The 72089-nt window shown below is 43.7% G+C and overlaps 1 protein-coding gene across 1 annotated transcript; it reads right to left on the reverse strand.

Annotated features, from left to right (window-relative positions):
- Positions 1–1805: 1805 nt before the first annotated feature.
- COL1A1 (collagen type I alpha 1 chain) lies at positions 1806–52490 on the reverse strand. Its single transcript, XM_054992279.1, has 51 exons — positions 52291–52490; positions 49808–49999; positions 48501–48538; positions 48370–48405; positions 47597–47689; positions 47427–47498; positions 46390–46434; positions 44917–44970; positions 44607–44660; positions 43699–43752; positions 42873–42926; positions 42128–42181; positions 41978–42022; positions 40671–40724; positions 40515–40559; positions 40105–40158; positions 38460–38558; positions 38300–38344; positions 38114–38212; positions 36982–37035; positions 36767–36874; positions 34461–34514; positions 32416–32514; positions 29757–29810; positions 29563–29661; positions 28092–28145; positions 27706–27759; positions 27546–27599; positions 27080–27133; positions 25761–25805; positions 25549–25647; positions 23613–23720; positions 22604–22711; positions 20675–20728; positions 20512–20565; positions 19388–19495; positions 19246–19299; positions 18222–18275; positions 16667–16828; positions 15753–15860; positions 13757–13864; positions 13096–13149; positions 12840–12947; positions 11293–11346; positions 10925–11032; positions 8482–8535; positions 7297–7404; positions 6914–7196; positions 5932–6119; positions 4706–4948; positions 1806–3672 (listed from the first exon to the last, which is right to left on the reverse strand). Exons 1-51 carry the CDS (start codon positions 52370–52372, stop codon positions 3526–3528), a joined length of 4362 nt encoding a protein of 1453 aa, XP_054848254.1. The 5' UTR covers positions 52373–52490; the 3' UTR covers positions 1806–3525.
- Between the last annotated feature and the right edge of the window lie 19599 nt (positions 52491–72089).

The raw sequence follows: 72089 nt of genomic DNA on the forward strand, positions 1-72089 counted from the left end.
ACTTTTGGTCAGAGCTTTTATAGGCCATTGCCTAGGATTTGATTTGCACCTTGACTCATCCTTGTATTCAGTATCAGTTGAAGGAATAACATAGAAAAATGCTTCTGTACATGCATGGAGTGTTTTTTCTCTTGCTGGCAGAATGGGTCCGAGGATTTCTTCTTTTAAAAATTAAACGAGCTTTCTTCAGTCTAGCGAACAATGAAGTGGGGGATGGGGCAGTTCTGACATATGGAAATGGTGTTGTTACCGTATTTGGAGGGTGTTATTTCTGGAATAAGCACATCTTCCTTTCAAAGAAAAATAATGTTTTCTGGATCGCATGGGAGAAATGGAATGTGAGGGACTGAGACAGAACTAATACTTTTTTGAAAAAGAATTTTCCGTCACTTTTCATGGTGGGATATTCTCCCGAAGTTTCTGCTTTTGACAGAAGCCATGTGCTTGTGAAGGACCCCCTTCCTCCACATTTTGGTGAGTCCAAACCCTTTGGTGATGTATCATTCTTGAACTAGGACAACTCCCCTACCTCAGTACTCAAAATAATTGCCGTTTTACATAACTAAGTGATTGGGTGGACGTTTGGGTTTTCCCCCCATGCCTCCACATAAACTTCTGATTTAGGGGTGAGGGGAACTATAGGATTCCTGGCAGCTAAAATGTGGTAGAAGTGTGGAATCCATGTGGAGAAAATCTGAACACTGAAATATTTAGAAACAGCACACAAGATTAAATTTGTTGAACAGTGAAGCTGGCAGCTAGATTTACCAACCTTTCCACTATCCCTGCTCCTGGTCTCTGAAAGTAGCCAGGATCACATAGAAATTTAGAAGGTGAGGCTTTTCTTGGCAGGGAAAATAAAATGGTGAAATATGCAATGCATGCCCGATTAATTTCTGAGCAAAAGGCACTGGAGAAGGGTCAATTTAAAAAGGTGGCAAACCTAAATCATGGGGAGTGAGAGGATATGGGAGGGGAGTATTGACCATGACCAGTTGTAGAAGAGAAGGAAAAGAGGAAAGAGAGGGAATATCAGGCATAAAAGAATAGAATAAAAATGAGACAAAGAGAACCATGCAAAGTGAGAAATCTGTAAGCAAAGAAAGAATAATTGCAAGATGGACTCTCTTGGATTCCTTTCCTCTTCTAGGGCTTGTCTACACTGCATATTTAAAATCGGTTTTACTGTCATGGCTTCTCTCCAGAAATCCCCGTGAAGTGTTGCCCTAAGGGCCAAACTACTCATTTGTGATTTTAAAGAGTTGGGTCTGGGGAACCTGGACCTAACTCGGGTTCCCTGTAGCTGCACAGCAGAATAGTTCATGTGGAGCAGCAAAAATGGGGAAAGAACTTCCTCCCAGCACTGTTTTGGCATGGGAAAAGATTTGGGAGGAAGCACTCCTTCATCCTGCAGCAGCACTCCAAGCCCACTTGGATTCTCCATTATTTTTTTAAAAAACATTCCATGCAGCTACTGTGTGGCTTCGGGGAACCGAAGTGGGTCTGTGGAACCTGAACCCGACTCTTTAAAAAACATGCACACACAAATGTGTAGTTTGGTTCTTAGAGGAAGTTAGATTTCTTTTCTACAGAAAATCCTCAGCAGTCTCACAAGCCTACAGTTCCATAAATTACTTGGGAGAAGGCCAAAATTGTTAACAACACAGAATTTTTGGTTTACATTTGAAATGTAGACAAATCTGATAAAGTGTAGGAAACCCTTCCCTGTCCCCCCTCTTCCCGCCATCACCCCATCACCCCATCACGCCTGCCTGGCATGACAGAAAAGTCTGAAGAACAACTGGTGTATTTGGATCATTTCACATGCTTTATTTCAGCAGTCAAAATAATTAAAAACATCTCAAATTATTATACATATACAAAATAGGTACAGAATCTTCGGTCGCTCACACTCCCTAGAAAATCTGCTTCTTGTTAAAGAGTGGGATGGGTTTGCTTGAATGGTAAACCCACCGAAAGACAGGGGAAAAGTCAAGATGAGAGCAAGGTTGAGGAGTAGAGAAAAAAACAATGAATGGGAAGGAAAGAATGAGCATGTCAGCCGTGAGTAAGGACCACAGAAAAACAAGAGAGACTTGGCACAAAAGTTTATGGATGCAGAAGGGGAGAGATCGCAAAAGAAAAAGCCATGGTGGTGGAAAAGAATCGAATGAATGGGGAAAAGAGAAGACAAAAGAGAATCCACCTGCTTTACAACAGAAAGACAGAAATTGCTCAGACCTTGATCCCGACTTGTAGCAATGTTTGATTTTCTTTTCATCCTGGATTTTTTTCTTTGCTTCTTAAAAAAATAGCACCTTTTGAAAATTCACAAGTATATTTGGGCAGCAAGGCATCGGATTTGCTTTCCCCTTCCCAATAGTCTCAATACTATATAGCACCAAACAGCCCCTCTTAATAACCTCCGCTTGAGGAGAGGTTTCTTTAGGTTATCACCTCAAAAAAATAATCCCTTGGGACCTGCAAATTATTAACATAGCAGACTAAAAAGAAAAAATATAATAAAATACACAATTAGCACCTTTATCTAAACCTGGAACCCAGCCCAACTTCCCACCATGCAACCTGGCGCTAGCATTAAAAAAAACCCCAAACTACCCCAAAGTACTTGAATATGACAATGGTGAGGTAGCCGTCCATACAACAATAATATACATTTAACATTACATTTTCTCTGCTTTCTGGTATTACTGGTCATTTTTTTCCCTTTAGTTGTTCATCGACAAAACATTTGTAGCTCTTAAACACATTTTCCCCTATTTTCTTAGCTCTCTCAGAGAGTCAGGCACTTTTATTACCTATTCTTTGTCCAAACAGGATCCTATTTTGGAAACAACTAAATGCCACACGTGTATTTGGACTTGTTGCCGACTGAACAAAACAGAAAAAAATGCACATTTCAGATGGTTGAAAGACTCTTTTCAGTGGTATTCCTTCATGTAAAAAAAAAACACACACACAACTCTGTATAAAGTTACTGGCAGAGAAAGGTGGCTTGTGGGTAAATTTGGGGAATTTTTTTTCCAACTCCAGGTTTTGGAGCGGTGGGAGGATTTTTAATAGAGTTGTAAAGGTCAGGTTCAGCTACCTGTTTAGCATTGTTCTTGTTGCTGGAAACAACAGATATTTCAAAATGGGTTGTTGGATTTCAGGTGTTGCTTGGTTTGTTATATATGTATTTTTGGAATGTGCAAATAATGGTCCCAAGATATTACTTGATTTTTTGTTTGTTTTTTAAAAAAAGATAAAATCAAACCATTCTGTCTTCGGGGATTTTAATTTAAAAAAAAGTCAAGCAAGTGGATGCACTTCCTTAATTATTTTTGAAAAGTCATTTATTTTTATTTTTTTGGTTTAATGCTTTTTTTGTTTTTTTTAACGGAAACGAAAATAGTTTTAGAGATGATGGATAGAAAAAGACACAAATTCAAGTCCATGTGAAATTTCCTTCTTTTTTGGCTGTTTTTTATTTTATTTTTTAAACTGTCAGGTTTCCTTTGGGGTTTACAAGAAGCAGACTGGTCCAATCTCAAGGCCGAATTCCTGGTCTGGGGCACCAATGTCCATAGGAGCCACATCAATGATGGGCAACCGGGAAGTTTTTGATGTCTTGTATTCAATGATTGTCTTTCCCCAGCTGCCGGTATGACTCTGCAGAGGAAGGGAAAACAAGAAGAAATTAAAATTTGGTATAAGGCCTATCATACTTCTGTGTTAGAATAGCCCCTGTCTAAATTTTCCCACTTTGGCCAGTTATGTTCCTAACCAACGATTCCATCTTCTTGGCACTTCTCTATCTTGGTTGCCATTGATTCTACATTTGACAAGAGACTGAGGCATTCTACATATTTCTAGCAGGTTTTCAGAGGAGCAACATTACTCCAGTATTAAGAATTCTGAGAATTAATGCCAACAGAAAAGAAAACAGGCAGAATCAGTGCAAGAAGTTGGAGAAATTGCCGTGGTCCATATGAGAGAACAGAACCTAGGTCCATAGGGTTAGAGGAAGCCAGCATGCAAGGACAAGGAACAGTACAATTTGCCCATATGTCCCTGTTTCTTGAGAAATCTTGAGTCCCAATAGTCTCCTAGACTAGCCTTATGGTTGAATGGCATCATGCTAGCCTTCTAAAATATTCCTTAGGTTAGGGCCAAAGTTCAGAATGCACCTTGAAAATTAAATAATCAAAACAATGTCCCTGATCCAAACAATGAAAGCAAACAGAAGATTATAAAGATTCTATTATATCCATGGATAAGTAGGTTATGGCATATGGAAATCCCTTTTCAAGGGATCCCGCTTTCCATTTAAACAAACATCTGACACACCTGCTGTGAGACATGTTTCTTCATACAGATTACATTTGCTGGATTGGAGTCTGGAGTCTGCAGCCCTTACTCGTGCACTGACACCTGCCTAGTTCTGCTTTCCCAGTCCCTCATTCTACCTTTATAAGCTCTTTTATGTTGACTCCCTTCTCAGATATCAACTGTACTTCCAGAGTATCAATAAAAGTCTTAGCAGAAGATACAGAGAAAACAGGGTAAAGCTCTCTATCAGTAAAACAATGTAACCCATTTTAAGATTTCTGTCTGAGAATTAAAAAGCCATTAGACCCCTCTACTCCTGGACTTGGTACAGGCTGTACAGGCTGGCCTTTCCACTCAAGGCCCAAAGACTCACCGTGCAACCATCCACAGTGACTCCATAGGTGAAGCGGCTGTTGCCCTCTGCTCTGATTTCAATCTCATTGGAGCCTTGGAGGAGCAGAGCTTTCTTCAGGTTGCCAGTTTGTTGGTCCATGTAAGCCACACTATTCTTGCAGTGGTAGGTGATGTTCTGGGAGGCTTCAGTAGACATCAAGCGCAAGAATGTCAGTTGAATGGCAACATCAGCTGGGTTGGATCCCTCACCACCATATTCAAACTGCCAAAGAAAGCAGAAATTTGTCAGTGCGCTCAAGTCATCACCTTTCAAAAACTACCTCTTTTAGAAATCCCTGTGCTATAACCAGAAAGCGACTTAACCTCTATCTTTCTTTCCATGCAAAGAGTGCCCTTCTAGTTATGGAGGAAAAAAATCTTGAGCCTTGGGCAAAGCCCAAGTAATCACAAATTGTTTTATGAAGCCAGAATCCAACCAGTAGTAAACACAACCAGTAGAACACAAGAGATGCAAAGAGAGATGGAGAGATGTATACATCTTCATCTCTTGAACAGGGCTCAAGTACCAAGTATAGCTCCTTCAAGCTGGCCCTAACCCCTCTTAGCTGGTGACCTCAATATGGCATCTGGATATTGGCCTATTTTTGCTTTTGAAAAAAAATGTCCTTTCTAAAAGTCATGGAGTTGGAATTGATTTCACAGAGCATCAAGCCCAATATGCTTGTTCAACTGGAAATGAAACAAATTTGTTAACTGTAATCTATAATGATGGAGATCTTTGAGAATAATAAGGCAGGGTATAACCTTAACAGACCTTCCAGATACTCTTCCTGTCCTTTGGATCAAATCTACCTAACCAAAGCCAATCAAATCTTTGCTGAAATAACTTTTGAAGACTCCCCCACTGATGAAGATGCAGTAGGGAGCAGATCTGGATGCCTTACTTTCCTTGAGGGTTTTCCTAGATCTCATGAATGCTATTAAGATGTTCATTTTCAATCTTCTCTTTCCCAAGCTAAATAGATTCCAGCCATGCAAACAAATCCTCTTGCTTGCCTCTTCTGTCTGTGGCACCCACACATAATCCTGAATGAACTCATACAAGTCCCAGCTCAGGAGATGGACCTGAATAAACCTGACTATGAAGGAACTCTCATTATTCCTATCGCATGGCATAAACTTGGTAGTCCCAGCTCAAATTACTCATAGTTTAATCTTCTCTCTCTCATTGGGTCATGATCTCACCTGGAAGCCATCAGTCATTGCTTCACCAAACCAGATGTGTTTCTTCTCCTTGTTATTGCTGTTGTACCAATTCTTCTGGGAGATGGTGGTCTGTGTTGGGTAGACGCAAGTCTCTCCAGTCTCCATGTTACAGTAGACCTTGATGGCATCCAGGTTGCAGCCTTGGTTGGGGTCAATCCAGTACTCGCCTAACGAGGAAGGATGAATGAAGGTGATGACAGGGAAATACATAATGGAGTTGGAAAGCTCACACTGCAAAAGGAAGTTTGCCCTCTGTACACTCTCCTGTCCCACAGATGCCCCTATGCTTGTGGTTCCCAGGTGTTGACACAGTAGCCTCACCAGTTCAAGAAAATAAATCTTTGAAGCCTCACCAAATGCCAACCAAAGAGGGCAACAGATAAAACAAAAAAGGTACAGAACTATATGGACCCACAGTGTGCTGGGGAATGCCAGAGCAAAAGAAAAAAGTAACATATTGTAAAAAGTGGTGATTAAAACAAGAAGTGGCAATCTGAACAGGGTATTTTTGTTTGGCAGGGCCAGTGGGGAAGATTTGGGAAAGCTTGAATGACCTGGTCAGGCAGTTCTCTGTAGCTTTCCTGGAATCTGTAAAATGCAGACCCCATTGCTGAGAGTTGCCTCTAATACTTCCACATGACTCAAGCAATCCATTTTTGGAAGCAGACTCCAAGAGCAGATATGAATCACTGGCCAGTTGGGTCTCATAGGGAAATTCTTTGGGGTTTTTTGCCCTGACTCAAAAACTATAAATTCAAAAACTTTTTTTAAAAAAAGCTGGTTGCAGAGACAGGCCCAAGATGAGGAGAACTATCAATAATGGAAGAAGAGAGGTGAGAAGATTGATGCACGAGAAGAAAACAATCCATTTTGGCAACACAGGACAGAAATGGTCCAGAAGAGAGGATTATTAAAAGAAACACAAATCTGACACCTCAGAATTGGCTTTGTTGGCACTCACCACTCTTCCAGTCTCCATGGCACATCTTCAGGTCGCGGCAAGTACGGGCTGGGTTCTTCCGGGTTCCTTCGGGGCTACGGATGTTCTCAATCTGCTGGGTTAGACTCTTGAGAGTGGTGTCGACTTCCAGGTCACGGTCACGCATCACATTGGCATCATCAGCTCTGTAGTAACGGCCACCATCATGAGCTTTCTCCTGAGGAGGCTGGGGCAGGAAGCTGAAATCAAAGCCACCGCTAGGTGGGCCTGGAGGGCCAGGGGGACCAGGAGGACCAGCAGGACCCTGTATAAGAAGAAGAAGAAGAATGAGAATTGACCACAAAGTTCTCCTCTACCCAACTCATGGCAGTTGTGAGACTCCCACAATTGGAGGGAATGCTTACAGCAGGGCCAACATCACCAGTACGACCACGGGGACCAGGTGGGCCAATAGGACCAGGGAGGCCATTCAAACCATCTTTGCCAGCAGCACCAGCAGAGCCAGGTGGACCCTGTCAAGAAGAGAGCGCACAAATGCATTGTTATATATAATATGTCTACAAGAGACACATATTAAAGAGCAAAACTTTAAATTTCTTAAAAATGGACAATTAGGAAAAGAATTTTTGGCTTCTGCAAAACAGAAGAAAAGAGGGATTGTGATATATGTAAAGGAAGAACTGGATCCAAAATTAATTTTTAAAGACAAAGATGGAAGATATTTGGCGGTAGAAATAATGTTGAATTTTAAAAAGACTTTGGTTTTAGGAATTTATGCGCCTAACGGAGCTAAAGATGATTTTTACAAGGAGTTAATTCAAAAATTAGACCAATACTCCTATGACCAAATTTTAATGACTGGAGACTTTAATGGAGTTGTTAATCTGCAGTTAGACAGACAGTCAAAGTCAGCTCAAATGAAAACAGGGAAGTTACCAAAATCTTTTTTTGAGCTGACAGGGCAAGAAAATTTGGAAGATATATGGAGAAAATGGAATCCTAAAATAAAAGATTTTACGTTTTATTCTGCAAGACATCAGTCCTTTTCAAGAATTGATATGATTTACAGTTAAATTCTATTAATTTGTTCCCTATTGAAGTGGCTGATATGAACAAACAAAGCTGCCTTATACTGAGTCAGACTCTTGGTCTATCAAGGTCAGTATCGTTTACTTTGACTGGCAGCAGTTCTGGAGGACCTCAGGTAGAAGTCTTTCACATTACCTGTTACATGATCTTATTAACTGGATGTGCCATGGATTGAACCTGGAATTTTCTACATGCAAAGCAATTGATCTGTAACTGAACCATGGCCTCTCCATGTGACAGGCTATGTTTGAACTACAGGTTCACCTTTGAGTTATTATTAGAGTTGGGAAATTTCTGGAAATTTGGAGGTGGAGCCTGGGAGGGGAGGGACTTCAGCAGGGTATAATATCATAGAGTCCAGCCTCCAAAGCAGTTATTTTATCCAGGAAAACTGCAGACGAGATCAGCTGTAATTTTAGAAGATCTCCAGGCCTGTCCTGGGGGTTGACAACATAGTTATTATATTGTCTCCAATGAAGTGGCCAAACAATCATACTTACTCTAGGGCCAGCGGGTCCAGAAGCACCAGAAGGACCTTGTTCACCGGGAGAACCCTAAATAAGAGAAGATATAAATGTTAATTCAATTCGATATTTATTTACCTTGGTACATCAAATTTTTGAAGAACATATGAGAAAACTATTGTTGCATTTAAATTAGTGAAGTGGTTCACTGAAACTCAGTGAAGGCAGTTGATAATCAGGCCCATATGGTTTGTAAAGTTTCTTGATGGCCCACTGTACTATGAACCTAGCACATACTGAGGCTTCATAATAACCCCAAAATGGGAGAGTGTTTGGAGAGGTATTGGTCATTGTTTGCTGAATGAAAACTTTTAGGTTTCTGGACCTTGGAGAGCAAGGGCAGGTAGACAATGGAAGTAAATGCGTGCAACTTATTCATACATAAAACATACCATACATTTTACAACTTCTAGGTAAAACATTTGCATTTCGGAGCAAAGAGAAATTAAAAAGGAGATCTAGGCAGTTCTAATGTCTGGGCGCAAATGTTATTAATCTGTTCATACTGTGTGGTTGCCAGCTCTAAGTTGGGAATTCCTGGAGATTTTGGAGTGGAGCCTGGAGAACGCAGGGTTTGGGGAAAGGGAAGAACTTCAGCAAGATATAACTCAATAGAGTCTACCTTCCATTTTCTCCAGGTGAACTTATCTCTGTGGCCTGGAGATCAGTTGTAATTCCAGGAGATCTCCAGACCAGCCACTACTTGGAGGCTGGCAACCCTACGCCCATCTGAAAAAGTAATTGAGTGTGTTGTACTGTCAAGAGTCACTGAAGAAATGATGGCAACCGAACAGCTGTAGTTTTTAGTTTTTACTTTTCTGTTAAAGTGGTGGACTGAAGCCTGCCTCATTATTGTCTGGTCAGGAAATCCACTGAACAATATATGCTGATGGAGGCTTGAGGCCTACTCCATCTGCTCAGCTGCAGCAGGACAAACTCTAGAATCCTACATGAGATTATTTTTTGTTTGCCTTAGCATTATGAAAAACTGAGAGAAACTGGAGAAATTTGGGAAATAATATGCTATAATATTTAAGAACTTCAAAAGATGGACTGGTGTGATGATTAGCTAATTAACTGTAGTTGCACATTAAAGGCTGTAGGCCAAGAAGTTCCCAGCCCTTAGGACTCTTCTTGAAGCTGCTGCCATGCAGGTTACATACATGTGCAGGCTTCTTGATTAGATTTCATCAAAAAAGATGGCATTTCTTTGTAGAAATTAACGGTTGTTTTTGTTTATTAAACATATATTTAATAAATAATAATATAGTAATAATAGTAATAATAATATGACAAACGTCAATTTAGTCTAGCATTCTGTTTCCCACAGTGAATGGTCAACTGCCTCTGAGGGGATTACAGGCATGGGGATGGCCACATTCTATTGTATATTCCCAGTGGCTGATATTCAGAGGTGAACTACACACATGGGGGCTCCATTTATATATCATGCCTTTTGATAAGCTTCTCCTTCATAAACTAGTCTAATCTTTATTTTTATAAATTAGTAAGTCATCACTGTATTGTGGCATATTTTTAATTTGGCACAGGGAAATTGTCAGGTGAAGAATTACTTTTCCTTTTTTCATCCTCACTGAAATTTTGCAATATGTATTTTGTGGGTAGGGGATCAATTAATTAGTCGTTCACAATTCTCTTCAACTTCAAAGTATAAAAAATGAAGGAGTAGAAATAAAACCAATGGTCTGATTTAGAAAAAGGCTGTCAGTTGCTGGTTTGGGCTTACTAGATCATGAGAGCGCAGCTCATGCCTCCCTGAGGGCATTTAATGTTTTTCTTTCCCTTACAGAGGCCAGAAGTGATGTCACAATGCCATTGAAGAGGGGCCCCTCACACCAATAAGTCTCCCAATACAGAAGCAGATGCTTCCAAGAGGGTACTCCCGAGGTACGTTCCTTGGTCTTCCAGACTGAGAGGAATGAGAAACTCTGTGGCCAAGTGGAGGATGCACTGCCGTTGCGTGCTTGGCCAGGATAAGCACAGCACATTTCTAGATAGTTAGCTGGTAGGGAGGGGCATGAAACCCCCCTCCTCCTTTTTTTCTCCTGCTCCATTCAATACCCTTTGGATTTTATCTCCATTACTCAAGCAGGTGCCAGGAAACACACTGCTGGATGCCATGTTGGGTATCAAAGAGTTAGGCTATTACAAAACCTTTTGTAATCATTAAGGCTTTTATTTTTAGTTATTTATTTTGTATTCCCTTGCACAGGAAAACCATTTTGAGCTTTCTTCCTTCTCCCACCAATTCTTGAAACAGCCTAGGAGAATCACGATCAGAGGAGGTTGAATGAATCAACCATCTGCTGGCCATTTTATGGGAATGGAAAGGACTGTGAAAAGCTTTGGGCTGTGTGACACAAAGGCCTACTCTAGGCTCCAAAGGCAAGATACTTACAGGGGGACCAGGAGGACCCTGGAGACCAGAGAAACCTCTGTGACCCTTCATGCCTCTTTCACCATGTTCACCAGTTTCACCTTTGTCACCACGAGGGCCTGCAGGTCCCTGGAAACAGAAAGAAAGAAAGATTTCACTTTGTGGGATTCGTTTTAAAAATTACTGATGGGCCAGTCTACATAGCTGTAGACATAAGCTCAAAATGTTTAAATATTTGGTTAATGAATACTCAAGAAATTTCAGTCAATTATCACAAAATGGCAGCCATCTTGAAATGGCTGAATATCAATGATAACACTAATTTAATTATATTTTTGTAAAAAAAAAAAGAAAAGAAAGAAAGACCAGTTTTTTAACCCCGAACTTACCGAAGGGCCACGAGCACCAGCAGGACCGGCAGGACCAGCAGGACCAGCAGGGCCCTAGAGGGGTGGGAAGAGGGAGAAGAGAAGGATATAAATATGCATGGTTAAAATCTTCATAGGGTGCTTGGTATGCAGTACATTTCTTTAGGATCTCAGTGTTTATAAAGAAGCCTGATCACAGCAAACAGGAAACCTGAGTCTTACACATGCCTCACTTTGTACGGTTGGGAAATTTCTTGAGATTTGAGGTTGGAATCCGGGTAGGGGAGAGTTTGGAGAGGGGAGAGACCACCTTCCAAAGCAGCCATTTTCTCCACAGGAATTTGTCTCTGTCATCTGGAGATCAGTTATAATTCCGTGAGATCTCCAAACCCTACCTAGATGTTGGCAATCCTACTTCTTCAAACAGTGGGCTGCTTCGAGGGCAGCATTGACTTGGGTTTGGTTTTCTTTGGAAGACAGTCTAGAGCATTGGAGACTTATAGTATTTTTGTAAAGTTTGCTTTATTTACAAATATCCCTGCAGAGCAGCAGATCTGACACTTCATGAGATTCTAAAGAGAGCGAGCCTGCAAATCTCCAGATACTTTAGCCAGCTCCAGTAGTGTTCATCAGCTTCTCTCTGTGTACATTTGAGCTTCTAAAGTGGCACTTCTTTTTCACACTGACACTCCCCTCCTCCCTCCCTCCAGCCAGGCAGAAAGTTTACCACTTCCAAACCTTAATGGACACTTGAACAAAACTGCTTCCTTACATTCAAGGCCCTTTGAGGAGATATCTACAGTCATGGAGACACATGTATCCAACTACACAGTTCTGCAGACTTACAGTGAAACCTTGAGCATATCTGTTCAGAAGTAAGACCAATTATATTCAATGGGACTTATTCCCAAGAAAATGTTCTTAAGATCATGCCTTAATGGCAGAAGTCTTTGGAACGGCAGGTGGCAATTTCCACTGATTTCTCTCTCTCACTGCACACCTCTACTTTTCCTGTTATGTTGTTCTTGAACGTCCAGTGACCAGCAGAAATAAAATTGGGGGAGTGGAATGTAAACATATTTAAAATTGCAAATGAGTGACTTCTTAATTCTGATTCAAGCGTATTAAGGCTGGCAAAACAATAAAACAAGTTCTCTCTGCCCCATGTTCCTTCAATATACTCTTATAGTTCAAGTGAACTATACTCTTATGGTTCAAGTGATGGTTTTATGAAACCATGATGGATGTCATTCTAAATTAATTAGAGTGAAGCAGATGGGCATGATCTTGCCTGCACACCTTCAGTGAACATGCACTCAGAAGAAGGAGTGGCATATCTGCCCTTTTAATCCCATGTGATTTGGCCTTGATCACTGTGAAATGCAGAAGCTGTGTGATCAGAAATATGCACATATGTTTGCTTTTTCAGAGAATGGAAACTCCCAGATTCAGTGATGTGGAACAAGAGACTATGATGTTCAGTTTGTGGCAAAGCAGAGGTCAAAGTGGAGGAGGATTCTGAAAATTTAATTTAATATTTTAGCGGAATTAAAGAAATGATCACTTACACTCTCACCACGGTCTCCATTCTTGCCAGCAGGGCCAACAGGGCCAGGAGCACCAGGGGCACCAGGAGCACCAGGGGGACCAGATGGGCCAGTTTCACCACGATCACCCTGTTCGAGAAAGGAAAATGAGGAAGAGAAGCAAAGATCAGATCCACTGAGAGGTTAGCTTTTAGGACAAAAGTGTATCATAATGCTATCTTCATGGGGTACCAATCAGTTCTTGATACAAGCTGCAGCCCTGTATGTTATAACTTACCTTAGGACCAGCAGAACCATCACGTCCAGGAGCACCTTCTGCACCAGGAGCACCCTATGGGGCAAGCAGAGAGGGAGATATCATGAAAGAGCAGAATATATATTTTAATTATCAATGAATGATTTAGAATGTTGCACTGAGCATTTAAAAAAATCAAGATTCTGCAACTGAAATATATAGCCTTTATGAAATCATAAAGCTGCCTTGGTCTTTCTAGCTCAATATGATCAACACTGACTCGCAGCAGCTCTCTAGGTTTTGTTTTTTTAAATCTGGAGATTGATCCTGGGATCTCCTGCACATTAAGGAGATGCTTTGCCATTGAGCTATGATCCCTTATGAAGCTGCCACATTCTGAATGATCAATAGTCTGCCTTTTCTGATAACATCTACTCTGATTGGCAGCAGATCTCCAACATCTCAGGAACATTCTTTCCCAGTCCCGCTGTCTGTATTTTAACTGGAGATACTAAGGACTGAACCTAGGACCTTCTGCATGCTTAGCTTGCACTCTTCCACTGAGCCATGGCTCTTCCTAAAATTGCATCATTTTGTATGGATAATATTTGTGATTAATGGCAATAGATTCTGATGCTACGGAGGCTCCCAAAAGAAGAATGAGCACAACAGGAGACGTAGAAAGATAAATATGAAGACATACCTCACGACCAGCTTCACCAGGGGGTCCAGCCAATCCAGGTGGCCCTGCTGGGCCAGGAGGACCACGTTCTCCAGAAACTCCAGATGGGCCTTGTTTACCAGGTTCACCCTGAGAAGATCAGACCAGAAAGAACTCAGTTTGAGATGAGGAATGACAAAGAAATGCGGTTGGATCTGGTCAGCTTTTTTGCCCAACTTCATCCAGTTCTCCTCCTTACTACAGCCTCCATCCACATTGTCCGTGCAGGTCCTTTCCAATGATCCTCAGCATAACCTTTTTGGTGGCCAAAAGGGACCCCCTTCCTCCCTTTTTGGCCAGCAGAAAAGTTGGGTAGATCCAACCCAGAGAGAAAATGGAAATCGTACATACACCAGTTAACTAAAGTTCAACAAAGAGAAAGAAGGAGCCTTATTCAGACAGAATTTAAATGATGTTCTAGTCCTCTGGCAAGTAACCAGTTCAAAGTTTAGGGTATGGGATCAAGTTGAGAGCAGAGGGACAATCATTTCTATGTAACTATATTGCTATGGAGAGTGGTACAGCATTGTGGAAGAATCTCTTATATTAGGTGTTGATAACACAAGGGCACGTCTCGGATATAATTTCTGTAGAGATCTTGGGTGCTTTGTAAATCTTACAGAACAGTTCTGTATAGAGTTTGTAAAAGTCTGGTTGCTTCAAGATAGTAATAATTGAGAAAATTTGCTCTATATCTCAAAATTTTGGTGAAATTTCAAAAAGTTGATTTGTTTTGGAATTTAATTTTTAAAGAACTTTTAAAAAATTCAATCTTGTCTTACTGATAAATCCTTAAAGCAATAATGTTATGTTTTTCATCTGCCAATTCATCACTTTAAATTCTACTTTTTCCCTTCCCACACTCTGAAGCCAGCTATATCCACAATCGGGAAAATTTTAAAGTATATCCCGATTAGGAGAACATACATTCTAGATTTTGAAGTTAAATTTGATCCGGAAGACTTTGCTTGATTTTTTTCCTCAACACAAATTTCTTTCATCTCTAGTTTGCATAGCTTTAGGACTAACTGTATTATGAGGCATTGGATGGTTCTGTAAATTAGAATTCCACAAATTGGTGGGCTTCTAGGGTACTGTTAGGATTGCAAACCAAGATAACCCTTAAAATACATTTTTTTTTTGTCAATTTTGCTTTGAATGCCAAGCAAAAGGCACAGATGAAATGCAAGCAGATGAATGCTACCACATCTTGTGGGAGGTTCTGTCTCTAGGACTCCATTTCATATGAAATATTGTTCCTTAGAGATGATAAGAAATATTTTTAATTGTGGTTGGAAACAGCAGCCTTAATGGATCTCTGTTTAGATTTCTCAAATATTAATGGGAAAAGGAGGACTGTGCATTGAATTCCAGAATTCTGTTTTTAGTCCCTTGGTATTTTGTCGAGGAAATAATCCCTGGTCTAGGCAGATATATATTAGCAGGTGAAATATTGATAGCATGTTGCTTCTTAATTTCTGTATTTCCTATCCTTCTTTTCAACCACAAAGCCTGTCACCAAAAAGGACCAAAACTGGTGTCTGAGTAACACTGTCATTGAGGAGCAAAAGGTCTCTCATTGAGTCTTGAAGTGTAATTCTAATTACACAGAAATGTTCCATTTATTTCAACCGAGTTATTTCTGTGTAAAAATATTTAAGGCCAGTGTGGTAGACATACAACCCCTATGCAAGAATCCCAGAGAAACTCTCCTTTGCTGCATCTTCCCCTGTTCCTTTGGCAAACTCCAAAGTTCATATGAGACTGAAGAGCTCTCCTAATGGACTCTGAAAACCTCTTTTGCCCCTTGGGCTTACAGCCCTCAAGTATAAATTAATCCAGATCTCAACATATACCTTCGCCCCCCCCCCCCCCAGTGCAAGAAAATCTCCCTCTTTCCTTTGAGGATCAAAAATCCAATCCATAAAGCTCAGGATGAAACTGGATGCAGAGGAGTTATAAGAGCTGAAATACTCACAGAGGGTCCAGGAAGACCAGGGAAACCTCTCTCGCCTCTTTGTCCAGGGAGACCAACCATACCACGGTTGCCAGCAATACCTTGTGGGCCAGGAGTACCAGGTGCACCCTGAAAAGGGGAAAGGAAAGAGACTTGAATGAGAGGTCAACAGGAAACTGTTCTGATAGGAGGGACAGCCTCCATTCTCCAAGAGACATGTTAAATCTGGAAAAAGAAGCATACCATTGGTGTGTATTTTTATGATCCACAAACAGGATAGGAAACAATTTTTTTTGAAAGGTTTGTAGGAAAGAGAAAGACAGTTGGTTGTCCTGAATCCTCCTTCATTGATACTCAATCAGCATCTTTTCTGAATCTTTCTACCCATGTCCTTCCTAAAGGAATCCAGATCCTGTTGTTTTTGGGTAGGGGTAAAATGTGATTCCTCCCATTCTGTGTTAAGGATCATTTTAAAACATATTTATATTTTCCACATTTCAAAAACCAAAAACAACTAATGAACATAATTAATGTGAGCATATGTAAGATGGGCAACAATTTTTAACTAGTCATTCCAAATGTGTTCATTTAATTTGAAACATGCATAATTCCTGTGGATATACATGACCGTAAAGATCTGCATCTTTATGGTTGCTAATTGCCAGATTCCCCACAGACAGACAGAGCCTTTGGCCCCTTTCCCGTTGGAGGATGTTATAACTGACACCTATAAAACAGTGTGTCATCATCCCAAAGAGGCGGGGCATTTTAAAAAGCAATGTAAGACGGAAGGGTTATTTAAACTAATTCGTATTGTATCAGGTGCTAATAGGGAGCTGTTACGGGATGTCAAAGGAAGACTCCACAATGGGGGTATCCCTAGAGTGGGTCAAGCTGCCCTTCTAAGAGAGAAGTAGATTGCAGAATGTACTTACAGCTGGTCCATCAGAACCAGGAGATCCCTTCTCACCAGCAGGCCCAGGTGCGCCAGCAGGCCCAGGTTCACCAGAGCGGCCAGCAGGTCCAGTCTCACCACGGGGTCCTTTGCTTCCTTCCTTTCCAACAGGGCCTGGTGGACCGGGAAGGCCAGTGTTACCCTTTTGGAAAAGGAACAGGAAAAAAACCAAGTCAGTGACTCTTACAATTACTGAGAAGATGCACAGAATCCTCTTCCTCTGGAGGGTCTTTTGGAAAGGTCCCCCGGATGGGTTGAAATTCTGCTCAGGGTGCAACTGGAAATGGGAAGGGTTCTTCTTCCAGGTGATGCTGGATGGTAGTTTTTAGTCAGGAGGGATGACATGGATGATGGTGGTCAGCTCATTGTAACATTGGCCATTTTCTAAGCAGTGTGAAAGTGGCCTGTCACAGTTTTCCTCAACACATTCTGGGAATTTGGTGAATTTGTTGAGAATTTTCTCTCATAACAAGTCCCTAGCTCTCTCCAAACTACAATATCGAGAGTTCCTTGGGAAGAAGACATAACCATTATTCAGTTAAAGTCTATAGAATGGTTATGCCCAGAGGCCCTTCCTTTTCATTCCCTTGAATCCTACTGAAGTTGAATTCCTATTAAATAGCATTGTTAAAAGGAATTTTATTTATCCATTTTCCCTTGAAATCTAACAATCCGTATCTCTTCTTTTTAGTAATTTGGAGTCTATTTCTGATCAGCTGCATTTTGATCAAAGAAAAATATAAAGAGAAATGGAACAGGAAGGGAGGGTCTGCAGAATTTCAGAATTTCACTCTGCAGATAGTTAGCGGCAGGCAAACTCTGTAGCAGATCTTCTCAAACCTTCCTGTCTTCCTGCTAGAACACCACTCTATGTCGTGCAGCATAAAACAGCTTTAAGAACTGAAGTTACAAAAGGTGCATTGATTTCTCTTTGAAGGTAAATGAAAGAGAAATCCCGCCTTTAAAGGAGAAAAAAGAATAAGAGGAAGCAATGGCTATATAGTGAATTTCAGAAAAAGAAATTTCCCTCCCATACTGTAACGCTACTACTAAATTGATGACTCATCTACTGTCCTATACTGGAAATTTGGAAGTAGCTACATTTTAAATTCTGGAACATTTTAATTTCTGTTTTTATATATGTGAGTTGCAGTGATGAACTCAAACTTTGAGGCAACAATCAAATCACCACTCTGAGATTTTAAACGGTGTGCTATTACCCATGAAGGCCAGCCTTTGCTACCAGATCTCAAGATTCTTGCTAAAACTTGGAAATCTGGATATCAAGTTTGTAAATTTTGAATTAAAAACTTGAAAATTCATATCTGAACTGCTTCACCATTATTATCGCATCTGCATCTCTTCCTCCTTACAGTTACCATTTCTGCTCTGCTGAGAGGGGCATACAGATTTTCTTGCGGGATCTTAGAAACCTTGCAGAGCATCAACACACCAGCCATCAAAGAGCTATGCAGTAACCTTCCAAATTATTGCCAAGAATAAAATTAACGTGTTGTGTGTGGGGGAGTACTTACAGATGGACCAGGGGGTCCAACTCTTCCAGCAGCTCCGGGGAATCCTGTTGCGCCCTGTAAAAGGAATTGGGGGAGATGGTTCAATTTCAACAACTTTTTTTTCTGTAAAGTGGATCTGTGTTTCTATCTAACAGTGATGACCTACCAAGGGGAATGTTGCAACGATTCTGAATTGAGTTCATATTCTTCTGAGCTGAGGCTTGGCAAATCTAAACCTAGGCATCTCCTTGCAATGCCATGACTTTTCCTGCAAAAGATGCTCTCCCAGCACTTCTAGTGCCTTAGTGCTGCTAAAGTTCTACAGGGATATGCAGATATACAGAAGTAAAATCTCAGTCTTCTGGGGAGCATCATATATATTGCATTGCCCAGCTTGAATTATGTGGTCCAAATGATCTGCAATCAATTAGACAGGATTTCCTGGTAGGAAATTTTGCTCATATCTGATGAGATTAATGCCAGTGAGCATTCAAAAGCAGTACCAGGCTTTTCCCTGCCTGGCTTTCAGGCTATTAAAGACTTCTTGTCCTGGAGGAGAGGCTAATACATTCACTCAGCAGCAGAGACTAATATTAGGAAAGTATGTGGAGAGAGAGGGGCAATATAATTTGATTATTTTATTATAAACTGCTCTCAGCAACAAGGAAAAATGATACAGAAATACAGTAACTAACTACAACAACTAACATGAGATCTTTTCCTAACCATGAAGTAGCAAGTCCCCTGAGGACACGGATTAAACATTTTGGAACAGTTGGAAAGAGCTTTGTGCTATTCCTCTAACACAGACTGTAACTTCTTTGGCAGGGATTGCATCTCTCCTGCGATGTGTACAGCACCCAGCACACTTAGCTGCTGCTGAGAGTTATAACAATCTCCATCCTGACCAAAGTTCATTTTAACTAGGATAAATACGTAAGATATTCTTGGGACCTACATGCCCTGAGTTCTTGGCTAACGTGTGATATTTTGAATGTGTGGCTTGATTTGCAGCTAGCTTAATAAAGCAGAAAAAAGCACTTACAGGGGGTCCAGCATTTCCACGAGCACCTTTGGGTCCAGGAGCACCGACAGCACCCTGCAACAGGTACAAAGAAGACAGCATTAGCTAAAGGCTGCGATGAGGGTTCAAATAATTGGTTAGGAAACTCTGATGGGCCACTTACAGCGGGTCCGGGAGGTCCGGTAGCTCCAGCAGGGCCAGGGGAACCAGCATCACCTTTAGCACCAGCATCACCAGTTTCACCTTTAGCACCAGGTTGTCCATCAACACCCTGCAGAGGTGAGCAGGAACAAATAATGAGGAACAGATGGCTGAAAAGAGCAAGCTAGATAGACCTTAATATGGTGTCTTTCTCTATGTCCACCACGTATATCTGCCTAAGCTAAATTACTGAACCACAAGAGGCCAGATCATGTGATTTCTGATGATTCCTCCTCCATAGTTCTGTTGACCAGTCAGATGTGAAGGGATGAATCATAAGTTTGTCTGTTCAAGCTAGGGGGGAAGCAGTGCACATGGGGCAAAGGAGGTTTGATGATGACATAACTTCCAAATATTAGAGAGGCTGCACTGATTCACCTCACCATTGATTACATAATGGGATCGCTCCTTTGTGCTTTTATGGATGTTTTGGACATGGGAGACCCAATTTCAAACCCCAGCCCCCAGCTATGAATTCATTGGGTAGCTTTGCAGCAAATTATTATCTCTCGTCTTGACTAACCACACAAAGCTACTGGGAGGTCAGTCAAGATGAGATGTGCAAAACTATCACCAAAGAAACTAGCCCAAGTTAATTTTTCTATTACACTTTGGGATCTTGTAACTCTCTTCTGAGGTGCTCAAGTCCAGGCTGCAATTGGCCCAGTCTTGAAAATATTCCAAAATTTGAGGATGATGACTTGCTGTCTGTTGGTTCAAGCATCCATGAAACTGGACCAAAATGGCAAAAGCCATTGAAAAAAACACTTAGTTTGGCTTTGGCCCATTAAGTGTGTCCTGATTCTATGCTCACACAATTGTTGTAGCTGGAATGGAGAAAGAGGAAATAGATACATCCAAACAGGGGCATTTTGTTTGTGCTATTACTGGTGTTAACTGAACAATCACAGTACCAATTTCATTTTAATTTTTCCTGATGTCAATAATGTAATCCATTTTGTGTGTTTGGGAGCCAATCCCGTTCAATTTCATATCCACAAAATGGAAGGTTCACCTACTATCCATCTTTTCCCATACATGCGGACAGACAATTCACTGAGAACTTAAATCTGCCATTGTACTTACAGGGGGGCCAGCGAATCCAGCAGGTCCAGCAGGGCCTGGTTCACCACGATCTCCCTGGAAAAGAGAAGAGGGAGACTCATGTGATCAACATGGCCAACAATGAGAGGGAGGGCCAAGGAAGGAAGAGAGGAAGAAAGGTGTCTCAAAGGGGAAAAGTACTTACGGGAGCACCACGAGCGCCAGTGGGGCCAGCAGGACCAGCAGGGCCACCTTCACCCTGGGGAAGAATGAAAACAAAAGACAACGTCAAACTCCAGAGAGCCAGGAGAGATCACCAAATATAATGCCAATCTTAAAAAGGCACAAAATCCCAGGATTCATCCAGACAGCAGCTTCCCATAAGTTAATCACATTCTATATAAAGTAGATAATTTTTAAAGACCTACTCTGGTAAAGTACATATGATGAAGTACAGACTTTGGAAAATTTGTTGTTGATTGTGAATGCTTCTTTTCCAATTGACATACATTGTAGCATTCCAAATATTTAAATTCAAAGTGTAGATTTTTTAAAATTGCCTTCATATCATGCTTGAGATCCATTGAGTGAAAGCCAAAGTTTTGCTCCCATTTACAGTAGTTGAAGTTGGAAGGGCAAAACTGACTTGAGAGAGCGAATCTGAGGATTGTGCATAAAGCAGACTGAGTGAGAAGTTCTGTTTGGAAAGGAGAGGTGGAATCCTGGCTATGCCCGATGCAGTGTAATTCATATGCACCAGTGACCTCTAGAACTCTGCCTTTCAGATCAGCTTGTTTGTAACCTTTGGCAAAGGATCTGAGCATACCCTCTCAAATACTACATATAAGGTTGGGCTGGGGATTCCTTTGTCTCGATAGTTGGAGACTGGTGATCTACGAGACAATCTGTAGACAAATCTGCCCAGATCACCTGCTGGTTCACCACGTTCACCTATGCCCTTCTGGATATCAAAAGGAGTCTTTTAGCACCAGTTCTCCTTCTCGTGTCTTGAATATGTCCACCAGTATACATCCACCATGTAAAGGTAAAAAGGCAAAGGTAGTCCCCCTGTGCAAGCACTGAGTCATTACTGACCCATGGGGGGACGTCACATCACGACGTTTTCTTGGTAGACTTTTGTTACGGGGTGGTTTGCCATTGCCTTCCCCAGTCGACTACACTTTACACCCAGGAAACTGGGTACTCATTTTACCGACCTCGAAAGGATGGAAGGCTGAGTCAACCTTGAGCCGGCTACCTGAACCCAGCTTCCACCAGGATTGAACTCAGGCTGTGAGCAGAGCTTGGGTGGCAGTACTGCAGCTTACCACACTGCGCCACAGGGCAAATACATCTACCATGTATGGAAGGCAAACTGGTCTGGGTCTTTCAACCTCAGCCAGTAACAGGGCAAGCAAGTAAGATGGAAAAGGAAGAAGGTTGGCATCTCACACTAGTGTCTAACCCCAGATTGTCCCACTGGTTAATTTAGTTGTCAGCCACTACTTTAATTTGAAAACTGAGCAGTGCCAAAGGTCTTTCTGGACATATTAGGGAAGGGCCTGATACAGACTCACATTCCATTGGACTTTTTTGTTTGCTTCCCATATCTAGGCTGCTTCACAAAGCCACTGGGGTTCAGGTGAAACCAAAGACTGGTCCAACCAATCACGGCTTGAATTCTTACAATGCTAGACTGGACAATTTTATCTCATCTTAAAGAGCCAGGGTCCAATGAAGGCATGTGATGCTTCCCAATCTTTCCCCCAGTCTTGTGGGAAAAAGGGATTTCCCCAATTGCTAATCGATTCTGTCAATCCTGGTGAGGACTGTGGATTTGTATTGGTTGGAAAGGAATATACCAGCACTCCAACCAATCAGGATACACAACAGGGGGGGGGCGGGATTCAAGAACAGGCTTACATTGCCCTGTGGCAACTGTCTTTGCTTCTCTACAGAAGTCTGCATCACACTTTAAGGTCTATATACACACAGACAATGCTAAGCAGGAAATGCTATTTTCTATAAATGCCAGGAAAGACATGTAACTCATTGAAACACCTCCCAGGATACCTAACAACTGGAGATCACTAGAGGTTTTCAAGAAAGAAGGTTCATAAAGTAAAGCACTTGCCTTATCACCAGGAGAACCAGCAGGTCCAGGTGGGCCAATAGGTCCAGTCAGTCCTCTAGCTCCATCTTTGCCGGGATGACCATCAGCCCCTTTGGGACCTGCATCACCCTAGGAAGGAAGACACAGAAGACTATGAAGCACTAAATAGAACAGAACAGGGGAAGCACTGTGAAGGAAGAGCTCTGTCAAGAGGGCGCAACACATCTGAAATACAAAACCCTGAGAGAAATTTGGTTGGCCTTTCAGAATTCATATTAGGATTCCAAATGAAGATTGGTGGGAAGGAACTGCTGGAGAGAAAAGACAGGATCCTGGATTGTGTCCTCTTTAAACCCTTGAGGCAAACAGTTTACTGTTCTGCCTTTACAAAAGAATCACCTGCCTACTAGGAATTGTGAGGAAGAACAATACCTACATGCACAGAATATCTACAGATCCTTTCTTGCTCTTATGTGATGATGCTAATAGAGGGCCCATAGCTTGGTGGAAAGGCCTGGAAAGATGTTTGGCCTGCAGTTCCAGAGGACTGCTGTCAGTACAGTAGTTTGAGCTTCCTGTGGTTGCTCACCATATCCAAGCTGTATGTTTCAAAGTAGGGGAAAAAATGGAGGATATGTTGCTAGAGAGCGATGGATGGATGGAGAAGTATCTAGAGAGCCAGTGTCATTTTGTGATTTGAGTTTCTCTGTCAGCCTAACCTACATCATAGTTTTGTTGTGAGGATAAAATAGAGCAGGAGAGAACCCTGTTTCCTTCTAATTTCCATGGGAAGTTAAGTTGAAAAAATGTAATAGCATGAAAAAGGAGACAAAAAAGAGGAAGAATACAGACATGCCTGAAGAAATTGAGAGGAACTTTGGGTGAGAAAGGAGGAGCTGCTGGGAGCTTTTGCCCAGTCCCTCCTTTGCTTCATCACAGCTGTTAGTGGCTACAAAAGGGGTCATTACCAGGTCTGCTCCCTGGATCCCTGTTGTTTTGATGCTATGGTTTTAATGGTCCAGATACTCACTCTGTCTCCCTTGGCACCAGGAAGTCCAGCAGCACCACGTTCACCGGGCATACCCTGGAGACCAGGGGCACCTTGACTTCCGGGAGCACCAGGAGCACCGGCATCACCCTAGAGCCAACAAAATAGAAGTGGACAAAAATCAGAAACAGAGATAAAGTACCAGATCGAAAAGCTAAACCACCGAACCCCATCTGGACTGATGCACATATGCAGGTACACATGCACATGCATGCACACGCACACATGCACACATACATCTGTTGTCTAAAAGTATTTAGTTTTTTCAGATGTCCAAACAGTTTCGTTATGCTAGGAGAAAGCAATTTGTTTATTAAAATGTTTAATCGCTGCCTTTTCCTTGTTGTTCCAAGCAGCTTACAATTCTGAAGTAAAACCAACCATAATAAAATAAAACCCCATTAACTCCCTCCATACCCAGGAAAAAAACGTTTAGCTCAGAGGCTATTAAAAACTCTAGCTTCCTAAACACTTGTACGGGGTGATCTTGGGCCAGTCACACACCCTCAGCCTAACAACTTCACGGGGTTGTTATGGGGATAAAATGGAGAAGGGGAGAATTTTGTAAGCCACTTTGGGTCCCCATTGGGGAGAAAAGCAGGGTATAAATGAAGTAAATAAAGAAAGCAGTTATATAGGTACTTTGGGGCAAATGACACCTGGCCACAATATTTCTGAGTGTTTTGGTGCCAAAATAAATCCATTCCTTTCTTTTGTTTCATAATGTAAAACCAGCTGTGTTTCGAGTGGTTGTTGCTCTAGATGCTGATGGAAGGAGCCCGGGGCACAAGGCGGTCTTAGTGATTATGGGGGCCTGGCCAAAAGTCCTGAATATGGCTCCAGAATTACTGGCACTTCACTGCTGCCCTCCCGCTAAGGCCAAGCCCTCTCCCTGTGTAAGGTGGGTGGGTGGCCATGAGTGGCAGCAGGAGCCTGTTCTTCTTTTTCCCCCTCTGGGGTGTGGTGACTGAGTGTTTGGGGCCTCTCCCAGTATGGGACCCCAAGCAGCTGCTTCTTTTGGCCTCTGGCTAAGATCACTCCTGCTTGGGCTTTACCCTTTACCCCCAAGTGGTTTGGTTAACCCAGTCCCTCAGACAGAAACAGACTCTAGTGAGAATTATTGCAAGGAAGGACAGGGCAATATCTTGTAGCTTTTCATTTCTGTGCAGTGTAGAATTTTTTTTCTCTTTAATTCACACAATGAGGCCTTCCCATCCTTTTTTGTTAAAGGCAGATTTGCTAGAGATGGGGTGGGGGGACCAGCACTTTCAGGACAGAGACAGACTATGGGCAAAGGTCATCATCACCTTACTATGCATTTAGACCATGGCTAGAAACATAGACCAGGAGCCTGACACAGTCTTTTCTTTGGAATGCTGGTGAAACAAGACCTGGCATCTCAGCCAACGTGAATTTCTTCTGGAAAATCGGAGAAAGAACAGGCAGCGTTTTCCCCCCGCTGCTCAGATTCAGGGGTTTGTGAATTTAAATGACTGTGATTACAATCATCCACTTGATTGTCCAAGTGGCTAAAAAAATTGATCCTGGGGGTATGGAAAATTTAAAATATTCCTCCAGCCCTTGTCAATAGGGTCATAGCTGAACCTTGCATGAGCTGCTTTGTTCATTCCCTGGTCATCTCCAGGAAAAGGGTCTCAGGTAATAGGGGTAGCAGGTCTGCTGCTGGAAAGCTGCTGCTAGTCACAGGTGGTATAAGGAAACTTATATTGTGTGTATATATAAAATAACTATCCAGCTCTCGTTACAACATATTCTTAACAAAGAAAATTCTCCAAGCGCAATTAAGGATAAGAGGTAGGTGGAGGGTTGAGCTTGCATTAGAGTTATATTTGGCCTCCAGATTTCTTGAAACAGCCTGGTTTTCACTCCTACTGAAACGATTTCTGGGAGCCCTTACCTTAGCACCATCATTACCAGGAGCACCATTAGCACCACGAGGGCCTGTAGGACCTGCAGGGCCTTGGACACCACGTTCACCGGGGAAACCTCTCTCGCCCTACAGGTAGAAGAAGGAGTAAACAGAGCCGGTTACATTTCTGCTGTAGGACGCAACAGCAAATAAATGGGAAGATGTACAGAAGACCAGCGTGTATGCAGAAGATCACTTACTCTTGCGCCAGATGGACCAGGAGCACCAACATCACCAGGGGGACCCTGTGAAGAAGGACAAAACGAGGTTATGTTTACATCTGACAAAGTATCTTTATAAAGCATGTGGGTATCCTCGTTGATCTGCTTGAGGCTGCTATATGGTCCAGCTGTGTGGCAATATGTGGATTCTTCATCTGCCTTATTCCTCAAGGTTAGGTTCTATGGCTTTTGTTTCCTTCTAACGCTGGAATTTTTGAATCCTTGAGAAGGACAGAGGAGTAAGTCTGGAAGCGAAACTTGTCCAGGAGAGGAGGTACACAGACAGAGTCCAGATTTGGAAATATGTGACTATTCTCTTCCTTTGGGTAGCAGAGAATTTGCCATCCATATCACACAGCTAACCTTAATGGTGTCTAGCTAAAAATGCGGGAGACATGAATGGGCATAACCCCCCAAATGCCTTCCTTAAAATAACAACTTCAGATGGATGAATGATCATAAACTTGTGAGGATAGAAAGGCTTCGTGGGCCATCCCATCATATCCAATCCATTGTCTTGTTACTAAGCCTCACAAGACCTCCAAAATGAGTTGTCTGAGCCTCTTACGTAGAAATAAGTCCTATGGAACTCCCAAGAAAATGGTCCTAGGATCACACCCTCTGTTTAAAAGTCTTGCCTTCATTTCATGATATCTGAAACTGAAGGCCCACCTAGGCGGGGGAGGAGGAAACACTAAATATCCACTGTGATTTGAGGATCGGAAATTCTGATCTGGCATCCTTAGTTCGAATGATCTTCCTTCTGCAGAGCTATGAAAAGAGGAGGAAGAACCTTGCTCTCACACTCTGTGGAGGGTATGAGGCAAGGGAGTCTTCTTGACCTCCACACCTTCCCCCAAGTGTTCATAGTGAATCCTTTGGAAAGTGCCTTATCTGTATATTCTGCTTGAGAAGGAAATCCACATATAACTAAACCGCTTAGGCAGACATATGCAATAACTATATATGTAGGGAGGAAGGCTTTTCAAATGAGTCAGGATGCTCACGCCACAACCAAAGATGTGTGAAGGCCCTATTATTTCACTTTGAAACACCCTTCAAAGGAACCCACCGCTATGGTAACCAAACTCTGGGCAGGGCCTGCAATTCTCCCAGAATTACAACTGATCTCCAGACTACAAATACCAGCTTTTCCTGGAGCTAATGGCAGCTTCAGAGGGTGGATTCTGTGGCATCATATTCCTGCTGAGCTCCTCCACCCTGCCCCAGACTTCACTGTCCACCCCCAAATCTCCAGGAATTTCAAGCCAGATTTGGCAATCCTGCCCTTTACTGACCTGTTCACCAGGCTTTCCAGATTCACCAGTGGCACCAGCAGGACCAGGAAGACCCTGCAAGAGGACATTAGAGATGGAGAAAGGGTTAGATTTCTTAGCAATATAAAATAATAGCACTGAAATATTGTTTTGAAGAGGTTTGCAGTTATCATAATTGTCTACACTGACACCAAAATTTACAGTCTGTTGTCCTGGATTTCACATATGGAATTTTTCATTTTTTCCAACTGTAAGCTCCTAGTCCTCATTGTGGGAAAATGTTTTGCCCTTCTATTTACTCTTTTGTTCTCTGACCCCCCCCCCCCGCTCTTTCCCCCTTCTAGCTCATTTTTACAAAAATGGCAAAGTTATTGGAAGACTGGAAGCAAGGAAACAGAACAAACCAAGTTAAAACAACACATTAAACAACCAGATGCAATTTTACTGAGGACAAAACATACATAGTCTTGACTGTAAGATCTCTCACCTGGAATCCAGGAGCTCCACCTGGACCTTGTTCACCTCTTTCTCCAGCAGGACCCTGTGATGGAAATCAAAGAAATGTTCAAGAGGCAATAGGAGTTAAAGGGAGTAGCTGCCAAAAGTGCAGAAAGTGCAAACAATAATAACGAAAAAATCATACTTACACTTGGGCCGGGAGGTCCCTGAGCACCAACTTCACCATCTTTACCAGGAAGACCCTAGAGGAAAAGAGGAGGATACCAAGTTAGAAAAGGCAGATATGAGAGAATTTGGGCGAGGTACTTAATGAGAGGTGTGGGGATTCAACGCTCTCTGGCTACATTCAGCTCTCTTTCTCTTTTGTCAGACTTTTATCCCTTGCCTTAAAACACCCTGCCTCTATATGCTATCCAATCTCTGGTACATACTTGGTGTTAAATAAGCCTGTTCTGATGACAGGTGCCAAGTCAGACATCCCTCCAAACTTCTAGCTTTCATCTAAAAACCCCTCTAGTTTTTGCAGATGTCCAATCTGGACAGGAAAGAAGAAGGTACTGAGCTGAATACTTACAACAGCACCAACGGGTCCAGGAGCGCCTCTCTCACCAGGTTTTCCAGGCTCACCCTATAAGAGGAGAAAGGAAAAGGGGGTCACTTCAGAGGCAGATGTACATGGTTCCTGAGCAATTCACCGTCCACGCTTTGCGTACGGTAGGACAAATCCAGGAGGATCAAGCACACCTGCAATGTGCCTCAATGTGCTGGCAGTGTGCAAATTTTGGACCATAAGCTGATGTGAAAATCCAGAAGGGAAATGGCTGTGCTTGCATCCCTGCATTCTGAACAGTGGAGTTAGGCCAAGGCTGCCTTGTCAGGCCATTCCCCAACACAGGCTGAATGTCAGACTTACTGGGCCTCCACATCTGAAGATTACCCACTTTCCCCCTCAGGATTTTATCTGCAAACCCCTTACTTTTCTAGACATCATCTTTTGGGAAAGCCGATTGCATTTTAAACTCCCTGTGTTCTCTAGTTCGCAATCTAGAGGTGATGGATTGCCAAAGAAGGGGCACGAGTGAGAGAAAACTCCGTGATGCAAGTCTTTATCTTTTGGCTCATCTGAATCACTAAGGCATTACACCAAAGCTACAGAAAGAATTTAAAAAAGCAAGTCTGGAAAACTGCTGCAGGAAATCTCCAAATAGGAAGTCCTATGCACAGTAGAGGTAACATTTGCAATTTAGTATAAATCATATTATTTGTTCATTTAGAAAATGTATATACTTCTCCAGACACCTATTAATGGACACATATGTAGGTTAAGAAATAGCAGAGGGGAAAACCAGAATGAGATGATTCTGGAGATTATGAAATTATTCTAATTATTGGGGTGACATCTTAGAATAACTTTCCAAAGATATAATGAAGACACAGGGAACCTTTGGACACGTGTTCTAGAGACCAGTTCAGCACACTAAAATTATGGCAATGGTCAGCTCAAGTGAACTGTCTGAGATGAGAACTGAATAGTCAGTTCAGGAGAAGATGCTTGTGAGAATTGGATCTGCCCAGGTATATGAATGCCATTCTACAGTTGTTAACTGCAGATGGAGAACCATAACTTAGTATGGAAACGGAGTTCCGGAACCTCTTGAAAATGGTCACATGGCCGGTGGCCCCGCCCCCTGATCTCCAGACAGAGGGGAGTTTAGATTGCCCTCCGCGCCACTCTCTGAGGTCAACCCACTGGGTTCTACTACCTCTTTTCCCAGAAAAAAAGCCCTGGAAACCACATTGAATTTTGACCTTTCTTGAGCCACTCATTGGTGAGGCAACTATAAGGAGCCAAAGAGAGTCATTCTTTTGGGAAGTCCTGGAAACAATCCTTACTAGAAGCCATACAAAGCTGCCCTTTTGACACTAACCCTATGATGGGGCAATCAAAACACAGGACTATAGGTGAAGATTTTGCTATCCTTCCCATCGCAGGGAACATGAGATTTTGTTTGGGAAGAGGAGCCAATGAGAGAGTTGTTACTTACAGCAGCACCTTTAGGTCCAGGGAATCCCATCACACCAGCCTGACCTCTTGCACCAGGAGGACCAGCAGGTCCAGGGCGTCCATCTTGACCAGCAGGGCCCTGTTGAGCGAAGAAGTGACAAGTGCAATTAGTTTGTTTCCCCCCTTTCAAAATCCTTTCAGGGAAGCACGGAAGAGAGCCATCCAGTTACTTACAGTGGGTCCAGTCTTGCCATCGGGACCAGGGCTACCAGGGCTACCAGTCAGACCCTTAAAAAAAGATGGAGAGAATTAAGAAGCAGCCTTCGGCGGATTAACAAAGAATATGTGCAAACTAGAAAAGACAAGGGATATGATTGGCTTGTCTGATGCCCTAAGTGATAACACTTAGTGATCTGAGAGGTGTGCCACAGAATCTTTTGCCATGTCTCAGAGGATAGTGGGACGCACCTCTGGAACCATGCACAACAGGTTGATCTTATTAGTGTGTACATCTGAATGAGCTCAATAGCTTATTTTCCAATAGATTTTTTGTTAGGCTGCTTTCTGGGCCTTAGCTTTCCCTAGGCATAAAAGAATTATAAAATAATCCCATCTAGCTCTGTTGGAGGAAGCAGCATGTGTTGTGTATGACTGCTAAAACATTCCACCACCTGTTCCACAGATGTATTTCTTTTTGACCTGCCATGGACATCTCCCTGAGGCAAATAGTTATATATTAATGCAGCCTCTACACCCCTTCAATTCATCCTGCCCCCAAGCTTTAAAATACCACTTGCGTACAACAACTTTAAACCTTTGGCCAATGGAAGCAAAACATAGTGACTCAGTCTAGGGTTTGGATCCAATCAACTTTTCTGCAGGTTAAAAAAGGAGGACATGGTCCCCTCTGACTACCAAGCTATACTTGGGATCATGGGACATACATGGGGAAAAGCCATGCGGGATTTACATGTCAATTGTGCAACCATAAGATTTGCATGTGGGTGAAGTCCTTGCCTTCCTCTGAATAATCTTCATTTGTGCAAGAATATTTGGATATTAATGCATCCAATGAACCCCTTCATAGGAGGAATTTCTTTTGCCAATAAATGAAGACCTTCCTGTTTTTGAAAGCCTTCCCACCTGCGTTCTCTTAGATTAGTCCCAGTGTAAATAACAGCAACTTTCTTCAAAAGAGAGAATCTGGGCAAAGCTGTCCGTATTTCAGATTTTTGGTTGGCTCTAGATTTCTACAATCCTAACCCTATCCTAACCCTGTTGATTGTATCAACGTACTCTGTGTAATCTGCCTTGAGTCCCAGTGAGAAAGGCAGAATATAAATAACGCAAATAACGTAACATGATTAGCTTTCTGGTTGTATGCTAACTGAAAGTGATTTTGGATGGGTTTTGTATTGAGATTTGACTTAAGTTGCCTTGAGCAGCTGATGGAAAGATGGTTAGGTTAATAAACAGGATCAAGTAAATTAGTGAGTTGAGTCAGTCTGTGGCTTTAAGTGGTTGCTGGGAAGCTGGGTTCGAATCACAGAGCAAGGAAAAGCTTTTGAGGGCTCATGTGCCTCGGTACTGAAAGCATCTGAGTGGCTCAGCCCTTGGTTTACTGGAAAATTAGGCAAGTCACATTTCTAGGGCTGCCATGCATGTTCATCTGAGACCAAGTTTCAGGTAAAATGGGATCATTCAGTAAATTGAAATTCTCCTATGAACTTTGCTTTTCCTATTTTCCTAGTATTTTTCACAGCTGCTTCCAGTAATTACTTCCCCTCGCTGCTGCTTTTCATGCACTAAAGCCTTCTTTTCCTTTGTGGAGTGATCCCATCCAGCCACAGATCACATAGGTGGGTGATGTCCCAGTGCCACAGGAGTAATTGTATCTGGAAATACGGCATTCTGGCTCAGCATTGCTCCTACTCTGAATGGGAAAATACTGTTGCCCTATTTCTCAGTATCCTCTGCCCAAATCACCAAAAACTTTGTGTGGGGGGCACTTTCCCCTTGTTGAAAGCTTTCACAAAGAAAAGGCCCCCTCCTTTTAGCCCAGTTATATTCCATTTAGCATCTGTAAGGATAGTTAAAGATCTTCGGAGCAGGTTGTTATAACGAATGGGCAAAGTTTATATTACTTTTATGGGACTGTAGTTCCTGTTCGAGAGGTGATGTAGAATCTATACACTATTCTAGTGTATAGACATTTTTATTGGGCACTCTGAATCAGCAAATGATCAGTTCTAGACACTGAAAGGCTCCTTCTATCATTGTAAAAATTGCACCCAAAGTGCTAAGAGTTCATTGAAGTGAATGCTATGAATTGTAAAGACATCCATGAGAACGAACTCCCATTTCTCCCCCTTCACAGGAAAGGGTGATATCAGTTGTTGTCTTGAATTGGTTTGACAATGTAACTGAATTCTCTTTTGCTCGATGGGGAATGCTTGTTGTCTACCCTGAGCCCTCATTAAGAAAGTGTGCTGATAATACAGATAATGGAAATTACTCCGTGTCAAATCAAGAGAAGCTTATATGACTCCCTGATATGGGGTGCTATTTATTTCCCCTCTGGGCTCCAAATTCAGTACCAAAGAGGAGGCTTGTGATAGAGTACACCTTGTTTTCTGTTATACATAGGGTTGCCAGCCTCCAGGTGGGGCCTGGAGATCTCCTGGAATTACAACTGCCCTACAGATTACAGAGGTCAGTTCCTTTGGAGGAAATGGCTGCTTTGGAAGGTGGATTATTTGGCATTATACTCTGCTGAGGCCTCCCCAGGCTCCACCTCCAAATCTCCAGTAATTTCCCAACCTGGTGCTGGCAGCCCTAATCCAGGAGCTAACGATGGGCTGTGGTTCTGTCCAGGCTCTTGTCATTCACTTACCTTGGCTCCAGGGAGACCAGGTTCACCAGGGCGTCCAGATTCACCAGGAGATCCTTTGGGGCCAGCAGAGCCAGGAGATCCACGTTCACCAGGGGGACCCTGGGAAAGAAAAAGAAGTCAAGAAAAGATTCCATGAGTTAAAGGGGAGTACTGGCATTGTTGAGTTACCCAAAGTTCCTAAGTTCTCTTATTAGCACTAGAATCAAAGATTAATAAAGTACACAGAGGTGAATGAAGAATGGAGATCAATACTAGACTGCCTGATATTAGAGCAGGAAGGAGGAAACTACAAATGCTTACACTGATCTGTAGAAAAAGAAGATGTGAGCAGAAGAATGCCCCAGTGGTCCTCAAAAAGGCCAAAAGGGCCCTGGTATGAGCAACATATCCTGCAGCTGTGGTTCCATATCAATCAAATGAACATCAGCAAGCCCACTTGAAGTAAACCTGGAAAGTTCTAATGGGTTGGATTCCACCCATTTTTCTGCTGGTGAAAAAGGTTATCGTAGGACCTCCATGGGAAAAAGCCATGTGGGAGGGCAGCTATAGTAAAGAGGAGAATTGGATGGTGAAAAAGCTGGCTGGATCCAACCCATACTGAGGCAGTGGCAACAGATGAACTCAAATGAAAGAACTGAGTGGGTAAAGGCACTGAAGGGTCTTCCAGGGGATGGAAAAGGAACAGGGTGGGAGGAAAATGGGAAGCTGTCTCCTAGTCAAGATTTGGTACCCAGAAAAAAGGCTCAAGAAAGCCCTTGGGGTATGTAATAAATGGGGTGGGGAAAGTTGAAAGCAACTGTTGTGGGATGTGGGGTGGGGGGAGGAACACTTAATATACTTCAGTCCTTGGCACCCAGCTTGATTGCACAAATGATCTGAAACAAGAGGAAGGAAAGAAAGAGGAGCTGGCATCACATCTATAGCAATTTCATCAATTCACTTGGGAATAAGGATGGTAGAGTTTTGTGGATAAGGGAGCAGCGAAGGCCTCCAGTCTCTCCAGCTCCTTTAAGCTACTGCAAAATCACTCAGATGCTTTGGGGAGATTCACTTGGTGTCTGGAAACTCCCCAGATTTCTGTTTGCTGAGCCACTAAATCTCAACCCTAAAGATCTGGATATAAGTCACACTTTTGCTGTCAACTTAGTGCAGACTTGGGCCAGTTGTTACCTTGTTCTCCATCTTAATTCCCTGTCTGTAAAATGGTAATAATATAGATCCAGAGGATAATTCAAAGTGGAGCCTTTCCGTTTCTTTTAATCTTATATTTTAATGCTGGTTTGTAATGTCTCTTTTAGATGTTTGTTGCTTACTTTTAGATGTGTATTGTCTACACTGAGATAAAATAAAAGAAACAAACAAATGATCCTGTTTCAGTTGCCAAAGGAATACATACAGTATGCCAGTACCCCTGGAGTCCATTTATAGAATGCTATTTGTACAACTCTGAGTAAACTTGGACATCCCACACATCTGAGATAAAAAGGAGGGCATTCCAGGCCATCATTTATGGTGCTCTGTAATTCCCTCTTCTTTGTTTCCCACTCTTTGTAACGATTGGGTTTGTGGAAATTCAAGATGTGATTATCACCAAATAGAGTGGTCAATTTTACTAGGGTGCTCCGAACCTACCCTTTATGAGGATACACCACGATAAAGTTTATTGTGCATGTAAAAATATAATACTGCTAGACCACCAAGGCTAACCTTAATTTAATTTTTTTTAAATACTGTAGGCTGGTGGGTGGGGTTTCATTTCAAAGCTAATATGAGATTTTTAAAAATTGGACAAGTCGCACTGGACTTCCAGATGCTGTGAGGATAACCCACACATCTTCCCTGCCTCACATTCCTCCCTACATTCTGGAAGTCTTCTTTCACTTAAAAATTATCTTGTCCAGCTTTCAACCTAATCCCTACTCCCTCACCATAGGAAAATAATGGCTTATTGGCTTCCATTAGATCACAAGATGATGTCCTTTTGAATGTGTATGCCTTTTTCTTTTGTAGAAAAAAAATATCAACAGCATGGGACTGGCGCTTACCTTGGGACCAGCAATGCCGTCTGAGCCAGGGAAACCACGGCCTCCGGGAGCACCCTGTGAAGGGGATAAAGGAGATCAGGTGAATGTCACATATTCATCTCTGCCAACATGTGAGCCCCACAGAGAGCCTTCCTGCCAGAATGTTAAAATAAGACCACTTCTGTTGCAGACAGAAAAACCAGATTTTTACTAAAGTCACTGTCCTGTATGCTACAGTTCCTTTCTGCATGTGAAAGTGCAGTTGTCCAAGCGGAAGTGCATTTTTGAGATTTGTACAACAGACTTCCACTATGTTATCTTCATTATATCCAAATCTTGTCTTCCATTTGTTTGGAAGACAAGATTTGTCTTCCGCTACAGTGGCGCCTAGTGCAAGCGCCACTGTAGCGGCTTATAACTTATTTTGCGTATTGCTGCATATTTGTACACACAGAGTGGGGTTCCCCCCCAGAAGAGAAAATTGACTTTTAAAATAAAACACAGCTTTATTAATTTGGAAATATAATACAACACCATGCAGAATTGCACTGTCCACTTTTGCAAGCTAGTTATGCACTTCCTTTTGTGCAATACTAATTGCATGAGTAAAACAATGCTAGGTAAAGTTTTGCTGTCATTTCATTGGATATCATGTTGTAGTGGATGCAATCCTGTCCATGCTTCTGTGATAGTAAATCCATCAAACTCAGTAGGACTAACTTCTAAGTAAACATACTCAGGATTGCACTGTCAAAGGCTACTGGGTCTAAGTGCCCCATCCTTCCCCAGGACAAACTCCTACACAGGTGTAAGTTTTTGAGGGTCATGCTCCCTTTGTGAGAATTATTAAAAAGGGATTAGAGTAGACAGACACAAGGTGGAGAGGTCCATCAGTTTAGTCACTAGCCACGATGACTACAGGGAACTTTCTGAATCCTAGTGCTGGGAGGCAAGGGTAGGGGAGGCCTGGGCCTCTGGGCCTCTCTTGTCGGTCCTCCAGGGAAACTGATGGGCCACTGTAGGAAACAGGATGCTGGATTAGATGGGACTTCTGTCTAGTCCAGCAGGGTTCCTTTTATAGTGTCTTTTTACTAATCCAAAAAGAAATCTGCAAAGAACAGTGCTCCAGATGTCTCATGTAAAATTTTTATGCAACACATTACAGGAAAATGTAAAAGCAATGTGTGTGAGAGAGAGAGTGAGGGGGTGAATGAGTGTGTGCCTGTGTGTGTGTGTGAGAGAGAGAGACCTGATGTAGGGGAGTTTTGATCTCATTGGTTTGAAGGATTTCAAGACTTTTGATTGTCACCAAACAGAATGGATGACTTGACTAGAGTGCTCCTTTGACCTTAAAAATCATCTTTATAAATTCTTTGTATGCACTCTCTGTATTCTCTGTATCAGGTCTCATGACATTTTCCTGTGGTTTCAGCTGAGGAATGGAAGGGAAATACAGTGCTGATTTCTAGATCCAGATTTGATTAAAGCCCTCTTCACAAGTTACAATGGACATATGTACTAAGAGTGTATAGTGTACACGTTTTTTCTTTATACACGCATTGAGTAATTCTCATGTTACATTCAATGCATGTACAGCTGAACATGTGATTCAGACTCCATATTTATCTTGGTACTGGTCCCCAGTTACATTTGTTAAGTGAATGCACAGGGGCTCTTTCTTATAAGCTGATGTACACACACACTCACATATCCAGGATGTATGTGCATTCAACAGTGATGTGTGAGCAGAGCTTAAATCCTTAGGGACTGGGGAGTGATTACAATGCAGTTCAGTTGGAGAGAACAGCAAAGTCCAGCCCACTTATGATGCCCACATAGGGACCCCCACCATGGGTTTAAACCACTGCAAAAGCAAAGGATACACTGTGCTTGTTAACTGGCAGTGAAATCCTATGTAGAGTTACTCCAATCTTCCATCAAAGTCATTGGACTAACTCTGCATAGAATTGCATTGTAAGTCTTGCATATCTTAATAGGCACTTGCTGATAACTGGCAAAGATAACTTCACACCTGCAGATTCAGTTTCCTTTGAAGTTTTGCAGTATGTTCTGTTTTCAGAATAGTTTTGCCTTTGGGAATGACCCATCTCTGATTGACTGAGATATGTCTCATTTATGGCCAGTATTAGTTTCTCCTGAAAATTATCTTTATGATTCCTAACTAATCTGCTTAACAAGGCACTGTGGGCATGTTCGAAGGACATACGCCCCATGCACAAATGAACCATTCTAAACAGGTGCTACGAGTGTGTGAGAGCTTAATGTCCATAGGTAAGGGAGACTGAATGGTGAAAGATGTTACATACACGTTCGCCAGCAGGGCCAGGCAAACCAGCAGGGCCAGGCTCACCACGGGATCCTCTCTTGCCTTCTTCACCAGGGGGGCCAGGAGGACCTTGGACACCAGAAGGACCCTTAAAAATTAAATGAAGACAATGATGGCAGTTGCTACTGGAAGTAAAACTGGAAAATATGAAAGATTACTGATGCAAGACAAATGGATTGTGAGAGAGAGACTTACAGGTTCGCCTTTGGCACCAGAATCACCTTTGTTTCCAGGAGCACCGGGTTCACCCTGAAGATATGAAGAGAAATAAAATAATCACTTCTCCTGTTTAGTGATAGCAACACAGCAATGAATTTCTTTTCCTACTGATTTCCTTCAAGAAAGCAAGACTACATGATTTCCCTGAGGTGACTCTCGGCAAGATCTTTTGAGAACACACCATCTAAAGAGGAACAGAGCTGGATAAAGTGCCAACGCAGCTGCTAATTGGCTCTGACACCTGTCAAAAAGGGATTGGCAATGGGATGTATAGCAAAGAAAGTTGATAAAATTCCCTCCATCGTGTCATATCAGAACAGGTGTACTAACTGACAAATTCTCTGTGGAGTTAGGTGTCTGCAACACTATTTTAAGTAATTCTGCAATGGTTACCTTCAAGATGCAGCTTTCTTTATCTTTACCATTACTTAACATTTTGATATAGATCTAAAAATCTCACTATATATATTAAAATTTGTCATCTGTCACACAGATAAAGCTTTGATATACTGCAGTTTTTAGAATTTCGGAACCCAGTGCAGGCTGGGAGGTAGATATGGGACCAGATCAGGAAAGCTGGTGTCATGTCAGCCAAATACTTGGAAGCTATGAGCTCCATTGGGTACAAATTTGGAACAGTCTAGCAACTGCAGGAATGTACTGAGGACCTAGCTACTGTAACTATAAAGGAAAGGCAGAGAGCAAACACTGAGGAAGATTCTCTTTGCCCTGGTAAGGTTGCAAACTTTTGGTTGGGCCTGGAGATCTCCTAGAATTACAACGGATCTCCAGAATACAGTTCCCATGGAGAAAATGGCTGCTTTGAAGGGTGGATTCTATGGTCTTATACCCCACTGAGGGTCCTCCCCTCCCCCAACCCAGCTCTACCCAAGCCCCACCCCCAAATCTTCAGGAATTTTCCAACCTAGGAACTATGCTTCGGTAACTGTATGTATTGATGACATAATGATGAGAGGTTAACCCCTTGGGTTTAAGGAAATCATGGTTGAGCCCAGATGCCGAGCTCTTCATTTGTTCAATGGCCTTTGAAGGTAGATACGACTTAAATGAAAAACCAGAAGATGAGTAGCCATGAGGCGACACTTACACTGTTACCCTTGGGACCAGGAGAGCCAGAGGGACCCTGAGGTCCAGCTGGGCCACGAGCACCAGGGAAACCAGGAGCACCAGCAATACCAGGAGCACCCTAAAAGAGAAAGCAAATCTGGTGACCAAAGAGAGGGCATTGGTGATGTCAGAGAAAGTGGGAATGATGCTACAGAATGAGACTTACAGTGGCACCTTTGGAACCAGGTTGACCATCAGAACCGGGGTTGCCCTAAAACAGAGGAGGAAGAAGAGGGTCATTATCAGATATCATGATCTCCAGGAAACTGATGTATACCAGAATGGATAAACACATACTCAAAACAACAAAATATGGTAAAACTTACAGAAGGACCGGCAGCACCAGCAGGACCAGCTGGGCCAGGTTCACCGCGAGCACCTTGTGGGCCTTCACCGCCGCGAGCACCTTGGGGACCAGTTTCACCCTGAGCAATAAGAGTAAGAAGAAGGAGAAACGTCAGGACTCCTCCTCAGGCCTGGTGGCAACATCTTCCTTTCCAGACAGTCTACATTAGTCTCTACCTGCTCTTATCGGGGACCTAAGATGCTGTCTTCCTCTAAGGTTACTTTATTGCCATGGGACCTGTAATCTAAATGAGGCTTAACAGGGCCTCACCTCCTTCTGAGTCCAGATATCTGAGGCCTGCTGCTGGAGACAGATCACTCCATTTCATCCAAGCTTCTATCCCACCTATGGGAAACCTGTTCCTAAGGTTTGTGGCCTACTTCTTATGTTTCTGGAACCGTCTCATAACTGTTCCTTTCCTGTATGCTTCTGTCTCTGCTGTGCTTATCCTAACCATGAAGATCATGTGGAAGAGGTTCTACACTGTGGTCTGCTGTGCAGCATCACCAGCCCTGGGTGACATCTCCGGGCATCTCCAGACATCTTGGGGGTGGAGCCTGGGGAGGGCGGGGTTTGGGGAGGGGAGGGACCTCAGCAGGTTATAATGCCATCGAGTCCACCTTCCAAACCAGCCATTTCCTCCAGGTGAACTGATCTCTGTTTTCTAGAGATCAGTTGTACTTCTGGGGGATCTCCAGACCCCACCTGGGGGATCACACACTGTAGGGTTGCCAGCTGGCGACCTCAAGGTGGATACTGAAGTTCTCGTGGGATTACAACTGATCTCCAAATCATCGATATCCATCTCCTAGGAGAAATGGCTAATTTGGAGGATAGCCTGAGCCCCTTCCCCTCCCCAAGCTCTACCCTCCCTAGGCACTGCCCTCAAATCTCAAGGAATTTCCAGAACCAGAGTTGGCAACACTAGGTCTATGTGATGCTACACTAGAAAGCAATAGGGTTGGTCCTTAGGGTTCAGACATTATCATGGTGACATGGAGCATTTCCAATAGACAACCACCCCACTCCTATAATTTGAGAACTGCAGCCAAGTTAGCACTAGATGTGTCACCCTCGATCCACAAATGAGGAACAATGAGGGTTTCTCAGTCTTGTCACCAAGCCAGAAAAATTCACAGGTTTTTAGGAAGAAGCTCTTTCAAAAACTGGCTTCTTACTGGGGCTTATTAGTAGTAGTTCAGATGAAAGAAAATGCTTGTGATTGGTTTATTAAGAGGTGTATTGTAAACGGCAGACATGCCAGTATCTTAATCTGAAAAAGAGATGGCAAAAACAAAGCCCCTCCTTACAACCCCCCCGCCCTAAACAGAATATTGAGATCAGAGAGGAAGAGGCTGAAGGAGAGTAAGTGTAGTATAGTGGTTAGGATGTTGGACTAGGACCTGGGAGACCCAAGTTCGAATCCTTACTCTGCCATGGAAGCTTGGGCCAGTCACACAGGATAAAATTGAAAGAAGAGAACAACTGGGTTCCATTAGGGAGAAAGGTGGAGGAAATTATGTAAATAAAAGTAAATAATAAAATAATTCAGCTGCCGAGACAATACTGTGACGAATGTCCTAGGAACAGTCATTTCTATATGTCGAGAGAGTCGGTGGCCTTACCTTAGGACCAACAGCACCAGGGAATCCAGGAGGACCAGCTGGACCAGTGGGGCCCTGCAAGAAGAAGGGACAAGGCGTTAAGCAGTGATTATACAGTTCTCCTTACAGCCTCGGCCTCAGCACCACCTAACATTAGCCAACTCAGCACCAACTGTGGGCAACGACGTCTGCTCTGTGCTTTGAAAATAGATAGGAGAAAGGAAACTGAAGTTAAGACAAAACTATTCCATCCCATAATTAGCGAATTATAGAAAGTCTGGCTTCTGGATACATCATTCACGACAAACCCAGAGGCTGACTATAGCCAACATTTGCACAGCTGGCTTGTTCTCAGCCAAGAAAATGATAGCCCTCCTCCTCAGCACTGTCAAGGCCTAGTAGGAGAAGCAGAGCACAACAGAGATACTTACTGAAGGGCCAGCAGCACCAGCAGCACCATCGTTACCACGAGCACCCTGGAAGGCGGGGAAACAACTTGAGTTACCACCAGTTTCACACCAAATCAAGGCTAGTCCATAAAGTATCACAATGTGCCAGAGTTCAGCAATGTAAAGGAAAATACTTACAGCAGGGCCAGCGGGACCAGGGCGGCCTCTCTCACCAGGAAGACCACGTGGGCCCTAATCAGAAAAAGAGGAAATGTCAGAAAAAGAGAAAGCATCTTTTCGATCTGGGCTCCATAAATACACCCCCATCCTTTCATTAGCTTTTCTTTTCTTTAGCATGTACTACTTCACTCCATGCCTACAGATCTTACTCTATTCTCTCATCAACCAGAAGGCCTGATTTGCCAGGAACCTTGTCCATAAAACCTCAATGGCTTCTTCTTTTACGATGCTTAACAGAAGCCCCTGACCTAAAATTAATTGTTTAAAATGCCCTTTAAAATTTAATTTTTAATCTGGAGAACTGGGTTTAATTCCCCACTCCTCCACTTGTAGCCAGCAGGGTGACCTTGGGTCAGTCACAGCTTCTAGGAGCTCTCTCAGCCCCACCCACCTCACAGGGTGTTTGTTGTGGGGATAATAATGGCATACTTCATAAACTGTGATTGTCATGAGGATAATAACAACACAGTTTGTAAACGGTTCTGAGTGGGCATTAAGTTGTCCTGAAGGGCGGTATATAAATTGAATGTTGTTGTTGTTATTATTGATATCATTATTGTTGATATTGTTGTTGTTGTTGTTGTTATTCCCTTTTCCATGTGAAGTCTCTTTCTGTTCTTCTAAATAAGTCTGTGAACTGCACCTGAAAGTTGCATCAAACTAAGTTCCATCAAACTAAGTGAAAGAGTTTTCATTCTGTTATTTTCCCTACTCAGATGCTACTAATGCCCAATTCTTATAAGACTCCTATCCTTGTCTCTGGAGGAGAAAAGCTTTCACAAAGGCTGCAACTCTCCTTGGTGTTCCTCTGTCGTCTCAAGGTGTCCTGTTCCTCACACAAAAGACTGTTGTCTCTTATGCCAAGATGGATTCAGAACATCCCCCCCCCCTCATTTGCACTGATTTCGGGGGTTGACATGTTAGTCAAATGGAACTAGCTCCTTGCCAATGCTCATAGGGAAAGTCATGAAGAAAGTATAGTGCACTGGACGTCTTCAGATAAATTAGTTTCACTTGATTCCTACCAGAGCTGAAGCAGATTGGGATACATTTTAATGGAATCCAACCTTAGGATCAAAGAGCTGAAAAACATCACCCTGTTCTACCCCTCTGGGAAAAGGAAATTTTCCCTTGGTTTCTGGGATATAAGGGAGACCACCTTCACTACCTTTTTTTTTTGCTGATACCCAATCTGTCCCTGTAAAAAGATGAAAACTGATACAATCAGGACAACGAACAGAAGAATGAGAGTAATATATACTCACTACTTGTCCTGGGGCACCATTCTCACCAGGGCTGCCAGGCTCACCCTAAAGGAAAAGATAAAACAGATGTCAACATCCAGTTGCTGAAAGAAGAGGAAAAGGAATTATTTACAAAGTTTTAGGAAGTCAACAGGTAATATGGAGACTTACCTTAGGGCCAGCTGGGCCACTATCACCCTTAGCACCATCAAGACCACTGAAACCCTAAATAAGTAGATGGATGGTTGGATGGATGGAGAAAGACAAGGAGAAGAAAAAATGTTAGACTCCAAGAGGTAAAGTCCCCCCCCCCCCAATCTGGGTTGGGGTCTGTACTTTAATGCTCAAGGGAAAAGTCTGTGGGCTCTATATTGCAATGCTCAACTAACAATGCAGTACTAAGCAGAGTTACACACTTGTAAATCAATTGAAGTAAATGGGATTAGAAGGGTGTATCTCTGTTTCAGACCCCATTATAAAGCTTAGGATTAGCCTTTAAATGTCGGCTTCATGGCCTTGACTCATTCCTATGGTCATCAGCAAGAGAAAGGGACTTCGTTCCAAGGTTATGTTGTACATAAGAAGAACCCTGCTAGATCAGACTGGTGGCCAAGCTATTCCAACATCCTGTTTCACACAGTGGTCAACCAGTTGCCCCAGAGGGACAACAAACAGGGTATAGGACATACAGGTCAAAGCCATAGCCTTTGGCAGCCAAGAATGTCAGGAATTATGTAATGAAGGTGTCCCAATAACAATCACAAGTGCTTTTAGTATTCTGATGACTGCAGATGGAATCTTAAAGGATTTGAAAGAAGCGTTTATACCTCCTCCTAATAATAATATAGTCTTGGGACATTGTGAACAGCAAGGTTCCTGAATGTAATTGGATATCAGTCAAGAGGAATTAACTTACTCTGTGTCCCTTCATGCCTGGCAAGCCAGCAGTTCCGGGAAGACCACGGGCGCCCTGTAACAAAAGGTGGGAACACTTAGCAACAGCAAAGGCACTTTCATCTTTCTGTAGGCGTGAGTCATCTTTACACCAAGGTGTGGGATATGGTTGGAGCATCTTTAATCTACCTTTGATCAATAGCTCCAGCATGGTACAATAATGATAAAAAAGGCCTAAGAAGTTGTAATGGACCCTCAATAGCTCATTCTGTTCTTTCAATCATGTCTTGCCTTGAACATCACGCTTGAAGTCTATTCAAGATCAATATTCTCTGTTTGGCTGAGATCAAGGCAAAGTGCTCTGAATTCACAGTTTGGGAAGGAACTTCTGAGGAATCATATATTTTGGTAACTTTCAAAGCCTGTGTGATGCAGTGGACAGAACTCTGGTTTCTGATGTGGGTTCAAACTCCTACCTGTCAGACAGTGTGACCTTCAGAAAGTCAGCATATCTTAGCTTATCCTACCAATTTGCAAGTTTATTTGGAAGAATGAAGTGAGTGAGATGAACATTTATTGTCAAACATCCTTGAGCACTTGGAGGGGGGTCATATTGGTCCCTAAATAAGTAAATAACCTTGACCAGGGCATCAATATATTTCAGCTGCTCCTTGCCAATATGGATCTCCAGCTTCTTCTTTTTAAGTGTGGGAGGTTACGTAAGTTTATCTAGACAACTTGGTCCCACCATCAAGATTATCTACTTCTCAAAGAATTTCTCAACCCTTTGACTCTGTTTATAAAAGGTAGTTGCCTGAAGAGATAGGAATTGAGAAAAGACATCTTACCTGTGGGCCAGGAGGACCGCGTTCACCGGGACGGCCAGGTTTTCCAGCTTCACCCTTGAAGAACGAAGAGAAGAAAAGTTATAAGCCAGTACTGGACCAGTGATACTCTACATCTAAAGTACAAGGATAAACCTATCATCTGATAAACCATGTTTGTTAGCATGTTTAATACCTGTTTGAAGGTATTAAAAACCTGGATGTGGCCAGGGCTCTTAAGCCTTGACTCTTAGCTTGTTGCTTACATCCTGAAGCCACTTTGTGAGCTGACCCCTTGATTCAGAACCTGTCCCGGATGTGATTTTGTGTTTTTTGTTTGTTTCTGTTTTACTTGATTCCTTATTGTTTATTTAAATCAAGAATTTTTATGAAGCCACTTTGTCCCTCTGTTGAGGAAAAAGGGTGGGGCAAGAAGTGTCTTAAATAAATATATAATGAAACCGTGTGAAATTTCCAGGCAAGACCAGTTGGAAAGCATCGCAAAATAAACAGGGGACGTCTGAGGGGCACACATTTCAGGTGGAAGAGGAAAGGCAGAGGAAAGAGCACTGCGCTGGGATGAATTAGGGATTGCTAGGGTTGTGTCTGCTGCTAGTTGAACAGTTGGATTTCTGACTGAAGAGGGAGCAGTCTGATGTAGCAAAGTCCTCTGGGGCAGATAGACTGCAAAGCATCAAAGGCAATGGGAGAATGAGCAGCTACTCTTTGATCACCTGGAATAGGTGACCAGTCCTGTACAAAATCACATATGGCACTCTTACCTCCATGCATGTGAGTTAACTCATTCATGCCAGATTTCTGGGAAAACTCAGACAGATGGTAGTTATCTGCCTAGTGATCTGAGACTGCCACCCCATCTTTGGATTTTTTTCAAGAACAAGGTCCCCCACTCAAAGGGCATGATTACTCACATCATCTCCATTCTTGCCGGGAGGGCCAGGTGGACCACGGGGACCCAATGGACCCTAAAGTGTGCCAAGAAAAAAAACACCTGTTAGAATCAGTAGCAAGAAGACATCTCCACTTCCCTCTATAGCCCAGCAAGTATCCCCCTTTAATCTTTAAAAGGCAGGCCAGAGAATCCAAGAAAATCTGGCGTTTTCCATCGGAAAGCTCCCTCAAGTGGTGGAAAAGGAGAACTCCAAGAAACAGATCTGAAAATTGTTCCATTTGGCCTCAATGTGAAAACAGAATACAAAACAGAGATCAGATAGTACTCACAGAAGCGCCAGGCTCTCCAGGTTCACCAGGGGGACCTTGGAAACCTTGGGGGCCCTGGAAGAGTCAAAGAAACATCTGCATTAGAAGACAAGTTACTCACTGCACCCGTTTGTTTTGAACGGCTTTTGGAGGGACCCATAAACTCTCTCAGGTCTGAGGCTCTCTTTTGCCTTCTTTTCCCACTCTTGCCTCTGTGCCTTTTGCTGTGCTGCAGTTTTGGCCCATAACAGCCTCCCCTTCTTTTGACCCTAAACTTTCCTCTTGCAGTTCTTAAAACATCCTGGGCAACCTTTGCCTGGCCCTCCATTGTAATTTGCCTTTCTCTGTACCCCCAATGTATTGTTCCTCCTCTTATACCTTGGTTTTGTTAGTCTAATGCAGAGCAATGCAATGAAATATGAAATATAGACTAATTATAAGCAAGTGGAAAGGCTTCATTTAAGGCAAGGCTCACCACAGTTCAGCCCTCAAAGTTGGACAGCAATAATAAAAGTCATGAGTAGCTCTCAAGCATGTGCAGAGGGCACCCAGCAGAAATGAGGCACTTCTCCCCTTCTTGAGTTAGGAAGTGGAACTGCCACTGAAGAGCATGAATTACAGCAACTCTTGGGGCCCAGCACCAAAATTAACCCCGAGGTAGCAGGTTGGAGTTTCTGTCACTGTGGTTTCTATGCCTGAGTTTAGCACACAGTGTGGCTCTGAGCCCTGACCTGGATAGCCCAGCATAGTCTGAACTCATCAGATCTCAGAAGCTAGACAGGGTTGGCCTGGGTTAGCAATTGGATGGGAGACCACCAAGGAAGACCAGGGTCTGTTTGCCTGTAGAGGCAAGCAATGGCAAATCAAGTCTCCTGCCTTGAAAACTCAAAAAATGGTCACAATTAGTTGGCACTTTCCACCACATTGGTCCATAGGTATTAGGAAAAGGTAGCAAAGTGATCTAACTACATGATCCTCACCCACATCAAAGAGGAATGTGGAAATAGTTGAACACTTCCTCTTTCCTCCGCTCCCTACAGCCTCTTCTGAAAAATTACTGCGAAGGCAAATAATCCTGAATGGTATAGTCCTCTAAAGTGAAGATAGTATGTGCAAAATCACCCACGTTGCCTGTCTCAAATTCTGTACTAAGAATAGCTGAATTCCACAACTGCAGAAACCAGCTGAATATGTTTGTATATATCTGCCTACTCTGCATACTTTATTCTGATTTGAATACTCATGAAATAAAGGAAGGGGCTATGCAAGTGATGGATCTTGTTTTCTTCACCAATGCAAATCTATCTCAGTTCCCATCTTATATGATTTTTTCATCCATACACATTGGCCATACCATTTGGCAAACTAATTCATGTACAAATTTGGTATTTCTACAATGCATCTGTTGACTAAAATTCCAAATGCACGTGGTCTTGTTAAAGAGTATTGATATCTACTTCCTGATTCTTAAGAGGAAAGAGCAAAAGTACTTACAGGAGCACCAGGAGGACCAGGAAGACCACGGGGGCCAGATGGACCCTGGAAAGGCAAGAAGAATGAATACATCAGGTTGACAGATTAAATGGATTTTCTACCATCTTTTCTTGGTCTCAGTTAATACCTAAGCTCTTTAGGCCTGCCTTGACTCCATCTTTTCTAAGGCCTACACAATGATGAATTCCAATCATTCTTTCTTGTTTTCTGGATCTGACCATCCCTTTTGTATCATTTCTAAACTGCCTCCCCATCATTTTTATCCAGCTTGACCCGTATTCTGTTTCGGTTTGGGAAACGTCTGCTTTTGTAGCTACCATGACATTAAGGTTTCCCATTGGAGTTTGCCAGCGGGCTAGTGAAGTGTAACAGATTTCTCCTAAAGAGAAACTTGTGGTGAAATTGGGAGCATCTTGCTTCAGCAAAATATACAAGAAATTTTGAGAGACACGCCCCCCCCATGTCATTTTTTCTGAAGGGGTGGAATTTCACATATCCCTCTGTTATCTCCTGCAGTCTTATACTGAAAATTCCCACTTCTTTTCAATCCAGCACAGTGGCCATAAGACTAAGCCCCCAGTCTATATATCTGGCTCACGCCTGAGGTATAGTCCCACCTGTCATTATAGGATGACCTGCTTTATAGAGTTACCATGAAGATTACTGAGGTTAATATTTGACCACTTAGGGGGAAAACCTTATATGAACCTTTATTAGTGTCACCATGAATATTATCCTTATTATGATTAAATTCAATGAACCCACACTCCAAACCCCCTTTCCTTATGGTCTTTCAGCTCTTATTCTGTAGTCAGATGCTTGTCCTAAAAAAATAGGTTTCTCTTTGATTCTGAACTCCAAGAAGACTGCATTTATAATTATAAGCACATAGCACAAAGAACAGGTTCTTTGGCTCACCTCTGTCCCAAGCTTACCCTTTCCCTTCTCATCCTTTCTCCCTACTTTTCTTCTTCCTCCATATATTCTCCTTCTTAAGATGACACTTTCTCTTATCCCTAGAGACCATCAAGACTTACCATTGGGCCAGGAACTGCAAGACCACCACCGGATTTTTCATCATAACCGTAGGACAGCTGAGAAGCGAAGTTCTACCAGGGGGAAAAAAGAGAGAACATTTTAAAAGGTTTGTTAAGAGCTCTCCATACACTGGTGGAGTAACAAAATTGAGTAGGTAAATCCAACTTACTCCGGCAATGCCTGGAGAGCCTGGGGGTCCAGGGGGTCCAGGGAGTCCAGGTTGTCCAGGAATGCCATCTCTGCCAGGTGGGCCAGCAGGTCCCTGTAGATAAAAATAATAAGCGGACCTCTATTAGCACTTATAACAGTATCCTTTGACCCATAGACCTGGCTGGAAAATCCTTAAATAGTGACACAAGTCAGAATGGGGCCCTCCAAATAAGGTAAGGTAAGACTGTAACTTAGATGAAAAATTTGGAAACTCTCAGCCTGTGATGAATTATGTATAAGAAACCCGAAACTGTCCCTCAGCTCAGGTTTCAGAGGAGGGAAATGAAAGAATCAGGGAGACAGAGAGGTCAAGGGTCTGTACATCCTCCTTTTCTACTATCCTGGAGTGATGGCTTTGATGCTTTGCTGCACCTAATATGCTACTCTGCTAACATTATGCTTCCGTTTATGTTACGGCATTCTACCCTCTTGAAACAACAAGTGGATGTATAGTTAAGATTAAATTGAGCTTTTTATTACAAGTTGCAATGAAAGTTAGAACATTTCATATGTCCCTAAAAACAGCTTTTAAAATAAAAAAGAACATGATTTTTGTAGGGGAGGATAATTTACAAGAACTATCTAAGTAGGCGGAAGGTTTTTCTCATCTAGTAAGAGAATTTTCAAAATATAATCAGAGAAAGGGTTTTCAATATGACTGCCATACACTATTTTGCTATACTTTCTCCTGCCAATTCTGCAATAATCCAAGGGTTAATTATAGATACCCACCTGATCTCCTTTTGGGCCTGGATCTCCTTTAGGACCCTGCCAGGTGGGAAGAAAATTGTGTTATCACCCAGAGATCAAAACTGATCAATCCAAAGAAATGAAAGTTAAATTTGTGGGGAGAAAACATTTACCTCTATGCCATCGTATCCTGGATAAGAAGGAGCAGTGTCTTAAACAACAACAAAAAAGATACAAAACTTGTCATTATCATCTTTAATCCTAGGATGAGCCTCTTAATACGAACTACGCCAATCAGATCAATGATTAATAATAATAATAATAATAATAATCCTTGAGAAAGCAGGCTTCTTTTCCTGTGGTATCTGGAAACTAGCAGTTCTCATTATCAGCCTAATTAGAATATGCAATGTGCTAATCAAAGGAATAGTTTTCACATGAAACAGACATTTTTGGCAATCCCATTTGAAAAGTTGAAAGGAAAGAAATAATGCTCATTTTCCTTCCTTTGATATCTCCATTTTGGCATCAGATTAAAATACTTACAGATATAAATACTTATATAATTGGGGAAGAGTTGTGAACTGTGGCCTTAGTGTGTGGCAGTGGTTTGTTATTGTTGTTGGCAATGAAAACGAGGCTTCAGATCGCTAGCTACATGAGGAATGGGTTGGTGAAGGAATGGTAGGTGACTGTTTACTGACCAGAATTAGAAATAGATAGGTAATAGGTATATGGGTAGAAATATAATAGGATGAATACATAGGTGCTAATGGTTGTGTAGATAAAAATCGAAAGGAAAGCAAAGGGAAGGGGAGAAAGTACAGAAGAAAGTATTAAAATCTGGCTAGATACTTTGGATGGCTAATCGATGTTGGCTGCGTGGATCGAGGCAGGTTCTCCAGCCAAGCCACCCAAGCAACTACTTGAAGTGGCACTATAAGAAGAGTGTCAATACTCCACTGGCCACCAGTGTGTGTGGGCCTCACTTCCTGTACCTACATCACTGCCAGTCACATCTGAGCTCTGCCACTGTGGCAATGCCACAGGGACTCGGCTCAGATTTGGCTGGAAGTGGTGCAGCAAAAGGCAATGGATATACCTTGCATGCATCAACAAAGACCTTTAACCAGCCCTGGAGTGGATTCAAGGTGATTTAATGGGAAGGAAATCCTTGGACAGCTAGCTAGGAGCAGGGCTTTTTTTCAGCGGGAACGCGGTGGAACGGCGTTCCGGCACCTCTTGAAAATACTCGGCAATACTGCATGAAAATAGTATTATTTCAAAGAATCCCGTGTGTTTCTTCCTCATTTCCCTCTTGAGAGTTCCACCACCTCTTTTCACAGAAAAAAAAATCCTGGCTAGGAGTGTGGAAGGATATCATGAGATAGGTGGAACAGTAAACAGATATATAAATAGGCAGACCGGTGGTGAAATGAATGGACAGAAAGTGCAGGAGAAAAGTTAACGAAGTCAGTACCGATATCAGGACAAACTGCACAGCATTCTCCTTCTCTGAACTGAGCGTTGTCGCATTCTTCTGTTTTTTCACACATCACTTTGTCACAAAGGATGCTGCCATTGTCACAGACACATATCTTGCAGTCTTCAGGTTTCCAAACATCCTTGTCACTGTACGTTATTCCATTCTGTATGCAGGTCCCAGATGGAACTGAAGGAAGAAATGAGAAAAGGAAAGAAGGTAGATGAGTGAAGAGGCAAGGATCTGGACGAGAGCCAGCGCTGACAGCAGAACAGAGAGCATATGGGGGAATCTCTGATGACAGATCAAATGTGGGCAGCAGTATTTCACAAAGAATCCAGTTTTGATCTTTGTATTCCCATTTTTCTTCTCTTCACTAAGGGTTTGGGGTTTTTTTGCTGTTATTCTAAATTCTCATCTGCTTTTCATCAAGCCAACTCTATGACACAGGAAATGAGCCAGACCCACAATAACTCTTTCCAGTTGCTTTGGAATTTAAACAAAAACCTCTGGCCAGTTGTTACATCCAACTGGTAACCTCAACGTTCTGGAGCTGAAGCCAAATCAAACAAAAAAAGAAGGAAGAGAGAAAGAAATTAGCAGCCTTCTGCAAAGGTTCTGGGGAGGGAGGGAGGAAGATGATAAGTAGGAGAAAGAGCCAAGAATTCAGACTAAAGGAGGACTCATGGAGGGGAAGGAAATGTATTCTGTCAATGGCCTTGAGAAACCAGATCTGGTGCAGACAATTTAGGAAGGGGGGAAACCAGCAGGTGTGAACCATGACAAGGCGTGTTCACAAGTTGAGGGGCCTTCGTTTCCCACCTAGGCTGAAATCCTATCCCAGCTTGTTCAGAAACTAATGAATTTAGAAGCATCGAGGCTATAAAATGGAGCATTCCTAAGTGAAGGATGATAACAAGGAAAGGCAAGCCAAAGGCAGGTGACTGAGAGGATTTAGGGATTTCCTCCCCTACCACTGTGAATGTTTTAAAATGGGAATGTGAGTCCTGCATCTAAGAGCTGTTTCCCCAGGTACAGGACATACTTCTTGTAAAAAAAACGGGCACTGCTCTGTAGAAATAAGTGTTCCCAAAAAACTGTTGAGCAGCTGTTTTATTTATTGCAAAGAGGGAGAAAAGACTGCTATTACTGGAAGGAAAAATGACAAAAGAATAGCGAAAGGGATTTTGCAGCTTGAAACTCTTGTTCGACTCCCTCCTGGAATGTTGCAGGAAGACAGCAGATCCACCACAAGATGGCAGCAAAACTCAGAAGGCGTTTCCACAATTGGAGGCAAAATTCCAGATCACAAAATTCTTCGCTGTTGGTATAATGCGCTTTTCTATTTTTCCCCCCATTGGGAGGATGTTCCCTTTTTAGCCGCTCACCCCAGAATAGGCTCCTTTTGAGCAGTATTGACCCATTTCACGGCTGCTCCCCACAACCCCCTCCCCTCCTAGTCAAGCAAGAAGGTAAGTCCTCCAGTGGCCACAAGGTGTCGCCTTTGGACTTGGTTAAGAAAGTCATTCCCCCAAATCCTGGACATCCGAAAGGCTTTGTCTATGAAGTGATGTCTAGACGTTTGTGCTTTATTGGTTGCTGAAACATTTTTCCTTATGAATCATCTTGAAGCACCCCCCTCCCCCCCAATAATTGCCTGATGGTTTTTGCAGACTTCTTCAACAAGGCATGGAAAATATCCTTGCTCCACTACTGTTCTCCTCCTTCTGCTCCTCCTCACAACCACAGCTTTCCAAGAACGCACAATGACTTCTCCATAATCTGCAGCTCGCCCCTTTCCTGCTCTCCTCCAATCACAACCCACTCCCACTCCCCTCTCGTTTTTTCTGAACTTGGCAAAGTATTGCAGAAATTCTAATTGATCCAACTTGTTGCTTTGCCCCAAGGGCCATGTTTAGAAAAGAGGAGGGAGGGAGCGAGAATGAGGGAGAGAGAAACACGCCCAAGGCTATGCACAGCTGGTTAAGTTTGCTTTTGGAAGTGGTTTATTTTCTGCATAGAGCACTTTCAAAGAGCATGGAGGAAGAAACGCTTGCATTTTTCCACCTCTGATGTCTCCTTTCTCCTCCTACCTTCGTGGGAACCCCAGAAGCTTCAGAAAGGTCATGAACATCAGCTGACCTCTCTGTTTAAGCAGAATTCTCAAGAACATATCTAAGAAGAAGCACTTTCTGTAGCTGTTCTTATCTCTGCATACCCCAAGCCACGGCAGAATGGAAACAGAACACCATTACAGTGAGGCACAGATTTATAAATCATAACATTCTTTCCCTCTCCAGAAATGGGTTGACCGTCATTTGACAACCTCTGGATTTCCACAACTTGAAGAAAAACGGATTTTGTACTCAACAGGAAGAGACAGGAAAAGAGAGCAAGGCAAGAAAGGCTGGTTCCCCCTCTCAAACCAACTACGATAAGCATGTACAGAGCGCCAAAAGTGCATAAGTTGCTGTACTTACTGTCTTCTTCGCCTTGGCCTTTGGTGAGTAGAACAGTTGCTGCTATCAAAAGCAGTAACCGGGAATCCACAAAGCTGAACATGTCTAAATATTAGACATGAAGACTCTTTGTATCCTTGGTTCTGCTTTAGAGTCCAGTCATACAGGGATGGTCTGATTTACGTAGTTCCACTCCAGACCCCAGCAGAAACTTCCTACTGACTCTGTCAAGTTCTTAGGCTCCCCTTTTATATGGTCCAGCGTCCCAGAGGTGGATCCCTTCTGTGCTGGCTTCTGAGTGTTGAGCGGAGGGGGGGATCTTGGGCCAGCCCCTCAACCAATCGGGAAAGCTCAGCCTGCCCCAAGACACACAGACACACACATGTCCCCCCCCCCCAAAGTAGAGAATCAAAGCCAACCCCCTTTCTAACCAATCACAAAAGAATGGACCCTGTTCATCTTCCTTCTCCAAACCAGCGGATCTTCTGTTTTGGCAGTACAGTGTGCACGAAGAGGGAGAAATGTAATGGGGTACAGATGCAAGTATTGGGGAAGTTCAAAGAAAAGTATAAATAAAGTGATTTTTTAAAAAAAGAATAGCAATTATAGAAAGGTTGAGGGGGGTTGTTGCAAAAATTGAATGTTGCATTGCTTGCAAGACCAGAAGACTGTAAGGTGGAATTCTCAAATCCCTGCCTGATCTAGAAAAGGCACCTGTGAAGGTGAGGCAGCAGAGGGTGGTATAGTGTAAAATGTGCAGGGAGCAATGACTTTTCTTAGCATACAAAGCAAAAAACTCGGGGACTTTGCAAACTTTTTGTTCAATGTTGGGAAAGACTTTGTTGCCGTTGACTTTAATTTTATATCTCCAGCCTTATCCATCTTCTTTTTCTCTCTGGAAAAGATTACAACTCATTTAAGGCAGAAGCATGTAAATTAAGGCACTGTTAAGCCATGGCTTGGAGTGAGATGTACTTAAAGACAAGAAGAGAGAGCTTGAAATAGCCCATAAAAGAAGGAAAGATAAGAAAAATAGTGGCAGTCACCAATGAGCAGAATATCAGTGCTGCTCAGTTCAGTAGCTCTGATGCGCATGCAGAGTTCCTTAATTTCCGAAAGCTTTGGCACCTCCCTTCATATGCACAGGAGTTCAGTATGTGAGTTTTAGCGCACACAGGTCTCTGGACCAGAATACCTGCACTTACAGCTTGGAAAGAGAAGTTTTGAAGCTGATCTATTTGCTTACATTCTCAGTTAAACACATTTACTTGGCAATTCTATAGAAATCAAAGAGACTGACTTACATGTTGTGTTTTCAGTATTGGAGGGGCAGGCTATGGTTCCGAGTACATTTCAGATTGCAGCATATAAGTCTCTCAGTGGTGGCTGAGGTTTAGATGACTTTCTGTATAATCCTAAAACACTTCCTTGAGAGTAAGCCCCATTGAATGGACCTGAGTAGGATTCTGAACAGACCTGCTTAGGATGGCTCTATCATAGCCATGAATTTCCCTTTATCACTACACCCTCCTCCCAAAAAAATTATGGTTTCTAGGTTAGTATTTCTTTATGTTATGTAAGTCTGTTCTTAAGGTCGCCTGACTTAAAGGATATATAAAATCTTGAAAGAATGGAGCATTTTCATATGTATGTAACAGGACAAAACAATTCTTTAAAAATCATAATGCATGTCATTGTTTTTTCTAATTGAAAAGAATGTGACTTAATACTGTCTCCCTTTTATTTGTTCTGACTTATATACAAAATACAGAGAAGATCATAAGGGTTTTCCTATTGCTAATTGATAAAATCAGGAAATTGTTCCAAAACATTGATTCATAGCACCAACTAAGAAAAAAAACTACTTTGCTGAACTTTAAACCAGTTATTTCATGAGGTGTACACAGGTAAACTTTTGAGTCCATAAGGATAAAGTTTTGCAGATTCAAAGGAAAATGTTGAGAGCACCATAGTGAAAAATCCAGTTCCTATTACCCGCACTCTCTCTCCCTGATGGACCTCAAGGGCACATCCTTTTCCTTCTTTCAAGTTGGCGAGATTCCATGACTGTTCCAAAGCGTGAAGAGCCACGTTGGTTGGAAAAGAAAGAGCATCGGGACAACGCACAAGTTACTGCTCAGTTTTTAGAAGCTGCAATTACTGGGGTGTGTGTTTTTGCATATATATGTCTTGACCAGGCCATGGTAAACCAGACCTCTCAACTGAAAATGAGAGGCAAAGTACTTGTGAAGGGATGAGTAGAGGATACACAAAGAGGAACAGTAAAATTTCCATGAAAAATGAAAAGAAGCAACGAAGCCTTATGTTAGAGAAAAATGCATTTTTATGCGCTTCCTTTCAGAAGAAATGAGTGGCTGCAGGATTTAAGATGGTTCTTCTTTTAGGATTGTTGGTGTGACTGCTCTATGGCACAGAACAGTTCTGAAAGAAGGTACGTTCCTAATTCTCATGTCCACTCATCAAATATTATAGGAGAGGCCAGATGTTTATCTTCACTGTTTGCTGGGTGGCAAGGTAGAGCCTGCCAGTCTTTAGGAGTGATTGTAAGGCAAATTCAGCAGAAACATGGATTTCCCCAATGGGCCAAAGAGCACCCCTGGGACCATTTCATTTTGGGAAATGGTGCAAGGGAGGAGAGAGGCTGAAGACACCTCTCCACACACATCACGGTCCTGAGGAGAACTGAGAACCTGAATTTTATGTCCCAGGCCCACCCTATGTGCCCTATGTGCTCTTTCCTGTGTGAGTAGGTTTGAGCTAGCAAAACCTTTGGAGATCAGCATTATTTGAGAGAGATATTCATTATCAACAACGAGCAATCACTGTTCAAAATACATTGCAGGTATTTCTTTGTAGACAAACCATTGTTCGTCAACTGATCGGTTATGATCTGATTTCAGGTGGATTTCCCGTTCCATTTTTAAAAAGTATTTGTGTATGTAGTGCTCTAAAATAGACATAGGCACAATCCTCCATTTGCATGCATCTCAGTGGCTCATAGGGGTTCTGAGAAAACATGTGGCTTTTCTAAGCAAAGGATTCCCTCTACATGAATCTTTGAAGACCTAACTATGTGTCACGTTTTACACTTGTCAAACGTACACTTGTACTCCACAGCAATTTTTAGTCAGATGTCAGTTGCACGTTTACCACAGGGAACTCAGTTCTCAAGTGCATAGGGCCATGATTTATATCAGGGCTGTGCCCTGTCAGGAGAAGTGCTTCTGTCCCCTCCATGCCAGTTTCTTGCCCCAAGAAGGGCTCTTTGCCCCATTGGAGACTGCATTTGTCCGCATTCCATATGTGGAGAACTATGAGGCCAGTGATGGCTTTGGGGTCTTCACAAAAGGTGAAGTCTCTGGTTCAGCATGTCCCGTTATGCCCTGAAAAGCTCAGTGGGGAAGACAGAGCTCTCACTAGGGTGGGGGGGGAGGGGCGGTTCCTGGAGATTTGGGGGCCATGATTGGGGAGGGCAGAGTGTGGGGAAGGGAGGAAGCTCAGTGGGGGCGTGATGCCATAGAGTCTGCCCTCTGAAGCCACCATTTCTCGCAGGGGAATGGATCTTTGTAGTCTGGAGATCAATTATAATTCTGGGAGAATTTCCTGTCCTACCTTTAAGGTTGGTAACCTAACAATGATGCACTGTAAGCCACCCCAAAACAATAATACTGTGCAATGGCACCCCATAATAAAGACAGGGGAACAGATGCCAAGAGGATCTATCTGTCTCTCTGTGTGTGTATATATGATCTCCCCTCACTGAAGAAAGGGACTTAACACTCCACCCCACTTGATCCACCAGTCTCTTCTCCCAGTTGTACAAATTTCAGACCCTGAAGAGCAGCTGCCAGTCAAAGTGGACAATACTGACTTGGATAGGCCAATGGTCTGACCTAGTAGAAGGCAGTGAAATGGTTCTATATGTGTGGTTCAGTTGCCTGCCACTGCAAGAGTACCAGCTTCCTCTCTGATGGGCATTTTGCCAAGGGACTTTCTCCAAGGCTTCTTCTTGCAACAGTCTTTGTGAGGTTGGCATAATCACATGGTGGTCTGCTGCTGCTCCTGGTTTAAGTAAGCGCTGTAATGCATGGCCAAAAGCAGGGGACCTGGGAAGGACTTTTTCCCCCCGGGTGGTTTTGCCCTGACAACGGGAAGCCTGTCAAGCAGGCAGAAAAGCCTGAGCAAGGGTTTGTAGTCACCCTCACCAGCTCTGGGAGATGATGTCTGGCCTGCAGGAACTGAAACAAACTGAATGGATATTGAAACAAATACTGTGTGTGGCTGTGCCCTCAGAGGAATGGGAAGGAATTCATTAACTGATATTCATCAGTACAAATCTTATGGAACTTCATGGACATGCAGGTTTTTGGGTGCTTTAGCCTTATGGGCGACCATGTCCTCTAGCCTATGATGAAAGAACACATAATTTGAGCACAGGGGAGGGATGGCAGTTTACAGAACCCCCTTCAACCTCAGGAAGACCAATAAGGCAGTTTAACACAATTCCACGTTACTCGTTTGACACAGTGACAGAGCCTGATACCTGTTGATCCATCCCTCTGGGCAATATTTTATTATTAAAATATATTTGATCCCTGCCTCTGCTCAGCAAATAGGCATCAAGCGCCACCCATTTCCTTCCAGTTCCCCTTTCCGAAGGGAGTTTTGCAAAGATCTGAATCAGCCGCTTCATGTTCTCGACCACTGAAATGAGCCGAGGTATGTTTGTGGAGGGGTGCTTCTAAGTTCTTAAGGCACCACTGCGGTTGCACAGTGCCCAAGATCCAGGTTCAAATTTGCCCCTTGTCCATGAAACTTGCTGGGTGATCTTGGGCCAGTTAGCCTTTGTCTCAGCCTAACCTACCTTATAGGGTTGTTTGTGCAAAATAGGGGAGGGAAGATGTACATTTCCCTAAGCCCTTTGGAAGGAGGATGGGGAAAATGTACTAGATATTTCTTTCCCTCTTATTTTTCCAGTATGGAGCTCTATGCAATTTACACCATGTTTCCAATCCAGGCATGGATTAGAGTCAGACTTTCTGAGCATCAGCTTGTCTGTTATATCCTGGGCTTTTTGACCATACTCTTTTTTAAATTTCTTTTTTAATTTCTTTCCTGTTGGTCCCCCAAACCCTCCCATCTTCCAGATATTGCCTTGCTCTTTAATAGGCTTTGGATGTTTGCATTTTCCTCCTTTTCAGTCCACGTGTGACCTTCTAAAGGCAAAAAGGACACATCAGAAGAGGAGTGGTTCCTCTCAAGCCTCTCTGGCTCTGCGTTTTTAATAGGCTGCAATTAAAGTTGCACTGAGAACTCCACCAAAGAGACTAGATTATTTTCTTTTCCTTCTTCAGCATTGTCGCAGACGCTCAATATCTGGAGAGCTTTCGAGGCTATAGCAGTGCACCCCAGACACGTTGCAAGAGACACCACCTTCTCCTCTTCCTCCTCCCACCCTGACTTCTTTTCTGGAAACTTGAAAAAGCTGGCTGCTTTCCAGCGTGGAGATGTGTCTTTAATTTTTGCAGCATGACTAAAAAAGAAAAGAATGCCATGGTTTTTTAAAAAAATGTATGTAAAGAGAGGGGGAGAGAGAGATGCCACCTCATCACTTGAAGTCTGCTGTTTGGGCTGAGGAATGTGATGGCTTTGCCGAGGGAAAATGAGAAGAGAAAGCACTGGGAAAGGGAAGCGGAAAGAAATGAGAAAAGTCATCATTTCGTTGGGAGAAAAAAAGCACAAGTCAAAGGGGAGAAATGTAGCTTTGTGGGATGGTTGTCTTTGTTGCTGGGGTCTCTCCATAAAGACACCTTTGAATGAGTCACTCCCAGTGGACTCTTAGGAACTGACCACGGCCAGCCACCATCACAAAGCCTTCAAGAACCTGGATTTCAATGTATAGTTGGGGGGGGGGGGAGAGTGAAAGTGGCAGCTTTGTCACAGTCTTACTAGATCAGACCAAAGGACCATCCAGGGCCCAGCTCAATGGCAGACCAGGTCCCAGGTGCCACCCCTGGCATCTCTAGTTAAAAAGATCAGGTAGTGTGGCGATGTGAAAGACTTTTACCTGAGACCCTGGACAGCAACTGCCAGCCAGAGTAGGTAATACTGACCTTGATAGACCAAGGGCCTGACTCAGTATTTAGGAATGGGGCCATGGCTCAGTGGTAGAGTTCCTTCTTGGAATGCTGAAGGTTCCAAATTCAATCCTCAACATCTCCAGTTAAAAGAATCAGGTAGCAAGGGATATCAAGATCTCAGCCTGAAACCCCAGAGAGCTGCTGCCAGTCAGAGTAGACAACATAGATCTTGATGGACCAAGGGTCTAATTCATTATAAGGCAGTTCCATGTGTGTCTCTTTCACAGCGGCCAACCAGATGCTTCAAGAAAGCCCACCAACAAGACATGATGGCTACTGTCTTTTCCCATGGATGCACCCAAATTCTCCTAGTCTGGTATTCTAACCACTAAGCTCCACTGGCTCTCATCTAAAACTAAACCTGGCTTCACATTTCCTGTGTGGGACAGAGAACTGGGCTACACGGCCATCTTGGCACCTTGTCTCCACCAATGCAATCTCCTAAACAGAATCATACCCTTCTAAGTCCATTGACTTAGAAGTTTATAATTCTCCTTAGGAGACTATATGATACACAATGTCCAGGTTGCTAGCACCATATTTCAATCAGGGGTTTGTTCCATCAGGCCGGAGCCAGGGCCAAAAAGGCCCTGCACCTGATCAAGGCCAAAGGAATGTCCCGTGGGCCGGAGACCACCAAGAGCTGCTTATCTGCAGAGCACAAGGCCCTCTAACCAATGACCTTTTACTTTAGAATGTAAGGTTTTCTGAAGAAAACTCCAAAACTGGTGAGGTGCACCACAATGTGTGCTGGGTGAAAAATGAGCATGATGATGTTACTTCTGGGGGAAACAGTTATTCCTAGAGCTACCACCATAGCTTCTATAGTGGTAGCTCTAGGAATAACTGTAAATTTTATGGTAGAATCATAGAGTTTCCAGCAATTCCTAGAGCTACCACTGTTGTTTCCAGGTTCTCCTGAAAGTGAAATCATCACACTTATGATGCCACCTCTAACCATGTCCCTGCCTCCAGCCCTCCCACTAGCTGCCAGGGTCAGCCTAGGAGATGGGGAGGGGGAGGGCAGAATCCTGACAGACAGTCTTACACTGATGCCATGACATCATTTCTAGTGCAAACTTGGAAGTAAAGTTGCCCAGTCAGTGCAACACTCTAGGATTCATCTGAAACTCTATGACAAAATGTACCTTGCAGTAGGGTTGCCAGGATGAGCCTGGCAACCAGTAGGAAGTCTGGAGGGATGAGGATGTGTGTGAAATGATGCTGATTATGTCACCAATGTCACTACTTCACTTCCAGGTACAACCTGGAAATAAGAATGATACCTCTAGGAATCACTGCAACTCTATGGTAAAACTCTATGGTGATTCCTAGAGCTATCATTATCCTGGTTGTACCTGGAAGTGATGTGCCAGTGACTAGGTCAGAGCCTTTTTTTGTTATTTTTCTCCTCCTACCACTCCAAGTGGCAATGGATCAAATCCCTGGGAGATTGCCTTCCATAAGCGGGCAAAGAGTAAGCCTACCTAGCAGTGATGTTACTTCTGGGTTCACACAGGAAGTGATGTTGCAGTGTTGATGCAACACCTTTTCCTGCCCCCCCCCCCGTTTGCTCCTGCTGTTCAACTAAGGGTCTCACTACACGAGACAAAATACACTCGAATTACACGGGTAATTCGAGTGTATTTTGTCATTTGAGTGTATTTGAGTGTAATTCAAGTGTCTCATGTGGTTTGACCCTGAGTAGCAGTAGAAGCAAGGAACCAAGGAGTTTGAGGTCTCCCACCAAAGCAGGAGACCTAACATGTCTAATGAAAAGGGGAGAAGTGTCAAGTGTCAGACTCGGGAACTACCTTAATAGATCCTCTCCAGTCTGGAGATGATAGGAGTCTGTGAGAGAATGGCCAAAATGTATGATGCCCCCCCTCCTTCCAGGATGTACATGTGCCACCTCTGTTTCATGAAATGGAGCCTGGTGATGTACTGTGAGCTCAAAAAGGACAGGTCTGCTCTATTAAAAAGACATATGAATTTGTCCATAACAGCTTCTAGTCAGTGCTATGAGTAAGCCAACTTTCCACTGAAGACTGGCAGATCCACAATGCCATTCCATTAAACTAAGGTTGCCAGCTCTCCCTGGCAACCAGCAGGAGGAGGGGCTCAGTACTCACTGTGTAAGCACGTGTTTCCAGGTGGCCTGCAATGATGTCACTTCTGATAGTGACGTCATTGCGCTGGCCATCGGAGTGCTCCCACGTGTAGTGCAAGACCAATTCTTTGAGAATTTGCGTGTTTGGTACTGAAATTGAACCTGTGCAAAGTGCTTAAGTGCTCCTGTGGCCAGCCTGATGATGACACTCCTAGGAGTGATGTCATTGTGCTGGTTGGGAGTGCACACACCATCCATTTGCCTGCTGGTGCCAGGCAATTGATGGGCAGCTTGCCACCTCCCATAGATCTCCAGCAATTGATAGGCAGAGGGGCAAACTGTCAGGAGTTTGCTTACCACCAGTGGGCACCTGGCAAGCCTACATGAAACCTATTGACTTAAACGGACTTACGAGGGTGTAATTATACTTAAGATGGCAATGCCAGTTTCCTCTATACTCAAGACTAGTAATGGATATGCACATCTGTATATAACACCATTGAATGTATTTGGTTAAAGAATTCTTCTGGAATGACTAATGAGCTCCAGACTACAGAGATCAGTGTGCAGGAAGAAATGACAGCTTCAGACAGTGGACTCTGTGGTATACACAGAGACTAGGAGAAACGGTATAGTGGCTACAGTGGGTGGATACCCTAGGACTTCTGTTTCATCTATGCAAGAACAACCTCTATTGAGGTCCCTCCCCTTCCCATAAGATGCCTTCCCAGGCTCCACCCTTAAATCTTCAGGAATTTTCCAAACTGGAGTTGGCAAACCTAGACTGCATACCCATAGCAGCTCAACCATGCAAACAATATACAATGTTGTGATTCTTCAGGCTGCCCTTGTGCTGCTTCCATCGGCCCTTCTTTGAGTCCCCCTGTCCTTTTAGGACCCTCCACACTTACTAGCTGCCACTTCTCTCCTCTTTCAATTAATGCATTTGCAATATGCTGAATGCACTACAGCACAGGACAGAGCCACGAGAAGACTGCTTGCATCCAAGGGAATAACACAGGCCCAGATTTTGATGGCTTGCTAGGGGTGAGAGTGTTCCAACAGCTGGGGAATTCCAACAGTCACCTCTCTGAATGCGTTCTCTGGCTGTTTTGTCCTTTTATACATCCAGACTGCTGGGATTATGAAATTCACATTTCATTTTGAGTTGCAAAGTGATTAAGATTCTCCTGCTGGGTTAGTAAAACTTCCTCCAGGCCCAAGTGATTTAGAAACTCTTTTTTTCTTAACTACTGAAAAAGGGGGGGTTCTTTTTGGACAGCACGTGGGCCCACTGCTATGGAAAACACAACATTGTCTGTGGTGTTCGCTCCAAGAAATTGCTGTAGAGACCCTAATCCTAGGGTCCCCAACCTTGCTGAGTTTGTGCGCATTCCTGGCACTTTCAGAACAGGTAATATGCACAACCATAAAATATATGTAAAGAGAATTGTGGCCAACCACAAAATGGCTGCCATGGGGTTGAGGCCAATCACAAAAAGTAGGGACGCTCTGCACCAAGCAACCTCCTCTGATGGAGGCAGATGTTTCTAGATGGGCTCCCCCCCTGCAGACACAAAAGTGATGTCTGAAGGGTGTTCTTCTGAGGCACCACTTGCTCCAGTGATAATGAGGAAATCTAGGGGTCCCAGGTGCCCACCCTAGCCTGCCAGTTGCTGGTGACTGGCAAGAGGTTTTTGGCTGCCTGGAGATTGCCTGCCACCAGAAGGCACCCCAGGAATATGCACAGCATGCATGATCCCAGCGGATGAGACGACATCACTTTTGGGAGTGATATCATTGTGCTGACATGGGAGCACTCCTGCAGCTGGCATGACAATATCACTTTTGGAAGTGACATCTCATGCAAGTGCCGAAAGCGTGTGCATGCAAAGTACACATGTGAAAAAAGAAATACAGAAAGCACAAAATAAGTGTCAGGGACGGTATAGGGACCAGGCAACCCTAAGGAAATCCAGGACTGGTTCTTTGATGTGGTAAAGAGTTGCTTTGGAGAAGAAGGAAGTGAGCACCAGAAAACACATCAGTAGGCTGAGGATCTCTGCTCTAGCCCTATGCACCATGAAGGACTGATTTTCTTAAAGTCATTCTAGTTTGCATCACAACCCAAGCAAGCACATATAGATAGGACAACCAGTGGGAGACAGGCCGGGGACATGGGTGGGTGCCATCAGCAATGGTGTGATGTCACTTCTGGGTAAACTCCAGTAGCGATGGCATGCCTCTCTAAGAATCACCAGAAACCATAGATAAACCATAGAGTTTCTGGTGATACCTAGAGAGAACTGATGTCACTTCTTTTTTCAGGAAGTGATGTTACACCATCTCCAATAACAATTTTTATTTTTTTTTATTTCCACAGCTCCAAAGGGAACTGGGGGCTGGAGCTCCCTCACCCTCGTCAAGAGACTGGCAAGCTTACATACACATGAAACTGTCATAATAAGGCAGAATGCAAAGTACACTGAGTTTCTGTGCAGATTCCCTCAGATCCCATCAGGCTGTGCTCTCCAATCTGGCCTGGCCTCATCCATGGTCTACCAAATTCTACAATGGCTCTGCCCAGTCTTAACACTCAGCCTCAACTAGGGGCCTGCTACATTTGCAATTACAACCTAATGACCCTACTCTCATTATCATTTGAAAACTCAAGAAAAGCTAACAAACTATTGGAAACTGGCTACAAACATAAAAATATAAATAGAACATCCATCCATCCATATACCATTTATTTAGGTCCAGGGCCTTTTTTTCAGCTGGAACGCAGTGGAACGGAGTTCTGGCACCTCTTGAAAATGGTCACATGGCTGGTGGCCCCACCCCCTGATCTCCATGCAGTGTGGAAGGCAATCTAAACTCCCCTCTGTCTGGAGATCAGGGGGTGGGGCCACCAGCCATGTGACCATTTTTGCTGAGGGCGATTTAAACTTTAAAAAACTCCCCCTTTGTTCCAGCTGACCCAAAGTGACATCATTGTGCGGTCCTGGGAGCGTGCGCTCACTTTGCGCGTGCGCATGTGGTACCGGGAACTCTACCTCCCACCAAGAGTTGCCCCCTGTGCTGGCAACCCACTGAGTTCCACCACCTCTTTTCCCAGAAAAAAAGCCCTGTTTACGACCAATACAGAAGAGTACTTGACTGCTGAAATATTACACCCTGGAAATCTTGTTCATCTTTAAGGTGCTATTGGATTTGAATCTTGCTCTTCTACTACAGACTGACATGGTTACCCACAAAAAGTGTAAGCATATGCATGTACACACACACCCTGTCCCTACTTTGTACCTCACACAGAAAAGCCTGTGGCTGCCTTTCACCACTTGTCTCTTATGTGACCAGAAGTGAGGGGACGGGCTCAACCTGATCAAGGCAGTTTCATCTCAGGGACCATTATTACAGACAGACACAGGGGGCTGGAATAAACATTACTACGAACACACACACAATCCCTGTTCAGTATACATATGATTATTTCTGTATGTGTGTTGGGTAACACTTAAGCCCTTTTCAGATGTCATGTCATGCAGACTGGGAGGCCAACAATGACACATACTGAGAGCATTCCGCTCTGAATACATGCAGTCAGACACTGCCAGTATTTTGCATGCATGTACAGCTTCATACATGCAAAATCCATTGGCCATTTCAGATACCGAAGCTGTATGTACATACAAATGCATACAGTAGTCCTGTTCAGACGTGATGACCGGATGTATCTGAAGCAGCATGCGTCTGATATGTGTGGGTGCTGACCTCTTGGCATGCACAGACATGGTATCTGAAAAGGGCATTCCATTATACTCACTGCATGTATGGATGAATGCATGAATTAAAACCCACATTATCCAGGTACTGGTGCTTGGTTTTATTTTTCAAGTTAGGCTGGAGTATGTATGACTGCCCCAAAGTCACCTAACAAGCTTCCTTGACAGAGCAGAGAGTCAAACCTGGGTCTCCTACTCCACCACAGAAGGGCAAATGACAGGTACCTTCTCTGACTTTTTTTTTCTTCCCAGGCTAACATCCTGGGAATTTCTTTCCTCAAAACTCTCAAAGGGATGGATTAGGCCATGATCCCCAGCACCATATGCCTGATATGAATTGGAGCCCTGCACTGATAATATTTCTTCTGCTGGGGGAAATACTGGAAAGGTTCATGAATGGATCTGCCAGCATCTCGTTTGGCCCTCACTAATCCAAAACGCTCTGGAAAGACTGAAGAACAGCCTACAAAGGGGGGGGGGGAGGGTGGAGAGAGAGACATAAGCTCTGCACAAACTTTATGCAGTGGACGGCGGCAGCCCTGGGGTGTGTTTATTCCCTGCAGAGAAAACTGGAGCAGATAAAGGGCATCTGGGATGTGTTAGCTTGATTCCACACTGCAAACACATGGGCTACATTAAACCAACTCTCTTCCCTCTCCTCCCCTTGCATTCTTTATTTTGTGTTAGGGAAAAAACTCTCTCCAGCCCTCAGTTACATCGCCAGACTTTCATATATCCACCATGCACACTATTCCTTAACCCCCCCCCCCCGCCCCGTTTCTGTTCACTCTTCCACACCCTCAGTGTCCTGCTTGTGTAAATGCAAATTGTATCAACAAACCATCAAGTGGGCCCAGATTTTAAGGGATCCCTTCTGAGCTTCATCACGTCCCCGATTTCTCTCACTCTTTCTTCTTGTCCTGCCTGCAACCTTCTCCTATGACTTTGAAAACAGTATTATAATGGAACCTTTTCAAACGTGGGATTCTTGCTTTATTTTGTAAGCTGTCTCAATCATGGCCATTTTCACACTGCTTACCAGCTTATCGCGCCAAGCTTCTGGAACAACAGCGTCTTCCTGGCACGAAAGTTCTCGCACAAAATCACATCAGGAAGACACTGACTTTTCGGAAGCTTGGCACGATGTTCTGTGGCTGGTAAGCAGTGTGAAAATGGCCCTGAAGAGGCAGCTCATACATTTTTCAAACAAACAAACAAACATGTTAAAACTGTTTTCCTGCTCTGCTTCTAGCCTGAAGGGTGCTTTATAGATAGTATTTTAGTCTGTTGAATGTTCCTTTTAGGCTGGTTTTATGCCCTTGATCAGTTGTTGGTTTATACTGATGCTTGTTTTAATGGTTGTAAAGGTAAAACAATACAATAAAATCAATACAGTAAAAAAAAATCACAGATTATTATGGATATTGAGCAGGGCCGTTTCCACACGACTTACCGGCCTCCGGAGCGTTGCGCAAAACACGCAGAAGATAGCGTCTTCTCACGTGAAAGCGCACCAGGAAGACGCTATCACCTGGGAGTTTTGCATGACATCGCATCTTCCTGGCGTGATTTCACGTGAGAAGACGCTATCTTCCGCGTGTTTTGAGCAATGCTCAGGAGGCCGGTAAGTCGTGTAGAAACATGCCAGATCTCTACAGAGGCAGCATCTACATTTTCCAAAATAAATAAATATAAATGCTATGACCCGGTATATCTTTGTGGAATTATTTACACAGCTGGAGGGGAAATTGGTCCGTTGGGGCGAATTGCATTCCCATGGGTTAATTTTGTATCAGGAAAATGCCATGAGTGGAGATTTTGAACTCTCCTCCTTCTGTGCCATGGCTAGGATTGCCAGGTCACCTTACCCCTGTCAGCAGAGGTGGGGGACCCAGCAATTACCTTCCTAGTGCTCAGGGATGCTTGTGTGCGGCCTTGCACTGATGCAATGATGTCACTTCTGGGAAGTGATGTCATTGCACAAGGAGCACGGGAGCACTCTCAGGTGGCGCGATGATGTCAGTTCCCCACCTTTCACCCCGCCGGCCAGGTAAGCAGTGGTGGAGTGAGCGAAAGGTTGGAGTGGGAATCCCCCCCTCCCACATACACTGGGGGAATGGGATCCCTAGCCATGGCCCCAATCCAAATAGACTTCCTAAGTGTTGACTATAAAAAACCACAAAACATTAGGAACTCAGTTAGGGCTTCGAGGCTTTCTATTATGTGGGAGGCCTTCCCCCAGCAGCTTCATTTGCTCACCAGTGGCAGAAGAAAAAAGTGATGTTGGTTACATCATGACATAGGGTAGTTCATTCCACCGACTCCTAGAGCTACCTTACATTACTTTCAAGTTTTACCTGGAAGTGATGTTGTGATGTAGCGGAAGTTGCACAGCCCCCATTTCCCCACCCCAACACTCCCACCAGTTGCCAGGCAACACTAAATCCCATACATAGAACTTCCATTCACACGTTATGAAGTCCCTATATTCCCCATGTGACTAAGGGTCCCAGGTGCCCGCTAGTAGCAGGCTACCTCCTGGAGATTCCTACCTCAGCCCACCAATCACCAGTGATCAGCAGGAGAAGGCAGGTTGGTCATGGACTGCTTGTCATCAGCAGGCAGGCTGGATAAATGGGTGTGATGTGCCCTTGTCCCTAGCTGATGACATCACTTCCAATACAAACCCCCTATGTTTGGGGTGATTCACCCTGAAAGTGGTGTCATTGACCAGTACCACGGGAGTGCTTGTACATGAACAGAAAAGAGGTAAGTGCCCAATGTCTCTCAACACCTGGCAACCCTATCTGCAACCCACTCTGTCTGTTAATCTTGGTGAGGGATTTCCGTGCTTGGAATTTAATTCTCAAATTTCCAAATGGGCCCAATTGAGACTGGGACTGCATTGGGAGAGGGGTTTTATCTAGGGTTGCAAAATCCCCTTACCCTTCCAGTGGGAAGGGAGAGACCTGGTACTTACCCTGTGCCTTCAAAGCACGCATGCTCCCAGAGCTTGCATGATGACATCACTTCTAGGAAGTGACATCATCATGCCCGACATAGGCATGTGCCTGCGCTTTGCACTGGGCTAATTCTGGTCTGTTTAGGGCCAAAATTGGCCCAAGCGAAGCACAGGAGCATGCCCACAGCCAGTGTGACAACATCACTTCAGGAAGTGCCATCATTGTGCCCTGCTGGGAGCAAGCCTGCTGTGCACTTTCCCATGTTGCCTGCTGGTGGTGAGTGGTCTCTGGGGGGCTTGCCACCTCCCACCAATAGCCCACAATCAGTGGACAACAAGGCAAACCCCCATGAGATTCCCGCTACTGTTGGGCAACTGGGAAGCCCAACAGTGAAGCTGCTCCAGAGAGCTGCTATGTGCCCTTTTTGTGGAAACTGATGTGTAACTAGGGTTCCCAGTTACCCAGTGGGAGCGGGAGATCCACCAACGCCTCTTAGCTGGCCAGTGGGGAGGGTGGGAAGGTGTGGAGAATACACATGAGGTTTGTACGTGCATGGTAAGTACCTACGCTTCCCAGTTATCTGTTGGTGGCAGGTGATCTCCTGGGGGTTTGTCCCATTGCCCACCGATCACTGGCAATCAGCAGGAGGTGGCAAACCTGCCGGAGATCACCTACCACCAGTAGACAACCCAGGAAAGTGCGCACCAGGCGAGCTCCTGGTGGGGTGCAATGATGTCACTTCTTGAAATGACTTCGTCATGCTGGCCTTGGGCATGCTCTTGAGCATCACTGGGGCCAAGCCCCAAATGGGCCAGAATTAGCCCCACACCAAGTGTGGGAGCATGCCCATGGTCGACGTGATGACCATTTCCCGGAATGATGTCGAATCTCTCAGGAATCGGGTGCACATTTTGTGCACATGCAAGCAGATCCCAAGTCAGGGGTCCCCCTTCCTGCTGGGAAGATATAGGGACCTGGGAACCCTATCATGAGTGTGCCCCTCCAAGACACCCCATTTCCCTCGGTTTGGACTCCAGGGGACCTGGCAACCCCATTTGTAACCCATCAGTTTAAGGTTCTAATTTGGAACACCCAGTGCTCATTCCATTGACAGAACCCATGGTAGACACGGAGCAAGAGTTCCCCTCCTCCAGGTGGGGCCTGGAGTTCTCCTGGAATTACAGCTGCTTGCCAGAGTACAGAGATCAGTTCCACTGGAGGAAATGGCGGCTTCAGATGGTGGACTCATCGCACCCCCACTAAGCTCCTGCTCCTCTTCAAATTCCACCATCCCCAGACGCCCACCTCCCCCAATCTCAAGGAATTTCCCAAACTGGAGTTGGCAACCCTATACAGGGCCACACATATAAGGCTCATGATAACATATATTTAGACTCTCTAAAGGCAAATTCTGATTCTGTGCCTTGATAGGTTCTTTGCCCTCTCTTTCCCAGGTGCCAAATAGTAACTAAAATGAAATGCATGGAAGTGGCAGTTGTCTTTTTTTCATTTCAAAAATCCTTATTTTACCAAACAGAAAACATTTGTCCCTGTAACTGTCCATCTTTTACAATGATTTATTCCCCAAGGCATCCATTGCACATTTCTATTAATTGGTCCATTTCAGCTATTGCAAGAGTCTTTTCAGCCAGTCCAAAACAGGCAATGAGCTGTTCATTTTCCATTTTGTTTTCGCAGTAATTATTTTCACTAAGAAAAATTGCCATTAAGAGATCAGGCACATAGTTTTTTTGTTAAAAAAAATTAACAACATTGTCTAGGGTTCAGCTAAATAATGCCCCCTCTCACTCCTATATCTAATGCTGAACTTGGCCCCGTATGGATTAACACACAGAGAACAGGGCCAAAATCAGATACAGGGGTATTTTTCCTGCAGTTCTGGGGGATGCCCCTAAATGGAGTAACATAATAAGGTCCCCTTTAGGGTGGCAAGTGGAGGAGGAGGAGCTGCTGCTAGCAGGGTGAGAAGTAAGAGAGATGGGGCTGCCACAGCATTTGCCAGGGGGGTAGAAGGGGAAGAGGAGAGAAGGCTGGAACTGCCCTCCCTAATGTGTGATCCAGGCAGCTGTTGGCATTGGATTTGCAGGCAGTGGGCTGGTGGGCAAGCTAGCCAGTGAGTGGTGGCCCAGCAAGAGAGGAGAGGGATGAAAAGAATGAGATCCCCATCTCACAAGTAGACATGGGCACGAACCAAAAAAAATTAATGAACCAGCAGTTTGTGGTTCGGTGCTGCCGACAAACCTGAACTAACAAACTGAAATGAACTTTTCCTGCTGATGAACCGGTTTGAGTTTCGTGGTTCGTGGGCATCAGAATGGCCCCCATTGGCCTTAGAGAGCCTATATCCCCAGGGAGTGTTTAGCAGGCTCTCCTCCAGCCAGCACCCAAGTTTGGCCAAAATTGCAATAGGGATCTTGGAGTTATACCCTCTCCAATCCGAGGCCCCCAGGAAAGTCCCATTCGATACAATTAGAGTCACCAGTTGACATTGGCCCAGTGTACAAGAGGTTGGCCGTCAGAACTGCCTATCAGGGTTTGCAGGGATGAGATTGGAGTGCCCATGGCTACAGAACACCCCCTCCCTCCCCCTGGGTGTCTTCTCCCATGTAACCAATTGTAACCAATTTGCAGCTCCATGGTTGGAAGGAAGACCTGCTGATCAAGGTAAGCTGGGCTTCGATTCGGGTTTCCAGGGTGACAGAAGGAGTGCAGACAGAGTTCAGGCATTCCCCCAGCTCTGTTTCCAAGGGAATTGATTGATGATGCCTGACTATCTGGCTTCACGAACCGCGGGCGAACACAACGAACCGGGCTTTCCAATGAACGCTGGTTCGTTGGCCATGGACCCTCACGAACCACCGGTTCGCAAACAGACGATCAGGCGGTTCGTGGGTTTTTTTGGTTTGTAATGTGGTTCGTGCCCATGTCTACTCATGAGTCTTACAGGTCTCTAGCTTGTGTGTGTGTGTGTGTGTGTATAGTCATAGTTTAAAATTAGGGTTTTTTAAGCTGTTCACCACTTTGAGGGCCCTAATTGGATGGAAAGGTGAGAAAAAATGGTTTAAATAAAAAAAAAATATAATAATGGCGGGAGACTCAATTGTGGCTGTTTGCAGGGTGGTGGCATTCTGCACATGCTCAAGGGTACCTCCTTAATTTCATACATCCCAAAGCTTAGCTTTGGCACTGAAAACAGCTGGTTCCTTTCAGCCCCAGCTCAGATTTTTAAAACATGCCTTCCAGTACTTTGCACCAAAGCAGGTCGATTGACCCTTTTTTTGCATATCTGCTGACTTTCTGTTTCTTCTGAGCTGTCCCATTCTGTAGGAGGTTCGACCACAGACTGCATGCAAGACAACGCCCAGTCTATTATGGTCCCTGCCACCAGGCCACCATACAATCGTTTCTCTCTCGTCCCCCTTAATTGTGGCTGGCCTGGAGATAACCAGCAATCAGCCATGCAGGGTTCAGAAGCTATTTCCAGCTCCTAATTGAAATTTTGCTTGCCAAAATGCCACAAGGGCCATTAACTGAGACCTAAAAGAGGGCTTTAGGGGAGCCATGCCCAAAGGGAATGTTACTGAAAAGGACTGAAAATATAAGGCTCTGGATATGGAAGCACTATAGGAGGGGAAGAAAGGAGTTGTGAGATGGAGAAGGGGTGGGGGAGGGGGGAGAAGGGAAAAGAGGCAAGTTAGATACAACTGAGTTCAGTTGCACTAAGTTCCACCTGGGCATCTTTGTATCTTACAGTCAAGGTCTCGTCTTCATACAGATGGGGCCAGGCATGGCTACAAGAGGGTTTTGCAAACCTGGAGGAAGAATTTTGGGAGCCAAGTGGAGTGTCCAGAGCCCTGTAAAAGGAAAAAGATCCCATGGTGAGGGAATATAATAATAACATTAATAACATTCAATTTATATAGGACATGAATTGTCCGGAATCCCACCATCTGCTCCTGCTTTTCATGTGTCTCCAGCACTGTGTGATAGGAAAAGGAAGAATGCACACAAGCCTGAAACACAGGAGCCAGAGGCTGCACAGGTTCTTAATCCACACACACACACACACACACACACCGACTGTTGGTGTGCCACTCTTTAAACTGGTATATTCAAAGGTGGGCTAATCAATTTTATTGTGAGCTAGTAATATATGCCACCCTCTGGAGGATCTGGCAATGTGCACATAGACTTGGGAAGCTGAAGACCCATCTCTGTGTTGTGAGCCCAGCAGGTGGAGACCCTGGTGGGGGCAGTGCTGGGAACTGCCTGCTCTTCTTTCCTCCTTCCCTGTTTCTTCACAAGGGCAAAGCAGGGAAGGAAGGCCAGGCAAGCAGGCCCCTGGGATGGCAGCACTGGGGCTAGGACCACCATTTGGGTGCTCTTTTCCACCTCCACCCGGTGCCTGTGACCCTCCAGCATTATAAGCAATTGCTTAGGACTGCCTAGTGGGCAGGCCAGCCTAGGTCAAAAAGAATTCTCCTCCCCTTAGGAAAGAAGAAAAGTTGCAGTGATTTCACCCTGAAAGGTAAAATATGTGCCACCTTGAGGGGCCATCTGGATGCAAAAATCATTGGTAAACTCTCCCCCCGCCCCAATCCAGTACCTGAATGGTAAAGAGCTTTGAATCTTTTTTTGTTCTTAGTTAAAGGTAAAGGTAGTCCCCTGTGCAAGCACCAAGTCATTACTGACGCATGGGGGACGTCACATCACGACGTTTTCTTGGCAGTCTTTTTATGGAGTGGTTTGCCATTGCCTTCCCCAGTCATCTGCACTTTAC

The sequence above is a fragment of the Eublepharis macularius genome, chromosome 12 (genome assembly GCF_028583425.1).
Source record: "Eublepharis macularius isolate TG4126 chromosome 12, MPM_Emac_v1.0, whole genome shotgun sequence".
Classification (NCBI taxonomy): Eukaryota; Metazoa; Chordata; class Lepidosauria; order Squamata; family Eublepharidae; genus Eublepharis; species Eublepharis macularius.

Bases quoted from the DNA above. Each gene is read 5' to 3' on its own strand.
- COL1A1 (XM_054992279.1), bottom strand. From the start codon at position 52,372: ATGTTCAGCTTTGTGGATTCCCGGTTACTGCTTTTGATAGCAGCAACT. The intron at 50,000-52,290 runs GTAAGTACAGCA...TTCTTCCTTCAG, and splicing joins AGGCCAAGGCGAAGAAGACA to TTCCATCTGGGACCTGCATA. The intron at 13,150-13,756 runs GTATGTCTTCAT...CTTGCCCCATAG, and splicing joins CTGGTGAAGCTGGTCGTGAG to GGTGCTCCTGGTGCAGAAGG.